The 72,089-nt window shown below is 34.2% G+C and overlaps 1 non-coding gene and 1 pseudogene across 1 annotated transcript; both read right to left on the bottom strand.

Moving 5' to 3' along the window:
* Positions 1-26,484: 26,484 nt before the first annotated feature.
* Positions 26,485-36,921, bottom strand: LOC144284144 (uncharacterized; annotated as a pseudogene).
* An 11,449-nt stretch (positions 36,922-48,370) lies between these two features.
* LOC144285181 (small nucleolar RNA SNORD22) lies at positions 48,371-48,494 on the bottom strand. Its single transcript, XR_013353564.1, has one exon. It is a non-coding gene; the product is annotated as a small nucleolar RNA SNORD22 (small nucleolar RNA).
* Between the last annotated feature and the right edge of the window lie 23,595 nt (positions 48,495-72,089).

Here is a 72,089-nt window from a genome sequence, read left to right as displayed (position 1 = left end):
GTGAATGTAACTTGTTTCACTTTGGGGGAGAGGGATTTAGTGTTTAATATTAGGATAAGGTAAATCTAGGCATTCAATCTTGACTGGTTTGCTCATCTATAAATTTAATAATAGTATCAACCTCATATTTTGTGAGTGCATGAGAATTAGAAAATGTATGTAATGTTTTTAGTCTGTTTATTTTCTTTTCTATATATTCTGTCCTCTTTGAGTGGATATTACTCAGTTTGGAGGCAGCAGGAGCTCAGGAGAACAATGAATTTAGCAAGCTTCTAGCAATCCAAGTCAAATAACATAAATCTCTATACCAATTTAACGATGGATACTAATTCTGCAGTATCAGAGAATTTCCCAAGTCCTTTTTTCTCATTTACATCGCCAGGCTTCTACTTATTTATATTGTGCTCACTACACAAACCCCTCTTTAATTTTGCCAGAGGGTTTAGCCATTCCTCTGGAATGCACATATTGCATGCAAAATCTGCATCGAAAATCCCATTACTGGGCAAACTCTCAATTTTTTTTTTATCTATTACTACTTGACAGCAATAAAAATATCAGGCCACTTTTTAATACAATAAATAGTGTCTAACATACAAGGCACATAGTAGTATACATTCCTAAAACATTTAAGCAATATGAAGTTTGATTTCATAGACTAGAGGGATATTGGTCAGTGGAATTTGCTCAACCATTAAGAATCTCAGATTTGTTAAAACTATTCTTCTCAAGAAACAGCGTTATAAAGTAATAATTTATAGGAGGGAGATTAGACACATAAACAGCATAAACAAGATGTTAGCATGTTGTTCTCAAATTTTCTAAATTTAACGAATGCTTCTTCGCATGAATTCATTATAAATCTATTCTTGTAAGTTTATAAAGAGAATTTTTAATAAGGAAGAAATACCTTTAAGCTGCTTAAGTTGTCTATATTAATTAAGAAAATTGGCTGCAGAGCCATACATAAAACCTATTCCTCATGTGATGCACAAAACAATTTTACCTAAGTAGTTTATCTTTGGAAGATGACTAGAAATTTTCACTTTAACCCTGCAATTGGCATATTTGAAAATATTCAGAAAATATATCCCAGTTTGACCAGTGCATTTCACAATGTAACTATGCTGGTGCTTTGGATTTTGATTTAATGAATTAAGGAAACTGTATTCCCTAAGTATTTTTCAGTCATTAATTTGATATAACTGAGAGTGGGTCATTCGGTAGTCCTCCATAGTGGTTGCACTTTTAAGTCAATGTAGAACTGGTCTAAGAGGAAAACTAATGGATGATATAACATTTTAATTCAAAAGAATCCCTGACATTATGACATATTGATTTTTTGCTCTCAAATGTTTTTAAAGGATACCAGAATTTGAATTATGTTCACTTTAAAACATGTATCTGATAAGCTTTGACAGCATTATATCAGTTCACACCACTATTTTCTACATGAAAAAAAAAGAAGAAAATAAATATACTCTAAGATCATGATTCTCTTTGTCCTGTAACTTCATGTTATGAATGACTTCACTCCAGTGTTATTCGGCTTCCCTGTATTTGCTCACTAGCAGTTAGGGATTCTTTGATCTTCAAGGCTGCTATTGTATAATTGATCAAAGGTTTTGAACCTGAAGGTAGAGCATAAGAGATTGGATTCTGAAATGTCAGTTCACCCACTAACTTTGACCAAATATATTTCTGGACAGATTATTAAATTCATAAAAAAAGAAAAAGGAAAAAAAATCCTCAATTAAATATTTTTTGAACACAAAAAGCATTTAAATTGCCAATTACAAATGACAGGTATAATGCGTGGATTTCTTAAAATACATTATTTAATCGACTTTTTTGGGCAATATTCATATAATTAATTGTTTCTTTTGTTATTAAAATTAGTAACAATGCCAAAAATGTCATACTCATTCTAATCTACTGGTCTGAAATTAAATCATGCTTGTTGAATTTTGAAGAGTTTGGGCATTATGAATTATGCATAATATTTCATGCCAGAAGAGTTCTGACACAGGTCATTCTAAAACTTTGGAAATTCAATGTTAGCCTTCACTCTGTACAAACTGATAGTGTAGCTATTCAAAAAAAAAAAAAAAGTGAACTTGCAAAGCAAATGTCATTGTAACCTCAAACTACTCTTAGTGTGTTTGAATATCCAGCAGTGAAACTGACCAAAGATTGAAATGATATATTGCTCATGCCACTACCAAGGGAATATTTATTTCATCGCATCAACCAAGCTTAATTAAGTTGCAGTGGGAGATGTTACTGAAGCCATCATACAGAAGGCTTGGAATTCTTTTGTCTTGGAGTTAGGTCTAATGTCAAGGCTTGGGAGACACAGAAACAGTATTTCCTTGTATTTCCCCCACTTCCCTCTGTTTCTCTTCCATTTCCTTACATATCATCCATTCAACTGCTCTTACTTTTTTGGCACAATTCTGAAGATTAAGTCAATGTTGAGGTGTGAAAATCTATCACCAAGCTCCAACAGCATTTAATGGTGGACGACTGATTTTTCTACTTGTAGAGACATCAAAATAACACAAAGTCAATGCTACCATGTTATGAGAAATAGAGACACCACAAAAATTCTGTTCTAAAATGAAATTTAATGTTCCCATTTTCTTATTTTATTTCCAGTTAAGCTTCTCAAGATATTCTTTCCATACATGTTCTAATAAACAACTTTATTTTTAGAGTCAAAACCATCAAAAGGAGAATAAACACAAAGCAGGTTATCTTTAGAACACAAAATGGTAAAACTTAGCCCCGATCTATCAAGGCTTTTAAAGTATAAATAAGTAATAGAATATAAGGTGGAGAGATCTTTGGTTCCATTTACTAGAAAAAAAATTTAAATACATTATTGAGCTGCTGTTTTATCTGGGCTCTCTCTCTCTTTTAAGTAGTTCATTCCATTATTTTTACTTTTCTATAATTTGTTTCTTTTTCCATGACAATAGATTTCAGCAATTTTATGTAGCATATTTTGTACCTTAAAGAATGTATTTCTGAAAGGTTGAAAGTATCATCACAGTTCTAATAAAAATTGAGTTATTATTTTGAGCCATTTGATCCATTTGCAGGCATTCAGAACAATTTAGACTTCATCATTCCGTCTTCTCATGCAGGGCTGACACCATGTTATTATCCAACATAGAGATCTTTTACAAATCCAAAAATAAGTCCTGAATTGGTGAATAACTGACTCCCACCACGTATTTTCAAAAACTATACAGTAATTACACTCACATGGTTGATGCATGCTGCATACTAGCTCTCTGAAAAATGAATACTAGTTTAATGGACATCTTATTTTTATGTTTTCAATTGCATTCTACTTCTTGCTATTAGCTCAGCATACCCCAACGCACAGGAAATAAAATGTCTCTGTTTCTATCTCTCTTTCTCTTCCTTAAAGTTGGTAGGAAAATTAGTAGTATATTTCCAGTAGTATATTTATAACTTTCTATAACTTCCTAACTTTAAAAACATTTATCTAAAAACATATCTTGATGAATATTTATGGGATGATGGTAGCATTTTTATCTTCATTTTGTTGTAATATGCCTTTAGGTAAAATGTGAACAAAACATCAAAGCCACAATATACCGCTATACTAATAATACGCAAAAGTACACCCTCCTGCCCCCACATACATTGGCATAATGCTAAAGGCCATAAAATAAGAAAAATAGTATCTGAAAATGTTAAATATATGGCTTAGTTTTATTTTGCAGATAGCACTCTTGATTTTTTTCAAATGAAATTTAAAAGCCATTCTTTGAGGACAAATAAATCTTAATCATAAATTATAATATGTTCATCATAACCATGTGAAAGTGCATTTATATAAGGCTTTTAATTCTTACAACATCTGTACATCATCTAGAAACTCGCTGATTTAAAAAATAAGCATACTTTAACTTTTTAAATGGAAAAATTTCACGATTGATTTTTTAAATAGGACAATAAATGCATGAATTCATTTTTTCATAGGTTGTATATATCAACTGACAAAATTCCTAGAGTGCTATTATTCTTGATATGTGGGCTTGTCACAGATTTGAGGCAAAATGCCACTCCCTCATTCTCTCTATTCACTGCTTCTTTCCTTGATATTTTGGGAAAAGAAATGGTTTATTCCAGTTTGTTGCTTTCCTTTTTACACTCTTAGTTAAGAGAATGATATTTGTAAACCTAATTTGCCTGGAGAGCACATTCTTATGCTAAGTGCCTTGGATCTCTGTTCCCACAATGTCAGAAGTGTACTTTTTGTTTGATTGTTTGTCTGTTTGTTTCATATTTATGATGCTCAGGCCAATCTCACTTTAGATGGCTGTACACTGAAAGACCACACATTGTTCAGCTCAGGTCCTATTCTTCAAGTATATACTTTCATCCTGTTGGCAAATACTAACTGAGCATCACTTACCACTCATTCACTCATACGATAAACATTCTTAGCTTAGTATGTGCCAGGTGCTTTTCTGCGCACAAAGGATAAAGTCAAATGGAACATCATACATACTCTGGGAACTCTCAGCCTAGTGTGAAATAAAGAACATAAATCAACAGTCCCATTTCCATGTAATAGGTGTTGGGTGATTACTGTGGTAATTGAGACAAGAGGCATCTGGTTTCTTTTCCTTTTTGATACAGTAATTAAAGCTCCCTTGTAAAAAATATCAAAGAGCCCCTAATAAGAGTAACACATTAAACTATTGCCAACTCATAAAAATTTTTCTCAAAGTCGTTTAACCATTCATCTGTGGGCACCTTATAGAGGGGCACTAGGAAAGAGGAATGTAGACTATATCACAGGCCCCAAGTATGGAGGCCAGGGGACATATGTCCAGATAAAAGATACATCAAGGATATACTGAGTAACATAGGACTATATGTTGAAAATATGAGAAAAATCACAGTAGTTATTTTCGCTCAGGTCTCATGTTCTCATGTCAAATTTGATTGGGAGCATTTACTCTTAAAAGAGGAAGGAGTATAAAATCTCGCCTGCACCTAGAGCAGAAGAGCTGTTTGCACAGTGCAATCAGATTTCCTGCCAGTGACTTTTCCTAGAAGTTATTTTAGGGACTTTGTTAGATCTGTGTGAAGCTAATGGTTCAACAGTCTGGGGATGTGCTAAGGTGATATTAAAGCAGGTCGGCCACAGGACATGTTCTATCAAAAGAAAGGAGGCCATTGCATCATCAGTGTTTCTTATGCTATAAAGCAACTCTTGTGGCTGGTACCAGTAGAGAGCACAAAGCATCTAAAAAGCCTAGATGCAGAAATCATAAGAAGACTCTAAATATCTAGCCCTGAAGATACCGATAAACAAAAGTAAAGACGCAAGCCCTGAACTGAGAATTCTCATCAGTTCATAGGTGAAAGCATATAAATTACATGGCTATCTATTGTGTTAATGGTAAATTCAGAGTGAACATGTTTCCTGCTGTGCAATAACTATAACTTTCAAGGCCGTAAATGGACCCTTGTGAAGAGAATCTTGACAATTTTCTAGAAGAGAAAGGGCACAAATAGGTACCAATAAAAGAAAACTGGAACGCGTAATTTAATAAGTAAATAAAAAAACAGCCCTCTGGTTATCACCTTTTAAAAATAGACTTAGTTTATCAGGCCAAATATATTTTCTGAATGCAGCTAAAATGAGCTTTGGCAAAGCTCCAAAAGGAGTTTATTTTCTGCGGAAGTGGTGCTGAATAAAGAAAGCTCTAGAAACTAATTAAAAAGCCAAAAGGGGGAATCCATCACATCTTCCATCCTGCAGACTTTCAGGAGTTCTGATCCTTCAAACAACCAAGTCTCGGGCCATGTGCCATTTTTGTCACAAAATATCAACACAGCTGCAGAGTAGAGTGGAAGCTTATACCGAGGAGGAGCTAGTGAGCTGTGTTTTTGGCAAAGAAAACTCACCTATTAACATGCCATCCTTTCCTTGAGACCTGAGTTTATTTAAGAGTTTTTAAATGTAAAAAACTCTTTTGAATGGTGTAGTAAACAAGCATGTAGGGGATCCCTGGGTGGCGCAGCGGTTTGGCGCCTGCCTTTGGCCCAGGGCGCGATCCTGGAGACCCGGGATCGAATCCCACGTCGAGCTCCCGGTGCATGGAGCCTGCTTCTCCCTCTGCCTGTGTCTCTGCCTCATTCTCTCTCTCTCTCTCTCTGTGACTATCACAAATAAATAAAAATTAAAAAAAAAAAAGAAAACAAACATGTAGAAAAAATTGTTTATAGTCATTGCCATTTTTTGTTTAACCTTGATCTATTTTATATTTGCTTTTCCTCCAAAATTAATTTGCATATGAATTTTGAATGAGAGCCCTAATAATATACAAGTCCACTACCTACTGCTTCTTAACTATGCACACAACACTGATCAAGTTGTCTTCAGTACTTTATGAACTCTGTGGAGTAGATACTAATATGTCTAGTTCAGATGATGAAACTGAACTTAGGAGGAGTATTGCAAAATGCCAAAGTACACTCAGGAGTAAACATGGTAAATTGCATTGGGACAACTCAAGTTGGTGTTACTCCAAAGTCCACACTCAATTTGGTACCTAGGTAGCCACTCAAAAATAAATATTAAACTAACTGAGATAAGTCATTGCACTCTAGTTTCCCAGATGTAACAAATAAAAGGAATGTGACAAATAAAAGAAATGTACCATAGAACAATGTCTAGTTAGGAGCTCCTTTTCCCTTTTATTTTTCAGGAAGCTCTACTTGTGTATCTTACTGAAAAGAAAGCACATGTGTTTTATGCTACCTATATTTACTCATCACTGGTTTACTTGTACCTTGTATCTGGAAGTCTCTCTGGGTAACAGCCACATGATGGTCATAATTGTGTTTGTCCAAATAGGAAAGCACAGTGACTGACAGCTCTTTCTCTAGCACTCATTTCCAGAGAAACCCAGAGATAAAGAGAATTTCAGCACCTATGGTCATGATGATTCTAAAGTAAAAAGGACAAAAAGAAGCACTGATTCTCTATTTCTAAAATATTAGTAGGAAGGCCCTGAGCAGAGTTTGGCATCACTGGGTGGCGACTTCCTGCACCAGAAGTACAAGCTGTGGGCATGGATGGGCTTCCAGGCCATCATGAGCCACCAGTGCTGTGAGTGGCTTGTCTTCCAGGGGTTGAAGACCCCTAGGGTGGGAGTTCCTCATTGTCCTACCCACCCTGCCACCAGCAGCGACTAGAGCCAAGCTCTTGTACCTTCTACATCCCCCTAAACTCTACACCATGCTCTAGGCACTGAAAGTTTCAGGCAAAAAGCAGCCCATCTGCTTGCCGACTGACCCAAGGGTCTACTGGTTGTGGCCTTTGTGGTCTCCTGTCTTATTGGCCTCAGGCTGGCAGTGTTGGGTCATGTTCCCCTCTCCCAACTTGCAACTTGTACCCACTCTGACTCTGGCCCCCTGTAATAAACTTGTGTCCATAAGACACTAACTGTTCTTAAAAAAAAAAAAAAGTGATTATGGTTACAAATCATCACGGAAATCATACAAAGGAGGGTCAAAATCCTGAAACAGGAAAAACCTAAATGTGTGCTTTTATGTAGACACATTTCTTCCCTTGCAAGAAAAGGAGATAGAGCCAAAAACCCAGTTTGGTTTCACCGCTGAAAAATGCACAAAATAAGAGAAAGATCAGTTGAGGTCAAATGTGGTGAACCTACTATTTTCTTTTACCTGCCTACTTTTGATCTGAGGAAAGTTGACGACCACAGTGTGAAACAGCTGATGGTCAAACAGCCACGAGTACTCCATCAAGGAGTTCATCGTCCTACATTAACCTGCGACTAAAAACTGAAATGAAACAGGCCCTTAGAGAAGTCTGAGCTTGCAGCTGGCTGGCACGATTTCCTCTGTTGTAGTGCTCGAAATTGTCTACATCTGGGCCAGCAAAAGCACATCACAACAGGCAGACAGGCCTTTGCTTTGGAGGAAGAGTTACTAGACAGCTAGACATTGGTAGCATGCTTTTTTTATTTTATTTTATTATTATTATTTTTTTATCTCTTTCTTCCATCGTGGAGGACCGAGGATAGAGAGGACGGTCAGGGAATTCATAGTGTGAATATGCCCATCACGGCCAATTTCAGGCAGCTAAGGTGACTTCACGGAACGTGGAATTGGAAAGAGATGTGCATAGTTGGCTCTCGAGGTCCAAAAGGGACCTGCGGGAGCCAGCGCTTGCCTGCGATGCATGTTTCCAGGTATGATCTGACACTTCAGCTGCTTTCCTTCGAGTGTCATCTGATTCCCTGACTTTGAAGTTCACTCTTGAAACCACTCTGGTCTTCCTTTCGTCTCCAGAGCCTATCCTCTTGTGTTCTCTCCCAGATTGCTCATCCTCAGACACAGGCATTTCCTTTCATCCTTCAGAGAACATTTCAAGTGTCATTTCCTAAGTTTTTTTTCTCCCCTTAAATACCCTGTGTTATGTAACACTGAACCTTTCTCCGCCCACCCAGGTTAACTATCCATTGGCTCATTTTTGCGTGTATGTGTTCTCATTTAATTTTGTTAAATTCATGATTCTTGCTGCATTTCTCTGACATAAGCTTCAGAAGGTCAGGAGGGCTCCGTTTCACTTACTTCAGTGTTTTTGGTGTGTAATAGAGTTTTCAGCACATATTAGGTACTCAGTGAATACTTGTTCGGTGAATAGGTAAAGGAAGAGGTTGTTTACAAATACTTCAGTGAATGCACTAAACATGATTTTAAAAAAATGTTGGGAAGGATCTTAATGTTTTTAAAGAGTAGCAGTCTACAATTTTAGCCTGCTTACCTGTGATAGGGCAGTTTAAAGCCAAAAGGAATGTCTATGAGAAATAGTTACTGAGCCTAAATTCAGGCCAACTTTTATGGAGAATCTACTATCTATCTGTTGGACTGGGTTATACTAAAAATTATTTTTAAAAACTGTGTATGGATTTTTTCACGTTAAAGCTTTTCATTTAAACAGTTAACAAGGGACGCCTGGGTGGCTCAGTGGTTGAGCATCTGCCTTTGCCTCAGGTTGTGATCCCAGGGTCCTGGGATTGAGTCCCGCATTGGGCTCCCTGCAGGGAGCCTGCTTTTCCCTCTGCCTTTGTCTCTGCCTCTCTCTCTGTGTCTCTCATGAATAAATAAATAAAATCTTTAAAAAAATAAAAAATAAATTTATTAAAAAAATAAATAGTTAACAAATACACAACATCTTCTTTCACCTAAAAAATATTAGAAGTAGAGATGTATTATTTCTGGGTAAAATATCATTGTAAGTTTTATTTCCAAATCTGAGATTTTCCCCCCATCCTAAATGTGGTGCAGGGAGAGGTGATCCTTTAAACTCTTGCTGAGAGCAAACATGTGACTGTATAATCTCTGTGTCTTTCTCTGAAGCTTAGTAGGGTACTGCCTCCTATGTGTTAGCCCCACCCCTGTTTTATTTTATTTTCCTGTGTTCCATGCCCTGAGATGGCCCTCCCTCCAAATGCATTAGTGCTTAAAATTTGCCCAAAGCCTTGTTGGTGCAGCTCATTGTATTTGAGAAATTAACATATCACTAAATATACTTGCAGGACCATTAGGCCCAATATAATGTTTAGTGATGATCCAGGGCAAAATGGTTAGTTTTTAAATTTAGCTTTGGGTGTCCTAATCTCCAGCTGTCATGGATTTCTGTTCTCTGGATCTTTTTTTTTTTTTTTTTTTAAGATTTTATTTGTTCATAAGAGACAAAGACAGAGAGGCAGAGACATAGGCAGAGGGAGAACCAGGATCCCCACGGGTGGCCTGATGTGGGATTCGATCCCAGGACCTTGGGATCACACCCTGAGCTGAAGGCAGACATTCAAACACTGAGCCACCCAGGTGTCCCTGTTCTCTGGATCTTTTTGCTTACTTCATTGACCATATCGATCTCCTATTTCTCATTTTATATTCTCAATGACCTATCCCTCCCCCTATTGCCTTCTTTAACATGAATCTCAAAAAAGTAAAAGGTATTAACTACATATATCTTTGAATGCATAATTCTTTAATTAATCAATTATCACCATTAGTCATCACAAAGTTTAGTGCCAAGCATGGAGGAGGGCAAGTAAGAGGACTGAAACACACATAGGATATGATTTCTACCGTTAAGATGCTTACTCTATAACAGGGAGTATAGAGTACTCTGTAGAGTAGAAAGATGAATAAATACACATTTGCAACTGAGAGAGATAATCTTATGGAACTCAGAAAGGTACACAAGAAGATCCTGAGATCAATCATATTGTCCTTACTAACAGATGGGGAATGGAGTCTTGGGAAACTGAATTTACTCAGGGTTTATAATCCAAAATTTGAACCTGAAGCTATTAATCACCAAGACTCCTGGGTTAACTGTTCCAAAGAGTGCATGACTTGAGTTGCTCAGACTTTCAGGAGTTTGAATGGATTAATGTGGCAGCTATTTGACTAACTTTAAATAATTATGTTCTAGCAAAGAAATGAGGAAATGAGTAGGTGTGCATTAAGACGTACTGTCATCAGTAATAGTAATAGCAGCATGAGTAAGATGAAGAGTGGTATTAGCTGTAATGGTATTAGTACGAGCAGCAGCACACAGCAATAACAGAAAGACTGCTATGTGGCAGGCACTGGGCTATGTCTACCTATGCCTTTGTTATCTAATTTGAGCCTAATAATCATCTTTTATTGTTTGACAAGTTGTGAAGGCTAATTTTTGTGTCGCGTCGCTTGGCTATGGTACTGAGTTGTTTGATCAAACATCAGTTAATATTTTGTATGAAGGTATTTCTCAGATGTGATTAACATATATCTGTGGAATCTGAGTAAAGCAGATTGCCCTCCATAATGCGGATGGGCCTCGTACAATCAGTTGAACATCTTAAGACCCAAGATCGATGTTTACAAAGAGGACAAAATTCTGCCTGCAGACGGCCTTCAGATTCAACTACGTCAACTCTTGCCAGAACTTCCAGCCTGCCAATCTTCCCTGCAGATTTCACCTGCTTTCACCTGACAATCATGAAAGCTACTTCCTTAAAATGAATCCTTAAAATGGATTCCTTAAAATGAATATAGATATATATACATATATATCTATATTCATATATATATTATGTTTTTTTTTTGGACACCCCTAATGCAGTTTCATTACCTATTGTTGAAGATTCAAAGCAAATAAAGTACATCGGGTAGTATATTGGTCTTCAGTTCTTTAGTTTTTCTATGAAGAGAGTTCTTGTGTTTCAAGGCTCAACAAATTAAACTATGCAATATGTGGTGCCTCCCAAAGGTGGGCTGCTGCAGCACGACACTAAATTTATGGGCACTTCTGAGAGATGGTGAAGAGAAATCCTCCCAGTGGCAGAATTTCAAGCAGCACACCTGGTTGTACATTTACTTAGAAAAATAAATGGCCAGATGTGTGGTCGGTTATATACTGATCCACAGGCTTGTGGCTAATGGTTTGGCTGAAGAGTCAAGAACTTTAAAGAAATATGATTGAGGGACGCCTGGGTGGCTCAGCTGTTGGGCGCCTGCCTTTGGTTCAGGTCTGATCCCAGGATGCAGGATCGAGTCCCACATCAGACTCCCTGCGAAGAGCTTGCTTCTCCCTCTGCCTATGTCTCTGCCTCTCTCTCTCAGTCTATGCCTATCATGAATAAATAAATAAATCTTAAAAAAAAGAAATATGATTGAAGAATTGGTGGTGAAGAGGCCTGAGGAAGAGGTATATTGACAGACATCCCTTAATGGATGACAAATATGAGGATATTTGTGGTCCATGTGAATCCTTACCAAACAATAACCTCAGTAGAGGTGGATTCTAATAATAAGGTCAATAAGATGACCTGTTCTATACATACTAGTCAGCCTCCTTCTCCAGCCACTTCTGTTTCTAGCTAATGGCCTCATGAACAAACGGCTACGAGGACAGCAATGGAGTTCATATATGGGCTTGGCAACGCAGACTTTCACTTATCAAACATGACCTCACTTTGTCCACTGCTGCCGAGTGCTAATCCACTAGCAGTAGAGATCCACAGTGAGTCCCTGCAATGGTACCGCTCCTGGGGTGAGCTATCACTCTCTGGTGGCAGGTTGATGACACTGGACCGTTTCCATTACAAAAGGGACAGTGCTTTGTTCTTCCTGTAATAAGCACTTACTGCAGATATGGATTTGACTTCTTAAATAGAGTTTGTGCCAAAACTACCATCCATGGACTTACAAAATACCTTAGCCAGCAACCATCGTGCCATTCCACACAGCACTATTTCTGGTCAAGAAACTCATTTCACTGCAAAAGAAGTGCAGCAATGGGGCCACCCTTGTGGAATTTACTGCTCTTACGATATTCCCCACTATCTTCAAACACCTCATTTGGCAGAACAGTTTTGAAAACTCAGTAAAATTGCCATTGTGTAGGGCTGGGCAAGGTTTTCCAGGAGGCTGTGTATGTTTTAAATTACTGTCCAAAATATCATGCTACTTTTTACATAGCCAGGATTCATGAGTCTGAGAATCAAAGGGTAGAAATGTGAGTGGCACCACTAACAATTATCCCTATTGTCTCAGAAGCAAAATTTTTTCATCCTGTTGTATGATGATGTGCTTTGCTGGCATAGAGATCTTAGTTCCTAAGAGATGAACAGGCTTATGGGGAAAATGGCAGACAAACTCGGGTGGATGGGGGCAACTATGCTTGCTGGTGAAGGCAGGGGGAGGAAGGGAGATATGTTGAAATACAAACTCTGGATAGACAAATTAACAAACGAAAGGCCAATACATCACCTGATGCACATTGTTTGCTTTGAATTTTTGACCATAGACAATGATGTTGTATTAGATTCTCCAGAAAAACAGAATCAAAAAGATCTATACTTGTGTATATATACATATATATCTGTATACACACACATGTCTAATGCATCTATATTATCAATTTAATATATATATAACATATTATCTATATTATAGAGTATATAACATCTATATAATATACATACAATATATAGCATAACATCTATAAAGCATCTGTAATATGACATTTATATAATAGAACACTAAAATATAACTATATGTGTATAGACATATTTATATCTACATCATACCTATATATATACATATATAGGATACAAAATTTTTTTTCAAGGCAGTCTATTTCTGGGTATATATCCAAAAGACAAACTGAAACTAGGATCTCAAAGAGATGTCTATACTCCCATGTGTATTGTTTATTCATAATAGTCATGATGTGGAAACAACTTAAGTCTCTATTAATAAATGAATAAAGAAACTGTGATATATATATAATTAATATTATAACAATCCTCTGCCTTGAAAAAAAAGGAAGAAAATCCTCCCATTTGTGACAACATGGGTGAACTTGGAGGGCATTATGCAAAGTGAAATAAGCTGGACACAGAAGAACAAATACTGCATGATACCACTTTTATGAGGAATCTAAAAACATCAACCTCAGGGAAGCTGAGAGTAAAATAGCGGCTGTCAGAGACTGGTAGGCAGTAGAAATGGGAGTATTTGTCAAATGGTACCAAGTTTTAGTTACACAAGTTAAATAAATCCTAGAAACCTTGCCTATAGAATAGTTCCTGTTGTTTTTATTACTGTATTATATAATTAAAAATTTACTAAGAAGGACAGTCTTAAGTTTTTTATACCAAAAAATAATAATTAATAAAGAGAACAAGAAACTTTTGGAAGAGATGGATGTCTTCAAGACAAAGATTGTGTTTATGGTTTCATGGGTTCCAAACTTACAAGTTGAATACATTAAATACACACAACTAGTTGTATATCAATCATACCTCAGTAAAGTGGTTTATAAAACAAACAAAAATAACTATGGGTTAAGGATAGTTTAAGAAGGATCAAAAAATTGGAAAATAAAAAATGGTTTAATATTTTGAAAAGAAAAATATTTATTGTTTTTCTATTTGAACAGCACAAGATATTATAAATGAAAACATTAAGACTTAGATGCTCAAAGACATGTTTAGTTTATATGGATATATCTTTCAAAGTTTTAAACTAGCTTATGGTTCTTCACAGCATACTTTTGGTATATTTATGACTAGCTATTTTTTTAAAAGTAGTTTTTATTTTTCATGTAAATGTAAACTTTGAGGTTTTTGTTTTTCTTCATACTTTGATATGTTGTCTGAATTCTATGTACTCTAAGACCATATATATTGGATTGCACCCTTGGCTTTACCTTTGACTTATAAATTATTCACCAAAATTTCTTTTCCAAGTTGGTCTTTGAAGATGGTATACTGTGAATAACTAAGTTGAAATTTTATGGTAGAAGGGATGATTTTCTTTCTCATGAATTTGATATAGAAAACTTTAAAGGTGTGGTTTTATCCTTTCAGTATGTGCTTTGACCCCATGATATGTGGCACAGAATTATGAAGGCACAAATGTTATGCTGACATCTTTCTTTGGAATTTGCTATACTTTGTTTTACTTTTTCACATTTTATAGAAAAAGTCAGTAATTTTTCAAATAAAATTATAGTTTTGTAATCAAAAGAACAGATATCAATTTTCAAATTTCCTGTATATATATTAATATAATAAATAAAAATCAATTGGTGTTGTGTGTGATATAGAATAACTATAAATAATTAGAAATATCACTATCAAGATCGATTTCCAAATTGAATCTTTCAATTTTATGAATTTCTTAGGCATATTTATGGACTGCCCATGGTAGCTTCTGGGCCCTTCTGGTAGATTTCATTTTTTTTTTTTTAAAGGTTTTATTTATTTATTCATGAGAGACAGAGAAAGAGGCAGAGACACAGGCAAAAGGAGAAGCAGGCTCCATGCAGGGAGCCCGATGGAGGACTTGATCCTGGGTCTCCAGGATCACGCCCTGGGCCAAAGGCAGGCACTAAACTGCTGAGCCACTAGGGATCCCCCCCTAGATTTCATTTTTAAACAAAATATGTTCTTCTTATCTGAGTACCAGCAAAAGTGTTTTGGATGTTCTTTACTGAAATATGTGATGTCTTAACAAAATACCTGTATATTAAACATAGACATCATTAAATTTGAGTCATTAATGGAAAAGACAACATAGTTCGTTCCATCTTACCTTTTTTCAAATAAATTGTGAGCTAGTTTAAATGTTTTATTTGGACAGGTATGTATGGTTCAGTGTGCTTAATTACATGGTAACAAAGCATTATATACACACATAAATCACTTCTAAGTTTGTGTATATAAAAGTTGCAAAATAGATGAGAGTTAGGTAATGGAATGGAATGTTTTGCAGCAATCTTTTCAAGGATATAAATTAAATAATATAGCTTTTGTTGAAGTCCCAAAGGCTAGATATCTACTAGACACAAATACTGGTAGCTAGCAAGAACGAACAAGTTATCAGATATTTACATCAGGAGGTTATAGTGGACAGCCAATCTAAAGTTAGTAGCACCCTTGAGATCATAAGCTCCAGCAAATAGGCATAACAGACTGTCAATGTGACTTGACAGAGCACAAAGAGAATCCAGAAAGAGTCACAAAGGACTTGGGTTTAACTTGAAGAAGTGTGGACACCAAGGGAAATATTTCAGGAACCTGCAGGGTGTATGCTAAGTTTGTCTTTTGCCTCAGGTGGTCACAAATTATGTATGCTATAAGTGTAAGCTAGTCTCTCTGCTAAAGGATAAGGTTAAAGGGCTCTAGGAACATCTCTCTGTGCATGGAGGTTTTTAAAAGGCTAAAAGGATAAATGCTATCGAGAAAGAATAAGAGAAATAACGCAAGAATAAAACCAGAAAGAAAAATTGCCAGAGAGAAAGAGACTAATGCTAATGAAAGCAGCATATAAAGGAAAGATAGATTTACAGAAAAAAAAAATAAAAAGAAGATATGCATCTGAATTTATGAGCTATTCCAAAATCTTACTAATAAAGAGGAAATTGAGAATATTAGAAATGGCAGCAGTCTCCTGGTTCATATACTAGTAAAAGCCTAATAAAGACAAACAAATGCATGGGATTGTTTTGCTAACTAATACTCAATTACTAAGATATTTTATTAGTTCCAGTATCATCAAGTTTCATAGTATGTGGTACCCTCTTCGTGAAGAACATGTGGAGTTTGATGTGTTGATATGATATGACAAATGGCATGCTTTTTTACTGGAGAATACATGAAACATGAGAGAGACAGCCAAGACAGACTGAACTGCTGGCTTCTAACATTTTCTGCTGTCCTAAACTGTTTCTTTAGTGATTTTTTTATGATCCCGTGCCACAAAATGTTTGAAATAGACATAAATACTTTACTCTTTTATTTTTTGTTTGGGGTAGAGATTTGGGAAGTTGAAATAGCCCAAAGAAATTGAAAATTAGTGGGGTTAAAGATATTGGGACAAAAAATTTTAATAGTAAAGAAGTTTATTCTTGATAAGAAGGTCAATGAGGCAGGTCAAAAAAAAATCAACTGAAAACTGAGCATCTTAAGATAAACTGGGAAGGAAAAAGAAATATGGGAAAATAAGTTTCCGAAATTAGATATTATAGAAGAAATCAGGTATATGAATGTGAATTGAAGTGGTTCCAGTTACACAATAAGTTTTAGTTGGAAATAATAGGAATAAGTGCTAAGAAATATTACTTGTGAATTCATATATGAATGGTTTGTACATATACATTTTATGTACATTTAAATAGGAAATGTAATGCATTCTAATATAACAAAGTGAAAATAATTCTGTACACATGGGTCTGAAGACCAGGGAAGAACAATGGTGGAAAATAACTGTTCAAAAGATGGTTTAGGGAAAATAAATCCAAGAGTAGAATTTTATATGCAGAGACTATTGAATGAACAAGGGATGAGGATCACGGAAGTATTAGTTGCTTTAGTTAAAATAAACAAGAAATAATTTTGTTAGGAAATGCAATCTTGGAGACCACTCACTTAAAAAGGAAAAAAAAATTTGTTTTCTTTCCTAACTTTGATTATAAAATGTGTGGATGGTATAATAAATTTGAAGCATTAGTCTCCAGGCATGTAAAAAAGTCTCATACTGATAAATGATAACATACGATAAATCATCTAATTATATTTTTATGTATATTGAGGAAACAAAGCATAGAATTTAATTTGAATCAACAAATAAAGTCAGTAATTTAGATATAATGAGTAATGAGTTTCTTGGAGATCTCGTTAATGTCAGCTTTATTCAAATCCCGACAAATACTGTAAATAACAATACAAGTCCCAAATATATGTCGTATTTGTAGAGGTATGATAGTAGAAAAAAATATGAGTAGACTTGGCATCAAAGAGTTGCAATCCAGGGAATAATTATGATGATCTCTCTAAAATGAAAAGTATGAACTACTATGTAAGCACATAGCAACTGCAACTATCTGGGCAAATGGGAGCCCTGGGAGGCAGAGGGATGAGCAGACTATTGTTCAGCCAAAGGATAGAGTTGGGACTGGCATTCGACGATCCTCTCTAATCAACCTACTCTCCCCAGGTAGGGAGAATTTCAGCTCAGGGGAAGGGTTAGCTTTGTCATTTTTTGGCCTAGAGGGTGTGCTTTTCCTTTTTTAAATCATATAGAAGCACTATAAATGCTAGATATGGCTTAAAACTTATTGCCTAAAAATAATAAAGTAATATAAAAAATATAAAATAATAAAATTCACTATATATATGAAACTAATTCATGAATTAGTTCACTACATGAATTAGTTTCATATATATATCGGATTGGTTAAAGAAAATTGTTAAAATGTTGCATGACTATATAAAATTATATAAAGAAGACTAAAGTTCCAAATGTGCTACACTTACTGAAAAACACTAAGGACAAAGAAAGTATATTTTCAAATATGCAATAAGACGAGAAAAGAAAAAACAAAAGAATTCTTGGTGCGGGGATAATATTTGTATGTTAACAGATGATAGAGGAAAAGCAGAACTTGGCAATATCTCAAGTTTCTCCTCTTATATAGTCATTTTCTTCACTAATAAATGTCCATGATTAATATTTATGATATGAAGGGATCACTGAAACTCTAGATAAGCCAAGATAGAGTAAAATTAACCTACCTGCTTTAACCATGTTAAATTGCTATGCCCTGGTGAATCACATCCCAGATTACAAAGGGGTTTCTACAGACAAGATCAAAATTCCATTATTAATAAATTTTATGAAATATAGATGCCATGATATTTTAAAGTGAACTTTAGAAACTACACACAAACAAATTTGATGCTGATTCCAAGGAAAACCATAGTAATATACACATAGCATAAAGGTAAAGAGTGGGGCTCTACAGTTAAACAGATGTGGGTTTGATCTCTCATTTCACTACATTAATAGTCATGTATCTTTTTGAAAATTATACTTTCTAAACTTTTACTTCATATGTAAAGCAGAAATAGTTTCTACGTAATGAGGTTGTTCAGAAGATAAAAAGAACTAATATTAGGATATAACTTACAATATAATTTGCACTGAAAATATGATTCTGTTAATAATAATATTAATATATAAAATGTATTTGGACATCCAGGAGAAAAAGTAAAGCAGAACTTCCTAACAGTTATTATGAGGTCACAAAGAATATGCCATTCTAAAATAAACTCATTTCTAGTTTTGATAGAACTGCTAAATAGGTAAATTAAAATAGAGCCATATGCATAATACATCTTGATTTCACAAAGACATTCTACAGGGCACTTAGAGAAGAGCGCTTTAGGGAAAACCAAAGTATCTTATATAGAAGTTAAGAGTAGTCACAGATCAAAATAAAATAAATAAAATATACTAACAGTGATTACCTAAGTTAGCACAAAGTGAATTTTTTCCATTAGTATGTTGAAAAGAAAAATGCTTTTATCATGTTCTAGGTAGTATTTTAATCAGCAGCATGAACTTAGAAAGAAATGCCAGGCTAATCAAAACATAAAATGATTAAAGGTTAGAAACCATGGCTGATGTGATAAGAAAGAATTGAAATTTTAATATATCTCAGATATAGAATGGAGCAAAACAAAATACAAATCATTATTGCTGCAAATAGGAGTTATTGTATTTAGATTTTTAAAAAGTGATTATAGCATAAAAAAGTGTCTTTAAGAAAAGCAATTTATGAGGGGGGAATTACGTTACCTGGAATTACACTACCTGGAAATTACGTTAACATTTGAAGTTAGAAATGAAAAGACACTGACTTCTGGTGATGTAATTTAAGCACTTGAATTTAGCCATATATATATCAATAAATTCTAATTTTTAAAACCAATTTGATTTACATTTCTTTCCCTGTCACCCAAACATCTTTGAGATTCTTGTTTCATTATGACATCAGCATGATTTAACAGAATAAAGTGACCCTAAAATAACTTCTACAATCAGAGATAACATGAATAAAATAACATTTTATAATATTTTATTACAAAGAACTCTATCCCAATAATGCCCTTTTATAATTGACAGAATGAGTAGAACAGTTAGCCTGGCATAAAGTAGGCACCTGATAAACATTAATTTCCTTTTATTTACCTGTGGAAAAGTAAAAAAATAAGATATATAGGTTTAGAGGAGTAATTTTTAACTAATGAAATAACATAATATCAAAGAGTAGAAGCAAAGTTTGATAAAATTATTTTTAACTATCATTATTTCTTTTAAATATTTTATTCACTTATTTCAGAGAAAGGAAACACATACATACAAGTGGAAGGAGGGACAGAGGGAAAGGAAAAGGGACAAGCAGACTCTCCACTGAGCCTAGAGCCTGATGCAAGGTTTGACCCAGGGCTCAACTAGGATGTCCATCCCTGAGACCCTGAGATCATGACCTGAGCCACTCAGGTACTTCCTTTAACTGTGATTCTTATGGGAAGATGATATGGTATTTTCCCAAGGCATTTCAGCATTTTGGGGGCTAGAAAATTGGAAAGATGAAATCTTCCAGGTTTGTAAAATTACCAGGAGAAGACATGGATTAAAATTGTTAAGAATGGTCTTTCTAAGGGGCAATACTGGGATAGTTTTGCTAGAATTTGGAGGGGAAGATATCTCAGTAATGCACATGCATTTTTAATATTCTTACTTAAAAAATATTTATTCATGACAAGCAAGACAGACAGAAAGAGAGGGAGGGATGCAGGCAGAGAAAGAAGCAGGCTCCATGCAGGGAGCCTGATGCAGGACTAGATTCCAGGACCCCAGGATCACACCTTGGGCAGAAGGCAGATGCTCAACCTGCTGAGCCACCCAGGTGTGCCAATTCCCACTATTAATATATAATGTGGTACCATGAATATAGGGAGTATCACATATTTCAACACTTGTAAAGTTACAAGCCTAGCTGGCCAGCAGCTGTTGGTCTTATGAAAGAAATGGTACAGTAAGTATGAAATTATAATACATGACATCTAATGTCCTTCTCATTTCAAACATCTTTGGGGGGAAAAAACACCAGTTAAAATAAATAGATGTTTGGAATTTTTCTGCATGACTTTTGTCATTATGATGGTAATTATACCTAACTCCATACCTTACAAAACCCAACAGGGCTAGGGAATAAGGATTATTGCATTCTATATAAAACAAGGAATCTAAAGTATAATGAGAATGCTACCCATTGTAGTTAACACATGTAAAGGAAGCTGTGATAACAGATTATTATGACTCAAAGCCTCTGATATTTCCAGTAACCAAATTTCTCCATCTATGTATCTATCATCTTCCATAGTAAACATGAACTTTTCATTACAGTATGGTGTTTATTACTGATGCACCAGCAGCCATGGACATAATTAAAACCAATTATCTTGTTTTCTTTTTAAAGATTTATTTATTTATATTTAATAAGGTAAGAGAGAGAGAGAGACAGCCAGTAGGAAGGGGCAGAGGGAGAGGGAGAGAGAGAATCTCCTACAAACTCCTCACTGAGCAAGTAGCCCAATCTGGGGCTTGATCTCAGGACCCTGAGATCATGACCTGAGCTAAAATCAAGAGTCAGACACTTAACTGACTAAACTATCCAGGTACTCGATTATTTTAGTTCTATCATCAGTGCCTCTTAGGGACCTGAGGGTCATAATGCAGTAACTTCCTGGAATTTGAGAAATGTATATATCATATGTTAACTAAATTGTAGAAGTCAATGTTTCTTTCATATTTAAATATTTTAAATTCTTTAAATTCTTCCCAAGGCAAAATAATTTCATGATGTAAAGCCATTTAAAAGCTTAATTATAAGAATAAAACATATGTAATATTTTCCACTTATAAATACCAGTTACAAATATTTAAATTGGTCACAACTGAATATTAAAATTAAAAAAATGCATAAGCAGAAAACAAGGTAGACTGTTGTAGATATATTAATTTAATATTTTCTTTATAGTACTAGAAACAAAACACCACTGAAAGAATTAGAAAATATATTAAGTGATATAAAGCCACAATGAATTCTGCTCCTGTCAAAACAAAAAGAAATATAAGATGAAACTTATGTAGTATATAATAAAGTGATATTGGACCTCCTCAATGACTGTTGACTTTTTTTTGTCTTTTATTTTTTTTATGATTTTTTTCTTTTTTGATCTAACTTCCAGGAGGTGTCCTCAACTTTATTTCCCAGCTCTTAAAAGTTAAATTGCATGATATGAATAATATTTAAGCATTAAATATAAATATAATCAATATGATATGTAGTGTAATATATAATATAATATAATGCAATAAAATGCAATAGCTAGGCTCAAAGGAAAGTAAGAAAATAGGTGATATGATAAATTGAGAATTCCATTTTTAATAATACCAGCTCCCTAAAAGAGCGTCTTCTTAGGAAAATAATTCCTAGCAATAAATTTATCCACTCACCTATGGAGATTATAAGGAAGCTCATCTTTCTATCTGGAGCTTTTAGTTGAGAAAATAAAATTTAATTTGTGAGAATGACACAGAATCCAATTTACACTATCCAAAAGAAGCATGAGTCTTCAAGCCCACATATTAATAATGTAAATTTTTTCCCAAAATAAAATTTTTAAAAAGCTATAGGAAAAGGGAAATACAAACCTGCTGTGCAGTAACATGTACAGTAACAACCCAGTAAGCAAAGATATCTTAAAAAGACTCACTGAGATATAAAACAATACATACACAAGTGATGAAGAAGTCAACATAAAAGACACAAAAAAATGGAATATGTTTCAAATATCAGAAGGTGAAAATAAAAAAAGAAAGTTGGGAGACAATATTCAAAATGATTGTATTGATAATTTTCCAGGATAGATAACATTTTGAACCCTCTAAATATATAACAGGCTGAAGATTGTGAAATTACATTTTCAAAATGCTGAGAAAAAAATATTAATTGTAATTCCAGAATTTTATACCCAGCTAAACATAATTCAGGAGGGAGAATGGAAAATAATATTATGTGTTTGGGAGTTGGTGAACAATGACTGAGAATGTACATTTCATTGAAGCCTATTTGAATGAAACAAATAATTTAACAAACACAATTATATACTCCCAATCTTTGCTTTTGTTTTTCCTATACTATATGTTCAGTATGAAAGAAAAAGAAAATCTGAATTCAAAGACAAGGTTAAGATTTAAACAGCAATTTTGAGCAAATGTCACTATACGTGTTGTTTAAGCTAAAGAACCACTAACTGAAAATTAATGTTTAAAATAGTATATAGTTTGGGGAAAAGGATAAAAATATAGTAAACTAAAACAGGATAATCAATTTGTGATAGTTTCTACAAAGATGTATAGATGTAACACCTAATTTTTTGTGCAGTTCTTGAGGAGAGTACATTTTTAAAAGTTTTTTTTTATCTTTATTTATTCATGAGAGACAGAGAGAGAGGCAGAGACACAGGCAGAGGGAGAAGCAAACTCCGTGCAGGGAACCTGACCTGGAACTCAATCCCGGGTCTCCAGGATCAGGCCCTGGGCTGAAGGCGGCGCTAAACCGCTGAGCCACCAGGGCTGCCTGAGGAGAGTACATCTTTTTTTTTTTTTTTTTTAAGTAAACTTGACATTTATTAACAAGTATATAATTTAAAATTTAAAATGACTACTACTAAAGTATCAGCAATATTTAAGGTAGCAAAAGAAGAAATATAATTTAATAAATCTGAAACTAGAGAACAATGGAAGATAAAAGGAAGCCAGTATGAAAATTAAGAAAACACAAAAATGCATCAGTAAGTGCAATAGATACAAATGGATTTAACTTAGTCTGAAAGACTGAGATTCTAGTAGGATAAAATTTAAAATAGAATCTAATTATATATTCTTTGTAAGAAATACACATATATCATGTTTAACCAGAAAAGCTAAAAAAAGATGGAAATATCAGACAAAAGAGGATTTAATGAAAAACATTGTTAGGGGAAGTCAATCACTATATAATAAAAGGAACAGTTTTTTGGAAAACATAAAAATCCTTAATTGACCCTGAAAAGTCATATACTCAAATTACAGAAAGCAAATATTGGCAGAATATTTTAAATGTACGAATTCTACAATGGGATATTTTAACACAAGTAAATAAAAATCCTTAGAATAGTTGAAAATAAAAAAAATAAAATTTGAAAACTACAATGAATAAGCTTTATTTGTCAGACATACACAGAATTCCATAGCTCAAAAGAGATAAGTATTTCTTCTAAGTATCCATGAGAAATGAAATTGAATTGGCGCTGTATATGTCACAAAGCCAAACATTAAAAAAAAAAAAAAAAAAACAGAAGAATCAATAACTTACTGACCACATATTTGGCCCAAATGTAGTATAATTAGAAATCAATAACAAAAAGAAGCCTCATTTAAAAATATCAACTCGAAATGTAAAAATGCAGTTGACCTTCATTATTCATGGATTCCATATTTGCAAATTAGCTTACTTGGTGAAATGTGTTTGCAACCCCAAAATCAATAATTGCAGTACGTTAGCACCTGACACACACATTCCGATTTGAGGTCAAAGTGACACTACCTTCTCGTTTTAGCTCTTATATTATAAACAAGTGTCCTTGCCATGGTTATTTAGAGCCACATTTTTTGCACTTTTTGTGTTTTTTGTTGATTGTCAAAATGTTTAAGATGACCCCCAAGTACATTTATAAAGTGCTAATGTTCCTAAACACAAGAAGCCTGTGATGTGTCTTTTGGAGAAAATGTATGTCAGATAAGCTTCATTCAAGTATGAATTCTAGTACTGTTGGCCATGAGTTCAACATTAATGAGTTAACATAAATATGCACCTATGTATGTATTATATGTATATATATGTAAATATATATACAAAATATTTATATGATGTATTTGATATGTTACACTGTATATTTTATATATATATATAATATTATATGTAAAATATAATGTCTTTAAGAGAAACACACAAAAGAGAGTTATATATTGATGATTGGGTCATGAAAATGTAAACAAAGGCTCACAGAAATCTGACTGTATTTTCCCTCAGGACAATAATTTAGTATTTGCTAATTCAGTCTTCACAACAATTTTATGAAATATAACTTCTGCAAATAAAGTCAACTCTACATTTCCAGTCAGTTATCAGCCCAAAGAAATAATTATATTTGTCATAACAGAATATTTGAGGCTATTTAGAAATGATGAAAACATAAATAGCCATGCTTTTATTTGTATGCACAGTACTACCCCCGTATTTTCCCTGGATTAATTGATATAGTCTAGTCTCTTAGTGGACTTAGTTGTTTTCCTAAGAGAAATATATATATATATATATATATATATATCCTTTATATGACACAGTTCATGAAATCAATTAATTTGGTTAATGTCTTCCCAAACATCAGAAATTTGGGTGCAAATTTATTTTTATATTAACTTTGTCAACATTCTTCTCGAATCTTCCTAGTAGTTACTTATCAAACAGTTTCAGTCAACGCACTATAATAGATTATATTAATAACTAAGGTGTAGTGATAACAGTGAAAAATGGAGTAACAGTCCAATTTCCCAGTGATTGTTGGGATCAATCACTCAGCCCATCACACTAACTCCCTTCCTTGCTTGTTGATTTAAAGGCATGAGTGCCTCCTGTGCAAGCTTTCTTCCCTCTGTAACTAAGACCCCTAGACCAGCAAAGCATAATGTCATGGAACAGGAGACAAGAATTTTGTTAGTAAGTCACTAGAGATAATAGTAACAGCACCATATCAAATCAGCATCCCAATCTGATTCAAAGCATAAACTTCTGGAAAACCTTACCACACCCTGCAACCTATTGCCACCCACCGGGTATTATACTTGAGTCTTCAAAGGCCTTTCCAAACTTTTATCAAGCTGGCTGCTTTGAGATGGTGGGGAACAAGGTAAAACCAGTTCATTAGCAATGGGCCCACTGTTGTACTTCTTGTGCTGTGAAGTGAGTTCCTTGAACAGAAGGAATGTTGTGTGAAATAAATAATTAAAAAGGCATTCTGCAAGTCCACACATGGTAGATTTGGCAGAAGCTTGGAGTGTAGGGAAGGCAAATATATATTCCAAATAAATGTCTATTCCAGGAAGAACAATATGCTGCTTCTTCCATGATGGCAGGGATCCAGTGTAGTCAACTTGCCACCATCAAGCTGGCTGATTACCTTGGGGAATGGTGGTAGATCAGGGACTCCCAGATCTGCCCACTTGAAAGATTACCCTTCATCACTGTCCTGCAGGGTTGGCGTAGAAAGGAGCTGTAGTACCACCACTCTTCACTTTTGGGTGGTACATGCATATTGCTTAGATACCTGTGTAAATCAGGCTCCAATCTCTTTCTCTGTCCACTGATGGTGAATGCCCCACAAGGCCATAGGTGGAGTCTAAAAGAGAGAGGGAATTGTAGCTGAAGTGAGCTCCATGGCATTTGGGCCACTTTGTCATGTACCTTACTTGTGCCTTAATTTAAGGATTCTAAAATTTCATGATAGAGTACTGCTGTGCATACCCAACTTTATAGCTCGGTGGATCACAGAGCACCTAATTCATGATGGCCATGCTAGGTCACATGCTAACCTAGTGGCCCATGGTCAGGCATTTAGTTTCTACCAAGGCTCAAGTAGCAGGACAAAAGCCACTTGTCAATAGGAGAGCAGCAGCCTGGAGAGGATAGCAGAGTTTTGCTTCAAAATCCTAAGGGTCAGAGCTGGATTCACATAGATCCCTGCCAAAAGTTCAAAAGAGAGATACTTCCCTATTTCTCAATGATATTTTTTTAAAGTTTATTTATTTATTCATGAGAGAGAGAGAGAGAAAGAGAGATTGGCAGAGACACAGGCAGAGAGAGAAGCAGGCTCCATGCAGGGATCCCGATGTGGGACTCGATCCTAGGACCCCAGAATCACACCCTGGGCCGAAGGCAGGTGTTTAACCACTGAGCCACCCAGGGATCCCTCTCAATGATATTTTGAGCAATATCAGATTGGCTAGACCACATGTCCCAAGTGGCAGGCTTGCATAACAGCCTGGACCTGGTGCAGAGCCTACTCTTGTTCTGGGCCCCCCTCAAAACTGACTGCTTTTTGGATCACTCAGTAAATGGGCTGGTCCAACACACCCAAATGAGCGTTATGTTGTCTCCAAAAGCCAAAAAGGCCAACTAGGAATTGTGTTTCCTTTTTTATTATAGGAAAGTCCAGATTCAAAAACTTATCCTTTATAATGGAACATGCTGTTTATCACTGGACTTCTAGAAACTTCATTATGGTAGAAGGAGTCTGAATTTCTGTCAGATTTATTTCTCACTGTCTGACAAGCAAATATCTTATCAGCAAGTCTAGAATAGTTGTTATTTCATGCTCAATAGGCCCAATCAACATAATGTCATCAATGTAATGGACCAGTATAATACTTTCCGGAAAGGACAGGCAATCAAGATCCTTACGAACTATATTATAACATTGGGATGGGCAGCTGCTATGTCCCTAAGGTAGGTCAGTGAAAGTATATGTTTGTCTTGCCTATTGAAAGCAAACTGCTTCTGGTAGTCTTTACTATAGGTTTTGAGGAAAAACAAAACAAAAGACATTTGCCAAATTAATAGCTTTATACCAGGTAGCAGAGGATGTTAATTTGCTCCAGCAATGAAACCACATTTGGTACAGCAGCTGAAATTAGAATTATCATCTAGTTCAGGTTATGATAATCCTCTTTCATTCTCCAAGATTGGTCTGTTTTCTGCCATAGTTCAAATAGGCAAGTCTAATAAGGGTGTAATAGAAATCACCAGCCCTGCATCCTTTGGGTCCTTGACATGGCACTGATCTCTGCAGTCCTTCCAGCAATGCAGTATTGCTTTTGGTTTACTATTTTCCTAGGTAGAGGCAGTTATAATAACTTTCTCCTAGATTTTCCCATAATAACCATCCTTACTCAGTAAGTCAGGGAACTGAAGTGGGATTCTGCAGCTTCTGAGTATATCTTTCTAATTATGCCTTGTAGAACAGGGACATTAACCACAGTATGGGTTCAGGGACCCCCTGGGCCCACTGTGTGATGGATCTCAGCCATAGCTCCATGATCCATGATCACCCAACCCTCATAAGCCCCTACTGTGACTGATAGATCACAGTTCAGTCTTTTGGAATTGGTAATTATTCAGAGTCAGTGTCCAGTAGTCCCCCAAAAGCCTGAATACTTCCTTTTCCCCAATGTAGTTACCCTAGAAAAAAAAAGACACACACAAAAAAAACTAGATCCCTTTGGGAAAGGCTGCGAGAAAGATGGATAGTATGAATTTTGGCAGTGTTCAGGAGTTCTTTCTTAAGTAGACTTCTTCATTCAAGAAGTCCGGGTGAAAAAAAAAAGAAGTCTGGGTGTGTAAACTGGCTCAATTCTGAAAATTGATTGAAGGGCTATAACTCAGTGTCTTTATGATTCAGATTACATTTATGTTCAGTTTATTTGGAAGTTTTTTTGCTAAATTCTTGTAAGAAAAGGCTTCCTATTTATTTCATGTCTGAAACACCATGATCAACCAAGCCAAGGCCATGGGTCTGCATGAGTCAGACTATTCTGAATGCTGCTTTGTTTTTTTTGTTGTTGTTGTTGTTTTTTTCTGAATGCTGCTTTGATTCTGACGTCCAGTATGGTAACCACATCTACCTTGCCTCTGACAGTTGTGTTCCACTACTTGACTCCTACTATTCTGGGATCCAATTGTTCCTATTGCATTTAGGTCTCCCAATTCAGTGATGACAGTTCCCACGCTAAGGTCTGGCCTACAGAAAGGAGTGATCACAGAGCTCTTCAGAGAGCCCAGCTGGGGTCCCTATCACAAATTCATTTCTCACAACATTGGTAAAAGTTATGTCTTCTTCACCTTTCTAGTATAGGTGAGTATATATTAAGCAACAAATACACTAACATTCCAATTGTCCAAAGCCTCTGAATCTTTTCCATCATATTAAACCAAAGTAGCTTCAGCATTTCCAACTCATTCCCTGTGGTCTGTGCTTCAGTCAACCAGTCATACATACTGTTAGAGGCCTTTCTAACTTCTCAAGCTGCAATATTAATGCTTAGTGAGACCATATCAACAAATTCAGCTTGATCCAACTTTATATTCCTTCAACCATTGCCCTATACCATTAGCATACATCTCCACATATATTCCCCAAATTTCTGTCTGTAAAAAGTCAAGTAGTTCTTTTGTATTGTAGTGTACTTCCTCATGGGTCACATATTGTACTTTATCATTAAGGGCTTGCTGGAATTTGAATCTAGTAATAGGTCTATGTGCAAAGAGAGGTAATAAGGATAGGTCCTGGGGAGAATCAGCATGATTCCCTCCCTCAGGGGAGGGCACTGTAATTTCCTCAGGCAATTCAGGGTTAATTGAATTAACCTGAGACAGGTGGAGGGGGAGACAGAGGTGGAGAGGCTTTTGCTATTGAGGTGTGAAGGTCACTTCTAGTAGAGATGGGGTGGCTGCTTCCATTGGCATACATAAACATCACAGTTTAGGGGCTCAATGTCCCCAGCTTCATCACTATCTTCACAGACATCAACATTCCAACTTAGAATATCCCATTCTTTCTCAGTCAATGCCTTCAGTCTAATGGTAATCACCCTGTGAGGCTGGGAGTACAACCGGCATTATAATTCAGCCAATAAAACAATGAAATTCTGAGTTTGTTTTTCAGCAGTCTCAGCACTGAGGCCACAGGACATAAAGGTCTCCTTCAGAACAAACAAACTTTCAGATTATGTACCTGGCACTTGAGTAGGAAATCCCAACCTCATCCTTTTATTTTACCACTTGGTCCAACAACATTAGTAACAACCAAACTCACTATATATTCAACACATTTCAAAAAATGTTCCAAAACATGATATACAGTCATGCAGCTCCTTGCTTCTTATAAATAGTTTCTTGAAAGTTTATTGAAAATATTGCATGGAAATGCAGTACATATCTCTAATGCCAGGTTGTGCCATGCACTATTGGTCCTGTCTCTCTACTAGTGGAAATTAACATCTTTAAATGTCATTATATTAGAGAGCCACTTCTAGAAAGCCCAGAGCCAATTCAGGAAATCATTCTCAAAATTAAAATTGTGTTTCTCCAACTTCTCTTGGTACCAAAATCTGTATTAGTGTTGGTTTTCCAGAAGACAGAACCAAAAGGAGATAGATATAGATAGATGATAGATAGATAGATAGATAGATAGATAGATAGATAGATAGATGATACATAGATAGATGATACATAGATAGATAGATGATAGATCTGTAAATAGATTTATTCAAAGAAATTGGCTCATGTTGTTATGGAAACTGAGAAGTCTAAGATTTGTAGTCAGCAAGCCGGAGTCCCAGGCAAAGCAATGGCATAGTTCCATTATGTGTCTGAAGGTCTGCAAACCATGTAAGTATGTGGTACAAGTTCCAATCAGAGTCTTAGTCTGAAGACACAAAAAGGCAAATGTCCCAATTGGAAGATACAGAGAGAAAGAATTCTTTCTTATTCATTTTTTAAAACTCTATTCAGGCCCAGGACAGAGTGGATTAGATGAGGCCCACATATGTTGGGGAGGCGAAAGTGCTTTGCTCAGTCTACTGATAAAATGATGATGTTATTCAGAGACTTCTCATAGCTACATCCAGAAATACTGTTTAACCAACATCTGGCACCCTGTATTCCAGTCATGCTGACAAAAGGTTTACCTTCACGATGCATTATTATGACAATGCCAAAAGCCAAAACCAAAGATAAACTTTCAAAAACAGCAAGAGGCCAATGATTTATAATTTATTTCTTTAGAACCCATGGAGGTTAGAGTAAGAGGTATGATATAATCAAAGTATGAAAGAAATACAGTCATCCAAAAATTCTATACCCAGCAAACTGTCCTTCATAAATGAAGGAAAACCAAGATATTTTTAGTTGAAGGTTAAAAAAAAATGACAGAATTGACTACTTGCAAATCTGTCCTACAAGAAATTCAAAAGGAAGTAAAACTAGGCTATTATGTAGAAACTCAAATCTACATGAGGATAAAAAAGCACCAATACAAATAACTAAATAAGTAAATATAAATAATTGCATTTTATAAATCTTTCTTAAACGCATATGATTAAGAAAACATATTTGTATAGTAACACAAATCTTAGCTAGTGGGTATATAATGTATAATTTTCATGGCAGAAAAAACAATATGGAGAAGGAATAGAATCAAAATACATAGAAGCAAATATTTTGTGTAATACTAAAATTAAGTTGGTTTTAATTGAAGTAGATTGCTATTGCTAGAAGTTGTTAATTTTGATCTCCAGGAGAACTAAAAATAATATTTATTTTCCTTCCTTCATATGAGTCACTCTCTTTAAATACCAAAATAAAAAACAAAAAGCTGGCATCTATCTACATCTATATCTAACCTATACCTATATCTATCTAGAGAGAATATAAAAATATACCAATTAAGCTTTTTATATATTTACTATTCTAATATATGTTAATTCTGGAATTAATGGTATAGTAATTGAAAATTTTGAAGAGTTCAGGATTGTATAAGCATTCAGGTACTACTGAAATATTTGGATTTTATGCAAATATGTCTGAATTATACTTTTATGTCAGAGTTCTAAAACCAATTTATCTCACTTTAAATACTGTTAAGCAATTTTTCTCAAGCCTGATTATTTTACTGACTTTAGTAAAAATCCATTATTGTTGAATATAAAAGGGTGACTATACATTTTAATAAAACAAATCTTTGGATGTCGTAGGGGTTTCTTGATGAGATATAGAGAAGATTGTGCTTTCCTCTGATTGTTTAGATTATTGCATGCATAACAGTGTCCTTTGAAATTTTATGTCTTGGGGAAAGTAATATACAAAATATACAAACAATTCTAATTCCAAACCCTACTATTGGACATGGTGGTACAAAACTAGTATATTTAGTAAGCCTATTTATGCATATAGGTTTAGCCATATAATTGTGAGCTCTTTGAAACACAGAATTATTCATATTCACTTACCTTTCTTTCTAAATAATTTATTTATTCATGAGAGACTCTGAGAGAGAGGCAAAGACACAGGCAGAGGGAGAAGCAGGCTTCCCACAAGGAGCCTGATATGGGACTTAATCCCAGGACCCCAGGGATCACAGCCTGTGCCAAAGGCAGATGCTCAACCGCTGATTCACCCAGGTGCTTCTTTATTCACTTATTTTCCTTGTTCTTCTTAGTATACAGCAGTATATAAAAGATAACAGAATAGGCTAGATATTTAATAATTGCACATGAAATTAAAGTGATCAAAATTGCACTTAAAGTTTCATAAATTTAATCAATTTTATTTTTAAACCAGGTATTTTCTTAAAATAGTACATTAACAGATTTTTGTTTTTTAAAATGTTCTTAAAGATTCATTTATTTTATTTAGAGTGAGTACATGTAGGTGGTGGGTACGTGGGAGATGGAAAGGAAGAAAAAATCTCCAGCAGACTCCCCACTAAGCACAGAGCCCAATGCATGGCTCAATCCCAGAAGCCTGAGATGACCTAAGTCTAAACTGAGGAGAGCCAGAAGCTTAAATGACTGAGCCACCAAGTACCTCTATAAACAGATTGTTAAATGAAAACACAGCCAAAAGCCATAAAGGCCAAATATGGTCATTTGTCTTATGTTTTTAAAGTTGATTTTGTTTCTTTGTTTGTATTTGTTTTCAGAGAATTGAGAATGGGAAGGAAAAGAATATATTCTTAAATCTCCTAGGATGTATTTTTTTTTTTTTTTGTATTTTGAATACACAGGAAATAATGTATTCTGGAAGAACAATTGTGTTTTTGTATTTAATGTCAAGTATTCCATCTTTAAATTTACTCAGCATGCTTTTAAAGAAAGAAAAATGGATAAATGACCCAAAATATAATTAAACATTAAAAATTGTTTGCTTTCCTCAGGCAAGGGAAATAAAAGCAAACGTAAACTATTGGGACTACACCAAAAACAAAAAAAAACAAAAAAACAAAAAACTTTTGCATAGCAAAAGAAATCATTAATAAAACAAAAAGGCAAAAAAAAAAACAAAAAACAAAAAAACAAAACAAAAAACAAAAAGGCCACCTACTGAATGGGATAAGGTATTTACAAGTGACATATCTGATAAGAGGTTAAGACCAAAATATTAAGAACTTATACATCTCAACACCAAAAAAAAAAAAAAGATCTGATTAAAAATGGGCAGAGGACTTGAATAGACATTTTCCAAAGAGACATAGAGGTGGCCAACAGACACATAGAAAGATGCTCAACATCACTCATCATTAAAGGAATATAAATCAAAACCACAATGAGATGTGGCTTTACATCAAGTAGGTTCTCTACATTTTTAAATAGAAAAGTTTGAGATCGGGCAGCCCGGGTGGCTCGGTGGTTTGGTGCCGCCTTCGGCCCAGGGCCTGATCCTGGAGACCTGGGATCGAGTCCCGCGTCAGGCTCCCTGCATGGAGCCTGCTTCTCTCCCTCTGCCTGTGCCTCTCTTTGTGTCTCTCATGAATAAATAAATAAAATCAAAAAAAAAAAAAAAGAAAAGTTTGAGATGATGACTGATGATATTATATAGAAGAGAATAAGAAACAGGGCTGATGCCAGACTTTCCTGTGGAACAAGGGAAGAGTTGCTAGGAAAATTATGCTTATGATATTTTATTAAGGTAAAGTTAAATGAACATTTCACAGAAAGAGTTTGAGGATATATGACTGTTTGCACACACTGACTCTGAGACTATGAAAGAACTAAAGGAAGGAGAAGAGGGCGCTGGAGATGTCCCAGTACAACAGGTCTGAACTACAAAACATTGATATCTGGGGGAAGTTCCACATCACAGTTAGCAAGTTAATAATGAGAATAAAGAAAATGGATATATTGAAAATAGAAGCCAATAATATGCATCAGAGCGCCCTATATGCCTGTGGCACCACCTGTGTGTTATAGTGGTTTGGTTTCTTTGCCAGGGGTGCTCACACTGGTCATACAAGTTTGGTTTTATCAACTAGACCAAGAACCAAAACCGAAGCTCACAAACCTTAAACTATTTTCCCGAAGTCACACACATAGTGAGTGGAAGCCCAGAGATTCATCCCAGATGACTCTGGCTCCAGCAATGAACTCCTATCTTTGGTTACAGAGGAAAGGAATTTTTGGGTTACTGGCCAGAGTGACTTCTGAGTGTGGAAGTGATATATTCTATGTTGAACCAATAAATCAAATTTTATAACACACGTTTAATTTTTATCCAATCATTTGGAGTAAATCAACCTAGTTCATGTAGTTACAGGGCAAATAGATATGTAATAATAGATATTTTTGTTTCTTGTGAAGGGAGGGAAACAAAATATTTGTGGAAATGATAGTTATCCCCATTTTTTTCTTTGTTGTTATAACAGTATTACAGTCATCTCTTTACTTCATCTATTCTTTGTTTCCATAACGATATGAGTGACCTTAACAGACAATATTAATATTATGTTAGGCTCATTAGTATTCAGCTTTGCATTTCAATCATTATACAAAAAAGTACTTTCCATAAAATTGCCAACTACTCAATAACTGTAATTAATCCAATTTTCAAAATTTGTTTTCACTATTAAAACGTAGATGGCATTCCGAATGCTTCATCAAAAACACTGACTCCCAGCAAAGTAGTTTTCACGCTTTAGTTTGAATCAGTATCACCTGGAAAGTATGTTGAAAAGCATATTCCTGGGCATGTCTTCCAGAGTTACTGATTCAGTAGGACCTGGGTAAGAATTTGCATTTCTAAGTTTTCAAGGTGATGTTAATGCTGCTGATCCAAGAACTCCATACTGAAGAGCTCTTTCTGAGAGGACCAGTATTCCTATATTTGGAGTCAGTACAATCAAAAACCAATTTAAGAACTTATCCTTTTTAACCTGAGGTCCATTTCCAGCTTCTCAGCTGGGACTCAGGCTTTAGTCTCAATAAACATAGTTGGTGCTTACACAAGGTCTTTCAGCTGTTAACAGGACCACTCTAATGTATTTGGATGGCATTTTGACAGCTAACAATTTGATTGAACTGTTTGAATAGACCTTTGGGTTAAGTGGACAGCCTGCTTAACACATCAAGGGCACAACCTTGTCTGGGGAGAGCCTCCTATCCAACAAGATTCAAATACAACCAGCAGCCAAATTTCTCATTTCTGTGTAAAACTTCACTAGCCAGTCTTTATTGCAGGGATAAGCTTTTAGTTCCAAATTGCAATTTTCAAGCTGTCAAAGCAGAAGTAAACTTTACTGGCATTCGGGGATTGTAGTAAAATAGATTGTGCTGCTTGTTCGCTGTATTAGCATCATCCTGGCTTTTGTGTTTGTAAAACGGTGGTATAAATAACTTGTTCAAGAAAAAAAAAAAAGGCAAAACACGTTTAATATCTACTAAGGATCAGGATATATGAAAACCAATGGGATACATGATATGATTGGGATCTTCTCAGAGTTTATCATTTATGCCAAGAGTATAACTTCCATAATTTATATTCACAGATTCACATCTGTGTTGATAGCACAGCTTGGACATGATAGTTTCCATTCTATTGGAAATACATATCAAAATTCTAGTAACCTTAAGATCTGATCAATTTAAACCCTCGAAACCTTAAATGTTTAATCCTACAAGACTTTGTCATCCTTTCCTTTCATGGGTATCATATTAGAAGATGAGCAGAAAGCAAAAAATCATTTTTAGTTCTATAACCATTTAATTTTTGAATAGTCTCTCTAGGGTTTTATTTGGCTTAAAGAGTGGAATAGTTTTACTCAAGGTGAGTTTAAAGAAGATATTTAGCTTAACTACGTAAGTTTGGGATTTAGAGCAATAGGTTTAGTGAGAGGTTTCCAGCTCCCTGATTAGTTTTTAGTCTTGTAGTTCAGTTGACACTAAGTTCAACTAGGTAGAGAGTAAAGCTGTCCTGCTCATGGCCACGTTTCATGGCCATATTGGTTTCCCATAGCTAAGCATCTCCATTCAAAAGGCTTCCTCAAGTTTTCTGGATGCTTTTCAAGGACAAAAGGGATACTATATTCCTTGATCTGGGTATCATGAAGAATAAGCACCTGAAAATGTCCTGTACTGTGTTGGCATAAGCCTAGAACTGGAGGTGGAGGAGGCATAAGAGGGAGCATGGCTAGTCATGGCACCCTGTCAGGCCTTCTGCTACATAATCAGGAGTGAAAAGGAAGTCACAGAACCGTCCCACCCCTGTAGTCCCAACACTCATGCCTGACTAGTATCCTTCTTGAATCCTCTAGGTATAATTCTCTCTTGTTTATCTCAAGCACAATGAGCACCCCAGAATCTCAGGTCACCCATCATGGCCTGGCAACTGGAGAGAGACAATTGTGATCAACTTAAAACAGAAAAGGCAATACAACAAATAGTTTTTTTTAGTGAAAGATGGGAACTATAATAACAAGTTCAAGTCACTTTTGGACTTGTTATTATAAAGGATCTGAGTGGAGATTTCCAGGAAGCAGTTGTGTATATGTGACTATGGTGTCAGAGAGAGGTCCTAAATGGAACATTAATTTGGAAATTGATAAGATACAGATGGCAATATGGGATAGAATGAAGTAACCAGGAGGATGAGTGTAGAAGGACAAAGAAAGAGCAAAGTTGGAATCCTGAGCCCCTTAATATTAAGAAATTAGGGAGAAGAGAAGGGACCAGAGTGAGAATCTGAGATGGAGGCTGCATACAGGTTTCTCTGTGTCTGCATTTGCCTCTTTTTTTTTTTTTAGATTATTTATTTATTTATTAGCAACACACATAGAGAGACAGAGAGGCAGAGATGCAGGCAGAGGGAGAAGCAGAAGCAGGCTCCATTTAGGGAGACCCGGACACAAACCGGGTCTCCAGGATCAGGCCCTGGGCTGAAGGCAGCGCTAAACCGCTGAGCCACCTGGGCTGCCCTGCATTTGCCTCTGTTGCAAGTCTACTCTCAATAAAGTCATAGGGCTCCATGGAAAGGTAGACCAGATCCCAGTACTTCTGCGTTCCCACTCTATAGGGTTTGTTCTCCACTCAGAGTGAAAGTCAAAAAGACAATGAGGTCTGCAGGGCCATCAGTACATTTGAACCCCATTAACTCTCTGGCCTGCTCTCACCTTCACATATTTGGTGCTAGTGCCTTACTTCTAGCTTTGTCCTCTTCTTCTGGAGAAGTTCTCCTCGGTGTACACTTGGCCATTTCCGTCTGTGTTTGAGTCTCAGTTTCTCAAAAAACTCTGTTCTGACTTCCCTCTTGAATGCTGCAAGCTGCCCCACCCCCATATCCCTTCACTCCAATGTCCCATTATCTTCTGCTACATTTTATTTGCATCCACTATATTTATCACTGATTAACATCCTATTTGCTTTATCTATTTGTTATGTTTATTATTTATTATCAGTCTCCCCTCATAAAAACCTAAGCACCTTGAGACAAAGCGAAGGAACTTCTTTTCTGTATATTGATATGTCTACCTTAGATGCTCTGAAAAATTTCTGTCACTAAGTAGTCACTGAATTAAAGGGCTTTAAAATTCATTTTAAATAACTTTTTTTTCAGTTTGGTTCTAGCAGGAGTGGCAATGTAGAGTAGTAATCTGTACTAAGATAATAGAAGGCAAGTAGATAAAAGACTGCTTTATCCAGAGTTGGCATTCGGTACACATAAATTTTCTTTCATCTCCGTATTGCTTGGCAAAGAGAAAATGCCTATAAGCCTAATGTTCTGTAACAGACCATAATATTTTTATAAATATAACCATTTGGTCACTTTTATTCCTTAGGTCACTGTTAAAATTCATTGTCATGTCTTCAGGAAAGTTTTTTTTGTAGTTTAACTAGGATAATTCATGCATTCACAGACACACACACACACACACACACACACACACCCTACGATGGTATCATGCTACCTCTTTGTAGAAAGGTAATACACACATTTTTACTCATCATTCTACATAGCACTATACTTTCCACGAAATAGACTATGACTAAGTTAGCACTGAAATTTAGCTATAAATTATGTACCTACAAAGAAAATTCTTTCTTGATATCCTCCTATAATTCAGTAAATTCAGATTATCTGAATGTTTAACTGCTTAGAGCAGATGTATAGACTTAAAACACATCATGTGTTGGAAGAATTAATGCTCGCCTTCAAAACTTAAAATAGTGTTTACCTAGCCTGTGTTTTTATATATGTTTAGGATAACTCTGAGCAACAATGCAATAAAAGCTTTCGGCTAAATCACTAGTACTGTGGGATATATCTATAAGCAACGTCATAAATGGAAGTGCCTGTATTTTTGAGTCATTGCTACTAGTTGGTCCTAACTGAATGACTTTCAAAGGAGTCATCTAGGAGTATATGTTATAATTTTAGAAACCCAGGTCTCTCCCAGATTTGTCAAATCAAGGTCTCTGAATATAGGGCCCAAGGAAACTTTGTAGTAAATAAGTTTATACCATAATTCCTTAGCCACTGTATTATGAGACAATAAGATAAGTATAATCTGAGAGAATTCATTTTAAGAGAAAGAAAAATATTTCAAAATTCTTGGCTTGAGAGCATGACTGCTTGAAGTGTCAGAATTCAGTTATGGGCTGAGAATTGAATTTAATTTGAATTTAAGCTTGTATCCATTCATCTCTTTTAGAAGAAAACAACAGAAACACACAGTATTTTTATGTTCTTTTTTTTTTTTGGCTGCTTTTCAAATTTACTTGATCTTAATTATGTGAAACTGCTTTAATTTTTTTTAAGTATTAATGTGATTCACAGGTTTTCTCCCAATTTCTAAATGTAAGCTGTATTTTTCCTTGATGTTTAATTTTCAGGTACTCCACAAAGAACAAAAAGAATTCTAAAAATACTAGAACTCTGTTTTCTAAACATTATCAGGCATGAAAGAACAAGTCAACCTTAAAATCCTATCTCTAGCACAAATAATTCTAGCCACATGGAACTGTTTCTTGAATTCTCTTTCCTTGACTAATTTTGTAAAAATATCACATTTTGTAGACACATGTTGACTCCTTCAAATTCAATATGGTAGATCCAATGATAGTTCACTAGGTTTTCCCTCAACAATTCTCTGATGTCCAGTCTAACAACTGTCATAAAGTAATAAGATTTGTGGGTCAGACTGTGCTCAGTGGAGACTTATAATGGTTTCTCTGGCTCTCTGCTGTATTTTTATTGTATTCAAAAGAAATATTTTTTTCTAATTTATATGAGGCAGCAATGGCATTTTATTTAACGTTTTGCAGGGTTTTTTTCCCTTTTAGGAAATCAAAACCCTTAAACAAACCAACGAATAAAACCCTTCTATTGATGTCCTAAAAGCACAATATAAAACATTGCCTTGCCCTTTATGCCTATGCCGTGTCACACGGGTGCATGAACTGAAAACACATCAAGCTATATATGCTTGTAATTAGCGTGCTCTTAGGCTTAAATGGTATACTTCAACAATAACTACTTATTGTTAATGTTAATCAAAATATTCCATTAATAACGAATATTTCAAATGAATAATTGCTTATCATTTACTTAAAAGATGCTCATTTGAGGATAATGATGCAAATCCGAAATAGTTTGTCAACTTTAAATCATAGTTGAAAACCTCTGTTCTGCTATTTAAAAATGGGGTTAGCTATTAATGCTACTCTCAAAGAAGTTTAACTTTAAATTATAGCATATATTAGTACCACTCTCCATTTACTATTTAACATCAAATTTAGAATTGCAGGCAGCCCGGGTGGCTCAGTGGTTTAGCACCTGCCTTTGGCCCAGGGTATGATCCTGGAGTCCTGGGATCGAGTCCCGCGTCGGGCTCCCTGCATGGAGCCTGCTTCTCCCTCTGCCTCTCTCACTCTGTGTCTCTCATGAATAAGTAAGTAAAATCTTAAAAAAAATTATAATTGCATTAATAACAGTTTTGATAGAACATTAAAATTTATATAGACATGTATGTATATGTGTGTATGTAAGCATGTATGTTTTATATGTATGTGCATATTCTAAGAACAGCAAGTTATGCCACTTTGACATTAAGATATTGAATATCAGTTAAAATAAGAGAACATCACTTAAAAATGATACAAAATTTTTAAAAATAATAAATACATGAAACAAAATAAATTGTTTGATAGTTGCCTTTAAATGGATAGCAACATGCTGAAAATCCACCGACTTTGTTCTTTATACATTGTCTATGCTTTTTTATTTCTAATATTTTTACTCCTCTTGACCTAGTTGACAAATGCCTTCTCACTTCAGAATAAGCTATTAGCTGATAAAAAATAAAGTGTCTGTATTACAGGATTAGGCAAAATTTTATGCAAGATTAATTGTAGTTACTGTCATCAAATATCGTATCTGACAAGTCCCAGTGCTGGCTCTCAGAATTTAATGAGAATAGTGTTCCAGTCTTTTATTGTGATTCATCACATATTCCATTTCTTTTAAAAAATATGATACTGTACTTATTGTTTTCCTGTTTCTGGGTTTGGTAGGATGGATAATTTACTTCTGAAGTTAAACAAAAGTTACAGCGATAGAAATCAAGAATATTTTCTATATAAAAACAAATATGTCTACAGGTAAATAAGATATAACCGTGTATGTGCAATGAAATGTCTTGTCCAAAACAGGAGCGACCTAAAGGCACTACGGGAGGCATTTTCCCAGGAAGAGCACGGCATGTCCTTGCAAATCGGGTCAGTTCCTAGCGCAGCAGGAATTAACCTGCAGGAAGCTCACAGGCACCAGAATATTTCAGACCAGTTCAGCATGTGTTATATGGATTCTGTAGTTCTGGATATTACCCCAAGTGGGAAGAAAAATATTTCCTCTTCCACACTTCTATAGTTTCATGAATCACCTGAGTTCTGGAGGCAGTCACAATTTTTTTTTTCTTCAGAATAAATGTCTTTTTTTTTTTTTAAATATCTTCTTGAGGTAATTATATAAGTAATATCCAGGAAGATTCATTATAGCAGTCTACGTTCCATACCTATTGTTCTGTGTCATTTTTTTTTCTTTAGATCTTTTTCCTAGACAACACTGTAATTATATATTATAAATACACGGCAGTATAGTACAAAGATAGTAGTTGCAGGATGTTTTATTTTGTGGAAGGAGAGGTTGTTATTAGAGGATGGGTCATGAGAAAAATGAGGATAAAACAAACAAACAAAAAAAGTGAGGGAGGTGGCCAGGGAACAGAGTCTCCTGCTGAATGTTTGTTGGGTCATTCATAGCCTTAGCACAAGGACACAGCATGTGCTTAGTGTATCTGGATGAGTCAAACATGTTTATTAATTGTCTTTTGCTGCTATAACATATTACCACAAACTCAGTGGCTTAGTATAACACAACTTTACTCTCTTGCATTTGAGGAGATCAGCAATGCAAAATGGGTACCATTGAGCTAATGTCAAGGTGCTGGCAGGGTTGCATTGGGGGCTTCTAGACAACAATCTATTTCCTTGACTTTTCTAGATTCGAGACCTCCCTCATTCCTTGGCTTGTGGCTTCTTTTCATCCTTAAAGGAAGCAAGGCCTTGTGACTAAAGTACTCTGAATCCAACCCTTCCTCCATCATCTTTCACATTTAAAGGAATCTGGTGGTTACAATGGGTCCACTCAGATAATTCAGAATAATTTCCATCTCCTAAAGTTAGGCGATTAGCAGACTTAATGAGCAAGCTAAATCGTTTCTTGCCGTGTAAAAGAACATACTCACAAGTTGCTGGAATTAGGATAGTGCTATCTTTGGGGAGCTAGTATTTTAGCTACCCTATCATATCAGTAAAACTAGTGCTCTCTAAATGTAGTCTTATCTACACATTAATTTATATAGTACCCATATTAAATTTTTTTTGCTGTGAATAAAGAGCTTTATTTATTCCCTATATTTTTATACCTCATGTGTCATAAAAATGTGAATTATATGATTTGTTTTATTATAATTAGAGAATATAGTTCAATTTCGGTATTTTGGCATTTATGAGCATTGTTATCTTGCCATCCATTGTAGAATAAGATTTTATACACTGACTTGTGCCAAGCAGGTTAAGTGAATATCCCATATTAAATTTAATATTGTTGGGGCCATGGCTTAAACTTGGCCAGGCTGGTATGTGAATATATTTTTCATTTTCTCATTCTTCAACATGAACAATTCTCTTTGTGCTTTTGGAAAGAAAAAATAGCTATAAATAAATACCAGAAACTCGTTAACAGACAACAAATGCTTGGGAGACTCCCAGACAAATGCTGTGGTTGTATTTCCTGAGAACTATCAGAAGTCTCACATCAAAGATCCTGGACCTAAATCTCTTTCTCCAACTCATGCATTCATCACACATTCTCATTGAAATTGCCAGTAGTATAAGAGAGTTAGATCATATTATAGCTCATCTTAGTACATATTCTAGGATTTGCATGGATAATGCAACTCCCCAGCTTTCTGCCACACCCCCATGTTCCTGTCTACTATGCTAATTGTGTCCTTGTACATGCCATGCTTTTCCAACTTTTTTTTTTTTTTAATTTATCTACCCTCTTTCTTTCAGGCTTATTGTTTTCCTCTTAAGCACATAGGCAGTGCCTAATAAAAGAATATACTTTTGAAGACCCTCTTTACTCATTTATTTTTGTAAAGGGGAAGTCAACTCTATAATGTTTACAAGTATATTTAAACCCATTTCAATAATCAGTGAAGGAATCAGAGTGGGAGCATCTTGGGTTATAATAATCATTAATATAGAGGGCAAATATGTGGGAAAAAATGTACCTAAAAAATGCCTATTCTGGCTTGGACACCCATTTTCACTAGATTTTTTTTTTTTTTTATATGTACAGGTGACAGGTGCCAATAGTCTATACATAGAATGTTACTGGATCTCACACTAAAAATTCTCACTTAAATCCCTAGAAAAAGATTTCAAATAAAAATTCTTTGGGTTGTGTTTTCCCTTTCTTATCCCACAAAGGCTATGTTCAGTCACCATTCTGAGACAGCATAGCTCAGATTGCTACCTAAGAATGGAGCTGAAATACATAATTGTAGAAATCATTCATGACATAATTTCACTTAAATCTGTTTCTGAATAAAAGTTTTTGATTTAGAACTTTTACTTTGTTTTGAGTCTATGTATTTACTTCAAATTATATTTTAAAAATTAGGCACATCAGACCATTTGGAAGGATTAAATTTTAGTATTTATAGTATTTATATATATTTACCATATATATAGTAAATTTCAACTAATCCTCTATATAATAGTATTTTTATTTGATAGCTTAATTCTCCTTGTTTAATAACAAGTATAATTTTGGGATGCCTGGGTGGTTAAGTGGTTGAGCGTTTGCCTTTGACTCAGGGTGTGATCCTGGGGTTCCAGGATTGAGTCACACATCCAGCAACCTGTAGTGAGCCTGCTTCTCCCTCTGCCTGTATCTCTGCTGCCCCCGCCCCATGGCTCTCATGAATAAATAAATTAAAATCTTTTTAAAAATAGCAAGTATAATTTTAATTGTACCAAGTTTATTTTTTTTTACTTAAAAATATTTATTTATGAATCACTTCTTTAAAAGAGATCTCACAGAAGTCCACAAAATAATGGAAAATTCTTACCCTCCCACATCACACAGAAATTCAGAAAAACATCTAGTTTTAAGAGCCCAATGTATTTTCATACTTTCAGGTTATAATGACCGAAAATCCTTCCCTTCATGGGACATATTTTCTCAGATGTTGAGAGCCTTGGAATTATTTGAAAAATCATGACCTGTACCTTTGGCAATTATTGCTAAGCCTAAGACACTTTCTTTGTACAGAAAAATAGCCTCTCTTAGTCAGATTTCACATCATCTGGTAAGAATTAGGCCAAATTATATGAAAGGACAGGCATATTTTTATAAGGAGAAAAAGGATTGCTTTCATGAATCCACATTCATGACTTGAAGTATTCAGCATTTGATTGAATAAAGACAAATTTTCCATTGTATTTCTTTTGGGTAAATTATATTTCAGAAATACAATTTTTGTATATTTATTTAAAAACTCCTTCCTATAATTATTTCTATGTATAAATATATAATCCAACATAAAGTGAATATATTACAATATCTCATTCAGATCACCAAAAGAAGCCTGAACGCTCTGTGTAGTGTTCTGGAATCTAGGCCAGTGCTTCTCAATGTGTTCCTCAGACTGGTGAACTTTATTTCTTTTTTTAAATATTTTATTTATTTATTCATGAGAGAGAGAGAGAGAGAGAGAGAGGCAGAGACACAGGCAGAGGGAGAAGCAGGCTCTATGCAAGAAGTCCAATGTAGGACTCGATCCTGGGTCTCCAGGATCACGCCCTGAGCAAAAGCCAGAGGCTCAACTGCTCAGCCACCCATGCATCCCACTGGTGAACTTTCTATAAACTTTTAGTTACCACGATGTGAGAGGATGATGAACTATGCAGAATGTAAGCTGATTATGTCACTAAGTACACTTCTGGTAAGACTGTGATTCTAAAGGTTCTTACAATAATATTTCTCATCAAAAATGTTATTTCTCAGTATGATCTTGCCACTTCCCCTTGAAGAATTCAAGTCTTTTTCTTCTCCCCTTAGATCTGGCCAGGACCTGGGATTTATTCTAAGCAACAAAAAGTGGCAGAAGTCATTCTGTATGACAACCTAGTCCAGGACTTAAAAATCTGAAGCTTCTGACTTTGACTCATCATGAAAGAGCTCTTCCCTATAACAACTGGCATATAAGAAGTGTGAATACCCTAAGACTACCATCTGTTTGTGTATGTGTGTGTGACAGGGGAGAGCGGGGAATAAATGGTCAATATAATCATAGTGGAGGCACACAGGAGGAGATGAGAAAAGAGGGGAGGAATGAAGAGGAGACAGATGAGAAAAGGTAAGAGAAGAGAACAAAGGAAAGTGTGGTGAGGAGAAGGAAAATAAGGACAGTGGGAAGTGAGAAGGGATAAGAGGGTGAGGGAGGGGGGAGAAGGGATTAGGGAAAGGGAGAAGAGAGAAGAAGGAAGAAGTAGAAAGAAAGGGAAGGAAAAGGAGAGATGTTATGGAAAAACACTGAGGCAGCAAACAACAAAGAATAAATGAGCAGAGTTTTCTGGGATCTTCCAAATACACCCAAATATCAGTGAATATATCTGTGTGCATAATCTAAGCCCATGCCATGTGGAAAAGAAGAAACAAACAAACAATGTTTGCCTTAATTCCTGAACCACAGTCCATGAGCAGATAAGCAGGTATTGTTTTTAGTGCACACTTCTTATGTCACTCCAGAAAGCATTGGTTCTAGATTAGGGGTTTGCAAGGTTTTTCTGTGGAGTCATATAGTAAATATTTTAGGTATTGTGAATCATGTGGTCTCTACCACTGCAAAAGCAGTCATTCACAATACATAAACAGATTTCTGCCTTTTTAAGGGCCAAACTTGATTTTATTTAGGGTTATATACCTCTTAATCCCTCTATTTAGACAAATATTCACCTACTGCTTGCATGACCTGCTCCTTCTGAACATTCAGTTCAACTTAAATGTCATCTTTTCCAGCTAACATACTATCCCATTCCAATATTACATTATATTATTTTATTTTCTTCAAAAAACTTAAAATTACTTGACATTATCTTGTTTATGAATATATTCACAAACTTAGTTTCTTTTTCTCCTACTAGGATTATAAAATAAATGGATCAATGCACATAGATCAATGCTAGCACAGAGTAGGTGCTCAAAACTATCTTGTAAATGAATGAATGAATGAATGAATGAATGAATGAATCACTGAAGCTGATGTTGAACTTAAGAATTACTGCTTTGAATTTAGTTGACTATATTTACCATATAGTTCATTTACCATAATAATAATGGTAAAAATAAATATATCTAGTAATATAGCTTTTAAAGTTAAAATCTCATTTACATTAAGATTTTTAGGTCAGATGATGATTTTTAACCAGATGATGTGATTATTATTTTACAAAAGAGGAAAACAAAAATCAGGTTTTATCACATGTACAATTTCATTCATCTTGAAAAAATAAGGACCTTACAGTTTTTTCTAGCAATAACAGATTAAAACCAACCACAATCACAAAAGAACCTCCTCATTTCTGAAAGGCACACTCTACATTAGGTACTTAATTTTTACATTCTCAGTTATTTCTCACAATTCAATAAAGCAGGCATTTATTGGCCTCATTATTTTCTCTAATTTAGAGTGTGTCAGATTGAAGTTCAGGTATTTTAAGTAACACTCAAATTAAACAATAAGAAGAAGGCAAGACTTAACCTCACACTGTCTGATTCATAACTAGTTAGTCCCCTTTTTCCCACCATCTTTTTTTAAAGATTTTATTTATTCATGAGAGACAGAGGCAGAGACACAGGCAAAGGGAGAAGCAGGCTCCATGCAGGGAGCCCAACATGAGACTAGATTCAAGGTCCCCAGAATCACGCCCTGGGCTGAAGGTGGTGCTAAACTGCTGAGCCACCTGGACTGCCCTTTTTCCCATCATCTTATTCCTAAACCCTCTGTCATTTTCACTACAATGACACACCTCTGCTCATCATCTTCTTCAAACTCAACCTGAGAATAAATAAGTATAGTTGTAGCTATATTTGAGTCTAATCTCATAGCTTTCCCATCAAGTGAAAGACAATATGGCAGGGATGGAATATTTATGGATCCTTTCCTCTTATTTACTCACTAATTGTGTGTCAGGGTCAGATGAGGATTGTGTGTCTTCACTAGCCTTTGCTTTAAGTTTAAATTTTATGAACAATAAAGAAACCTAACAATTTATTTTTCCCATAACAGTAATATAAACTAAAGTAAAAAAAAGACAATGAAAATTAGCCAAATATTGATTGAAATGATTTTCTCTTCTTAGTCAACATTAGCCACCATTGAAATGGTGAATCATGATTTGTTGATTTGGTTAAATTTTTGGTTTCATTTAATATGTCAAATATGCACACTAATGATATTAGTGTCAACTTGGGTACTATATAAATTAATTTTTGAATTTCTTGTTAAGGAATCTCCTAGAAATTGGATATCCCTGACGAAATCATTTTACTGACAGAAGAATGACAAGGCATGGTTAATGATAACATACATTATCTAGAGATTTCTTTTTGGATCACAACTTCTTTGGCCATTTGTATTTGACATTATGCCCAACAGCTGAGTTGTAGAATTAGCATTTGAAAACATGTGTCTTTCTTAGGTATCACATTGACAATATTGCTGGATGCGAGGTAGCCTCATTGATCTCTGTCCATACCAAGTGCTATATTGGGTTCATTATTTCCTTCCTTCTGTTATAAGTAAGAGCTGAGGTTACAGAAAAAGTGCACACTCATGATCACCATGTAAAAAGAGATTTTCCCCCTATAAGCTATTAAGAATATTTTTTTCGTTTATATTTGTCATCATGGCAATTATAATGTAAACTGTTTCCCTCCCTCACTGCAGGACTCAAGGGATAGATATGCTAGAAATCAATATGCTATAACAAAGAATTATTGTCATTAATAATCCCCATGGAGAAACATCTTTATGAGCCACACCACCCTGGATGCCTCACTGATCAGAGTCCCCTGTCTGCCTGTGCTTTTTCCTTCTAAGATTTTATTACTGCTTTTGTCTTTCTCATAAGTCATGAGAAATCATTATTTTTCTAACCTGAAGCTATTCTCCTCCACACAATTTACATCACTAGAGTGATTTTTCATAGTCATATTTAAAGCAATTTGTGTCATTAAGTTCATTACGAGATACAAAAAGATAGCTAAATTAGTAACCAACTCCTTGATTTTAGTATCTTTTTCAGCAAAAGTGAAAAATTACTGGAAAATTCACAGTTATTGTGTGTGACTTGAAGAAAATGAGTGTTTGGCATTAATTTTCATGAGATATGGATAGGTTCAAACATTCAACAAACTTATTTTATGAAAAGGCATTCAAACCTGGAATAGTATCAGAGGTAATCTGAAATCATAAAAGTATGAGACAAACTGGAAAAATAGACTGTGTATAGGGAGTTGAGTTGGAGAGATGGAATAATATTTACATTATATGTTCAAGGTGTACTTAATACAAAACTCTTATTACAATGTCCATCTTACTTAAGGTATCTTTTATTTCAAATAAAAGCATTGTGGAGCACCTCAATGGCTCAGTTAAAAAAGCATTACATCATATGCCTTCAATATGTTCTTTTTTTATTTGAAAGTTAAAATAAAACTTGGGGGAGACACCTGGGTGGCTCAGTCAGTTAGGCATCTGACTGTCGATTTTGGCTCAGGTCATGATTCTCAGGGTCTTGGAATTGAGCCCACATCAGGCTCCAGGCTCAGTGAGAAGTCTGCTGGAGATCCTCTTACCATCTCATCTCCTTCTGCCCCTCTGTTCACTAGCATGCTCTTTCTTAATTAATTAATTAATTTTTTAAAAAACTTAAAAAATAAAATAAAACTTGATTTGGAAAGGCTGAAATGACTATAAGCTAATTTGAATAGCTGGGTTGTATAAGAAATGCCTTTAAAATTTCCTTTTTGATGTCTTCTGAGAATTGGATTCCATTATATTTGTCTTGTTCGTTCTTCAGATGAAAAAAAATTTTAACTGATTTTCAACCAATGATTATTTCTCTCTTTTCCATGTCTAGAAATTCTATGCTCTCTCAGACAGTTCCTTTTTCGATAAACTTTCCTCTTCTCCCCAGTCAGCCCCACTGGGTTCACCTTTACAGGATCTGGAACTAGGACAGGAGTTATGTCCCTTAAGGTTTCTTCACTGGGACCTCTTAATATTTAGACAAAAGCTAGTATATATTACTATACACATGCATTTTTATGTATACATACATATATACATTAGTCATTTTAATAAAGAATAATTTTCAGAAAATTAAAATTAATTATTGCCATATTTCATATTTATCACTCATTGCGATGGTTCAACACACATGGCTTCTTCATCAACAGTCTAAAAGCTCAGTATATATCTGGTAATGGCTACTGGGATCTCAACCATAAAGTTTGAAAGAAACTAATTCTATTATAATCTGTACATATCAACTCTGGCAAATATACCAATAAGCTAAAATAATCACAACTGATTGACCCAATTACAAAAATAAGACCTCTACAAATCTAAAGTGTAAAAAACATAATTTCACATGTTTTTTCACATTACATGCATCCACAAAGCCTTGAAGCATATTGAGTTATATTTAAGTTAAAGCATTAACTGTTGCTTTTCTCCTGACAAACAATATATATTTTAATTAATTTCTCTCAGTATTCTTAATTTTCAAAAACCTAAACTTTTTTACAACTCTTTTCCCAGTTTCCCCCCACTATACACATTGAATGTTTTCCATACACATATTAAATATATTTATATATATAAATATATATGGTGGTATGTGTATAAATACACACACACACGCACACACACCTACATTCACACACATTAACTACACATATATACACTCACAATTCAAAATATTGGAGATGCAATATGATATGTGTCCATGTATTTTGGATCTTCTACATCTATTTCCTCCTGTTAATTCATTATTATAAATTTAAACATAATTCCAATAAATACCTATTCATGAAAGTTAAGTTTATAGAAGAGTGTTAAAAATGTATCACATTTATTCATTCACTAAGGAAAGTCAACTCATATACTTGACTGAATTTATCTGATCATTTATAAAATCGTTTCATTTGACTATAATACAGGATTATGACACTGAAATAAATTAAAGTATGCCATTATACATGACTCCTAGATCCTTTCTTAAAATGGTGATCCACTAGACATATGTATAAAGTTTTCTTCAATTGTTTTATTAAAATATACTTTGATGCACAACATTACATAACCAGTGCTAGCTAATAGCTAGGATTGAGTGATAATACTCTGCTAAGTACTTACATGATCTTATAGCATAAAAATACACACTTCTATGAGAAAGAAAAATAATACATTGAAAATCATTAAAGTTAGATAGGTATCAATCCAAAGTCATATAGCAAATATACTCAAAGCCAATTCTAGAACCCAAGTCTCTTTGGTTCAAATTTTGCACTCTTTACACATACCACAGTGTCTTGCTGAAGAGGCTAGCAAAGATTCTAGATTATATCTTTTTTTAATTGATGGGGAGGGAGTGACAAGCACATTCTTGAATTAAGTAAGCACTCATGTTCTTAACCTTTCTGCTTTATTAGTTCCAGTATTCTAAACCTATTTTTAAGTAAAATTCAGTTTATTGACAAGAAAATCAGTAGCTATTATCCAAATACAATGCTGTGTGAATGAAATCTTGATTTTAAATTTAAAAAAATACAGGGAAATATTTCTATTTTATTCTCAACCCTGAATCTGCAAGCAGGAAAATACCAAACAGGAAACACACTCGGGAAATTTGGGATGTGTGTGTGGTTTTTAACACTAGTGTGTAACCAGAGAAACACTCCAACTCTAGTTAAGTCAGTTAATCTGACAGAGAAGGAAAATACCAAAATTTTCTCAGGACACCTGTATTACATAGAAATCTGTTAAGTGTCACATTTAAAGTGATGTGTGGTCACATCTAAATGACCTGGAGTTTTGTTCTATAGAGGGGGAAGCAGATACCATCCTTGCAGGCAGAAAGGAATATTGAGGGCTTTGGGCCACCTGATATATGCACCAATTGCTAGAGTTGAATAGAGACAGCAGAGCACAACATTTACAATGATCTCCTAATAGAATCAGAAAAATATATGCTATAATCTTCCTGATTTCGCAAGAAAAAGATGCATATAGAGTGATTTCTATGTAATAATTGCAGAGAGGCAAAACAAAAGGATGCCTTTTTTAGAGGCAAACGTTAACATGAGGTAATAGAAATAAGAAAGAAACTGAAGCAGGAAAACAAGTAACATTCATTTGCAGGTTGTACAGAACTATTATTGGCTGGATAAAAAAGAATTTTTTTCTTTGGTTTCTTACAAAGAACAAAGTCAGAAACTCAGAATATGAAGGAAATACATAGATAAATCAGAGAGAGGAATGATGATGCGCAGGGGAGGAAAGAGAGAGAAGTGAGGGAGAAGAAGGAGGGAGGAAGGAACATAGAGAGCAAATATGCAACCAATCAAAATGGTTCACCAAATTTTAGACAGAATCAATGAAAGACAACATCATTAGATATAGTAGGGTGTTTATAATTCCAAGGCCCCAAAAAATAACTTATAGATGTTTGGCATTACTAAAATAATTTGTTTTCCCATTATGCTTTCTGAAGTGGAAAAGAGTTGAAGGTACAGTTAGGCCTTTGGGAATTGCCATTATCTGCTGGTGATCTTGTCAATGGTTTGTCAATAGCTTTTACCAATGGGACAGACATTAGTCTTTAAGAAACCAATCAAAACCCAGGACTCAAGAAGGAAATTGCATAGGAGTAAAGGAGTAAAGTATAATGTCTACAATGATTATGACTTAAAAATAAGGCCTCAAGACAAATAATAATTTCTGAAAAATAAATAATGTTAGATTTTTTTAAATATTAAACCACATAAAATTGTATCACATTTATAAAAATATGATTGGGAAGGGTGAAGATTATTGGTGGGTTAAGGTTGGACATTTTTCTTGCTTCAAATAAGAATAAAGAATAAAAATAATCAGAACTTGCTTATTCCTTGACACTGACAATTTTTACTTACGTATGAATTTTGTGAAACTAAAGCAAACAAGAAGAAAGAATAGTATACAAGAACAACAAATAACTACAATATAGAAAAAGAAATAAATACAGATAACTTTAAGACACTAATAGAATATAACAGTAATGAAATTTGAAAAATATATCAATTATAAAAGTGAATTTAAATGGACTAAATACAATTAGAAGACACAAATTCTAAAACTAGGTTAAAAAAGCTAGTTGTCAGTGACAACTAGAATGAAAAACAGCAGTAAATAAAATTAGAGCTCAAGTGGTGTGGTGCCTGTGTGGCTCAGTGGGTTAAGCAACTGCCTTTAGCTCAGGTCATGCGTCCTGGGATCAAGCCCTGCATCAGGCTCCCTGCTCAGTGGGGAATCTGCTTCTCCCTCAGCCTCTGCCCCTCCCGTTGTTTGTGCCTCTCACTCACTCACTCTCTCTCAAATAAATAAATAGAATTCAAGTGGTAGTCAGCGAATAAGATAATAAAGAAAACAGATATAGATATATATTTTACAATAAAGAGAACTCAATTTAAAAGCCTTTAATGAGAAAAAGGATTACTTTTTATGAGTATAAAGCAAGCATATTTGGAAAAATAAATATATCTTTATATAAACTCACCTGCATATAGGTTTTACAATAACTGTATAAATTTTCAAAGGAGGTTTTAAGAAACTAACCCCACTAGATTTTTCTTATGTGATGCTATGATTTTTATAGATGTATTTATTATTTTAGATATAGTAAAGTTTAAGGTGAATACATAGATGAATCAATATGGATGAATCAAATCAAGTGGTCCTAAAAATATGTAGACATTAAAACCATTATTCATCTTCAAAAGAACCAAAAGATAGGGGCACATGCATGGCACAGCTGGTTAAAGCATCTGACTCTTGGTTTCAGCTCAGGTCATGATCTCAGGGTCAAGATCTCAGGGTGCTGAGATTGAGCCCTGCTTCAGGCTCCACATTTACAGAGAGTTTGCTTCTTTTCTCCCAACTTGCCCACTGATAAATAAATTAATATTTTTTAAAAATCCAAAGAATAGCAAAGAGTAAATTATAAAGTGAAAGCTTTATTTCTTCTACGTACCATCCCTAAAATCAAATGCAACCACCATATGTATGTTTGAGCTGGCTAAATTAAGATATTAAAAATTTAACATTTATTTATGTATGCATGGATTTATTTATTTACTTTGACTTTTTAAAAAATGAGATCTGACAGTAAGTTTTTATCTTAATATTTTCTTTTTTCTGATTTCTGGTAATTTTTTTCTAACTGTTTTTTTTTAAGTTACTGTATTTGATTTTAAAATTAGGTTAATGCTCAGAAATTCTCCATCCTTCCTAAAACATTTACTTTTCAGTTCTCTCTCTCTTAAGTGGTTTATATTCTCACCAAACAGCAGCACTTTCTTCCACAATTTCAAAATAGGACTTTTAAATCTCTTTTTGAAAATACCGTACATACTCTGCAGTAATAGCCCTGTGTATCCTTGATTGCAGAGAAGATCTGGCTGTTTTGTATTCGTTTTACACTAAGTGTTTTTTTTTTTTTTTTCTTCTCCCAATCTCATCATTTCCAGAGGGAAGCAAAAATTTCAATTCAGAAATCTTATGGCATGTGTCATTATGTCAGTCTAAAGATTATTCTGCAAACAAGCAAACTAACAAAAAGACTCAGTACTCAGTAGGGCATTGAAATTCTCCTTCACAGCACAGCAGCCAGAGATACAAATTGAGTTTCACCCCATGGAACTGAAAAGTAGCTACTCTCAAAAAGCTGGATTTCAGCATTAAAAGATGGTGGTTGTCATGGTAGGTACCATATGGGACCCTCTTAGCACTTTGCTCTTGTATCATTATGCTTTCAGAGACTTAATTCATCTGGATTCTGTTTAGAACATTTTTAGAAGTCACATAATTATATGCAGCTAAAGATACATCTGAGATTTATTGAAAATACAAGAGGAGATGATAGTTCTTTAAGAAACATTAGGTTCTCAGAAGAAATCTTTGTAATTAGAGATGGGTCTGATAATATGATGATTTTTTAATTTCATTGACAGGGTATATTACTCTAGCTCGTATGTTTTGTCACAGAGTTGGTTAGTTTATTTCTCTTGTGCTGAATATGAGAATATAGTCTGTAAGAAATATTTTCTCTTTGAAAGAACAGCTATTAATGCAAACCAAAACATCTGGATAAATGCATGGTAGAAACATATAGGAAAAACAAACAAACAAACAAACAAAAATGTGAAAAGAGAAGATTAGCCTAGGAAGATACTGGAAGCTATTGTGAGAGAATTTTTAATAAATACCAAGCACAAGCAAAATGCTAAATAGTGATTTCTGATCTCTTACCCTTTATTGAGAGAAAATAAACAGACTGTAGAAAGAGCCAATTAATTTCTTTTTTTTTTCTTTTTCTCTAATGATACAGACCTGCTTGGGAAATAGAGCATGGTGATTGGGACAGTATATTAAAATTCGTTTTACCCTTAGATGAATTCTCACTACACACAGGCCAGATTCTGGTTTAGCAATCTCAAAGCAAATTAGCCCTATAATTTCCATTATAGCTAAAATTTCAATATAACAAAATACAGGAAGTTTCTAAAACAAAGGTCCCTCCTTGGTCCACAGAACTCATAGTATTTTGGTGATCTTTCAAAGCATCCATACCCCCAAATAAATACTTAATGATTCTATTAAGTAAGTAGTTAAGTACACAGTTGTAACAGTAGTCTTTGTGTCCAAAAGTGCTGTTGTGTTCCTCAAAAGTCAAAAATATTGGGGACCTTGGATGGCTCAGTGGTTTGGGATCAGCCTTCGGCCCAGGGCGTAATCCTGGAGTCCTGGGATCGAGTCCCACATTGGGCTCCCCTCAGGGAGCCTGCTTCTCCCTCTGCCTATGCCTCTCTCTCTCTCTCTTTCTCTCTCTGTGTCTCTCATGAATAAATAAAATCTTTATAAAAATATATATATACACATATATCCCCACAGTATCCCTTCAATTCAGTGCAGTACACCAAGGTACCAGTTTGGGAATCACTAAAGCAATTTTGCCTATAAATCTTTAAAGTTTGTTTCAAAAATAGGTTTTAAAATTTGTTATATCAACTCTTATTATATTTGTAGAGTAGTTCTTAAAAGTCTTTATTTTTTCCTCATCAGAAGCAGAGCTAAAAGTTGGAGATAATAATTTTCACTTCCCTTCACTTTTTTTCAGGTTTTTCCATCTATTCAAATGTATACTATCAAATAATTCACACATACTTCATACAATAATATTCCTATCTCAGATGGTTTGTATCCCGATAAACATCTTTCCTGAACATGTACAGCTCAAATGGACTTTCCTCAACTTGAACTTTATCAAAGAAAGGTATCATTTAAGAAACCCATAGAATTAAACAAAAATGGTATTTTTGCCAAAGAGGAATACTTAAATGTTGATGACATAGGTAGTGGGAAATAAGCTGTGCAAAAGGCAATTGGAATTGCTAAGAATTAAAAAAAAATATTTTATTTATTCATTCATGAGAGACACACACACAGAGGCAGAGACACAGGCAGAGGGAGAAGCAGGCTCCCTGAGGGGAGCACAATGTGGGATTCGATCCCAGGACCCTGAGATCACAACCTCAGCCAAAGGCAAATGCTGAACCACTGAGCCACCCAGGTGTCCCTAAGCATTTTGTTCTAAGAACAATTACTTTACCTTCAAACTAGGGACCACCTCAATGCCAACATTTTATTCATTTAAAATTTAACCACCTGAGATCTATGTCAGTGTCAACATCATAAAATGCAAAATAAGGAGACAAGTTGCACCATGTCTAAGTCTTTTCATTGCCGAAGTCATGCTAATGCTTGTGTCTTTACACACTGCACATATTTTTCACTATATTCAAATGTGAAAATGCTAGAAAGGGTCATGGATAAACACAGATATGTTCATATACTGTCAAGAATATTGTTGACACTATGCATTTGTTGAAAAAAAAGAATATTGTTAACAGTTAATGAATTTAATGGTTTGAAATAATAAATGAGTGAAATGTTGTTGAGATATTGAAACAAAATGTGGCCAGACAAGTACATGTATAGATGGACTGTGGCAGAGCGTAGGATACTTTTTGTGGCAAGGTGTGTGAATAAAGTCAGGACGTAATGATGCATGGGGAGGATTTGTCAAGTCCTAAGCCTGTTTAACTGTGTGATCTCAGATGTCTTATTCAACCTACTTGCCTCTCAATATCCTCTTGTCTAAAGTGGGGATAATAACATATGTGACTCTTCAGGATTCTTATAAAGCTTAAATTAGTAAATATATGTAAAGAATGTAAATTAGTGCCTGCAATTAGTGAGTGCTATTGAAGCATGAATGATTGTCAACATTGTTTTCATTTTTTAAAAATTATTATAAAATAAAAAAGTTACATACAAAATGACAAAGATATAGAAGTGAAAAAATATACTTAATTGAATTTTAGAAAATACATCAAACAATAGTCCTACTTATATTTATTTTAGATAAGATTTTAAAGATCTTTCATATTTTATTTTGTGTCTTGACACAGAATGATATTTGGCCATATGTGATGGTTCTGCCCTAATTAGAAAAATGTTTAATGAATATCTAAGGCATTTAATTCACTAAAAATCTATTGTGGATTAGTTTCTAACATTTGAAATTGTATTTCCCAAAATTCATACCTGCTTTTTAAGATAATAAATGCAAGTGATTACAGAAGATCACTAGAATATGAATAATTATTTTAATTACTTATACGAGCAATGAAATTTGAATAAACAGAATGAGTAGTAAATAAAATTCTCTAATGGTAGTAACACTGACTTACTTTTTAGCCATCTACAAAGTTCCAGAAACTCATTTAAGTTACATGCATCAACTCAATCTTCAGAAAAAGCCTGTAAGTATTAATATTGCTCAATTTACTTGTGAGGGAAACAGATATTTAGGTTTACTGGTAGGTTTAGGATTTGTATTCAGACTGTCTAGATTTTTTTTTGAGCCACAATAGGAAGATAAAATAAAATAGGCACTGTATGTTACAAATCAAAGTAAAAATCTGAAATATAAAGTCTTTCCTTTCCTTAGAATTTATATAATATATTGAATCTGACTTTGTCTTAGTAATGGCTAAGATTTTGCCCTGAAAAGAATTTGCTTTCTTTGTTTTTAAAAATGAATGTAGAAAAAGCTTGGTTATATTTTTCTGAGTTCTAACAAACTGAATAACTTAGTGTGTGGTTTATAAAATATTCCTAACTTTGTTTTGCTTTTGATAAATTTTACAATAATTTTGGAAGAATATAGAAAGCTTTTTAAAAGGTTTATTGAGAGATCATTGGCTCATAATAAATCACACATATTTAAAGTGGCAAATTTGAAATGTTTTGACAAATATATATACCCATGGAACCATCACACCCATCAAGCCAATGAACATATTCGTCACTTCCTCCCCAACTCTCCTGATCTCATACAAAATTTAATAGAAAACTGGCCCCTTCAGCATTATGGAATTTCCTTCTTTATTCTTGGTAACTTTCCTTGCTTTGAAACAGGCTCTGCCTTAAATTAATATAACTATTCTTGCCTTCTTTTGACTTGTACCCAGATGGTCTGTTTTTCTCCTTCCATTTAATCTATACATGTCTCTATATTTAAAGTGGGTTTCTTGTGGAAGACATACAGTACAGTTGGGTTAGGTTTTCTGATCCATCCTGACAATCTGTTTTTTAATTGGAGCATTTAGATCATTGATGTTTAAACTGGATTAACATCTATCATATATGTTTCTGTTGTCTATCGGTTGCTCTTATTTTTGTTCTACTGTTTGTCTTCTCTTTTCTTGCCTTTTGCAGTTTCAATTGGGCATCTTATGTGATTCTATTTTCTCTCCTTAGCATATTGGTTATACATCTTTTAAAAAAAAAAAAAACTTATTTTAGTGCTTGCCCTAGAGTTTACAATATACTTTGGCAACTAATTCAAGTCCACTTTCAAATAATACTTTACCACTTTATACGTTTATCTCATAATAGTAATATAATCCCAATACTTCCCTCTCAATAAATGTATCATTGCTGTCACTCATGTCACTTATATATGACTATATGTGAGCATATATGAATATGCATAAGATATATACATAAATATACATAATCAAATACATCAGTATTGTGTTTGAACAAACTGCAATCTGTTTAGTCAATTAAGAATAAGAAAAATAAATGTTCTTATTGTATTTTCACATTTTCCTTCTTTGATGATCTTCCTTTATGATTTTTCGACATTCTGACTTACATTATTTTCCTTCTCTTTAAAGAACTTCTTTTAACACTATTTTTGGGATGCCTGGGTAGCTCAGTGTCTGTGTCCAATCATTGGGAGCATCAGTTTGCCCCTTATCCTCCTCTCTCTCTGTCATCCAGGAAAAGCTGATAATTTGTCAATCTTTTCAGCTTTTTACTTGTTGGTACAACAAAAGGATGACTTCTAAGCTCCGTACATGTAGAATCATATCAAAAGTCACACTTTCTGAACTTTTTTTTTTTTTTATCAATGGGATCATGCAGTATGTGCTTTCTGGTTAGATTCTTTCAACTTAACATAGTTATTTTGATATTCACTCATGTTGTCGGTATATCAATAATTCATTCATTTTATTTCTGAATAGTATCCCATTGTATAGAGTATACTGTTTTGTTTACATACAGAATCGTCTAGAAATGCACTCTTATATATTTTTTATTTGTTCATTTATTTTCCTTCCTAAATTCCACATGAGTGAAATCATATGGTATTTGTCTTTCTCTGACTTATCTCACTTAGCACTCTACTTCCCAGCTCCATCTGTAATTGCAAATGGCAAAACTTCATTCTTTTTTGCGGCTGAATAATGGGGTAGAATTCACCGATGAAGCCATCTACCACTGGGGTTTTCTTTGTTAAAAGGTTTTTAACTACAAATTCAGTACCTTTAATAGATTTAGGCCTATCCAGGTTATCTAGTTGTTTTTGAGTGGAATTTGGTGTATTTGTCTTTTCAGTAAATCTTTGTGTTTCATCTAAGTTGCAAAATTTATATGAATAAAATTGAATGTGTATTTTTATTTTATCATCCTTTTAATATCTGTTGTATCTATAGTAATGCTTCCTCTCTCATTTCTGATATTGGTGATTTCTGTGTATTCTAATTTTTTTCGTATCAAGGTAGGTAGAATAGATAAGATTTTATTGATTCTCTTTTAAAATGTTTAAGCTGAGGTGATAGATTTTGCACCTTTCTAGAATAGGTAGGGATAGATGATAGATAGATATATAGATAGATAGATAGATAGATAGATAGATAGATAGATGATAGATAGATACATAGATACATAGATACATGGATATGTAGATATACTGCTTTAGCTGCATCCCACGGAACCCAGTATGGTGCATTTCATTTTCATTAAACCCAAAACACTTTCTAATTTCCCTTTTCACTTCTTTTTTATTTATATCTACATGGTTTCCATGCATTTGGGAGTTTTCCAGATATCTCTCTGTTATTGATTTTCAATTTAATTCCAGGTTGTCGAAGAACATACTGTGCATGATAGGAATCAATATAAATTTATGGAGACTTACTTTGTTGCCTACAGTATGTTTTGTCTTGGTAATAGCTCTGTGTTTACTTTAAAAGAACCTGTAATCCACTGTTGTTAGTAAGAGTGATCTATAAATGTTAAATATGTCAAATTAAGTAGTGCTGTTCTATTCTAATCATGAAAATCTGCTACTTTGTTTCATCAATTTTATATAAAGCTGTATCAAAATCTCCAGCTACAACTGTGGGTTTATCTTTTCACAGTTCTAGCAGATTTTGCTTCCTGTATTTTGAAGCTCTGTTATTAGGTGCATAAATGTTTAGCAGTTATGTCCTCTTGGTGAATTGGCCAGTTTATCCTTATAAAATGAGATTCTATATCCTTGTTAATATTCATTCTCCTGAAATGTATATGTAGTTTTAATAAATCAGTATTATTGCAATGAGGAGACACAGCAGAATTTTCTTCTGCTTCTATGGCAACCGCATTTCTTTTTTCCTCACAAATTTCGGAGGTATTGTGATGTTGGAAAACAAAGATTTTGCACCCATCACAGACAGAATAAGAAACTGTATAAGACTTTTTGCCATAGATGGGGCTGATACATAGCATTAGAACTTGTTATATCTGGAGAGCCAAAAGTTGCTGCAATAATGGAATTAGTTATAATACAAAAATGTAGATGCAGTATTGAATGGGAACAAAATATTTCTTTCCTTCTTTCATGTTTTGTTAATTTAAAAAGGAATTAAATGCTACTTGCTTCTCACATACTCCATACTTTGGATGCAGATACGTGTTTATTTAAAAACTAAATCTCATGTTTTCCAAAGATTTTTTTTTCCAAAGATTCTTTTCAAAAAAGAATAATGATATGATAAATTGCACGATAAATTCAATGCAAGTAAGGACATCTATTTTTTTCTTATTTCCTTGAAATCTAAAAAACTATTTGATTCTGTATTTGATGGCAGTACCTTCTTGAAGTTTTCTATAATGTGAAGTAGAACATTGGTATAGGGATCGAATACTTTCACTGTAATTTTGGTTTGGCTATCAACTAGACTACTAGTGTGTAATGTGAACAGTCATTCAGCTTCTTCAGGTATGGTTTTTCTAAAGGGTAAAATTAAAATAAATAAATGAATAAGGTAATACTAGATATTGGGCTAGATGAGTTTTAGGGTTTCTTCTCACTTAAGATTTTTATATACTTACCTGGTAGTTTGACACAAAGCATTCCTTTTCACTTATGAATGTGTCTATAAAAATTTGGGAACATACTAAATATAAGGTAGAATTCAAATTTGTTATTTATTTGTGATGTTATAAGGGAAAAAAAAACTACTTTGTAAAAGATGTTCTCTTCATATAAAAAGCTAAATTAAGAAGTGCCTGTTTTGCTCAGTTGGTTAAGCATCTGCTTTAGGTCATTATCTCCTTAGGTCACTATCTCCTATCTCTCCTATCCTCTGGTCATTATCTCAAGGTCCTACGATTGAGCCCAATCTGGGCTCCCTGCTCAGTGGGGAGCCTGCTTCTCCCTCCCCTTCTCCCTCTGCTTGCCTCTCCCACTGCTTGTGCTCTCTCTCTCTCTCTGTCAAATAAATAAAATCTTTAAAAATAAACAAATACATAAAATAAAAAGCTAAGTTTAATCAATGCTTGGTGATGTACTTTAGTGTCTCTAACTGAATCTTCAGCTGAATGTAATTCTTCCCTATTCAATCTATACTCCAGGAGAATGGACAGTAAATGGAGGTATAATATTGATGGGTATTATAAAAATTTTTATCTGAAAAATTTTCCTCAGATGTCTCACTGTATCAATATGTGAAGCTAGAAAAACTGGAATACTTAATCATGAAAAGCTCACTTGTAAAGCTCTAAGTCACTAGTACACAAAAATATAAATGTATGCATCCTGTTTACACTTTTAAACGTGTTCTGAGAAACAACAAATTTGTATGTTATCATATAAACTTGGGACATAATGATTTTTCTGATACTCTTAAGGTAAAAATGTAACATGAAGGGTTTGATTTTCCTGAGGATAGTTTTTTGTGTGATTAAATAAAATCAAAATAGAATTAAATGTACCATCTTAACCATTTTTAAGTGCACACATCAGTGTTGTTAAGTAAATTCACATTGTTGTGCAACAGTCAGATCCCTTGAACTTCAACATGATTCTTTTGACAAATATAAAACCAATTGTAATTTTAAATTATTTATTTATTTTTTTAAAGGTTTTATTTATTAATTTATTTGAGAGAGAGAGAGAGAGAGCGAGCATGAGCTGGGGGAGGGAGAGGTGGGGAGATGTAGCGGGAGAAGGATAAGCAGACTCTCCCCCTGAGTAGGGAGCCCAGATGCAGGACTCCATCCCAAGACCTCAAGATCGTGACCTGCATTCCATGACCCGCATTCCATGACCCGCATTCCATGACCTGCATTCGTGCACACAATTTGCATGTTTTGCTATATTAGGACACATAAATAAGTTTCAGAATTGCGTTTGAGAGTTTAGTCATGTCTCTGTGTAATTTTTTCTTTGGGCAGGTATGTAGTTTTATTCTATCTGCTTCAAGCAGATTGAGAAAAATGTTATCAGGGCAGATTTTGAAGCTGGGTGTGCTCATGTTGGTGGAAGTCACTGTCAAGGATGTAAAGGAGCAGGTCTGCTTCAGAAACATAGTAGGTAGAAAGAGTTGGCCAAGAATGCTTTAGAATAATAGTGAATAAAGGTAGAAGCATAGAAGCACAGTATATAAAATATATATATATTTTTCTTTCTTTGTGTTACATGAAAGATTTTATCTCTGGTAGTTAACTGTATCATTCTTAACTACAAATGAAACATTCTGATCTTAAGAGGCTTCATCTATTTGCTAGTCAGTGCTTTAAAAGTAGAAAGTGATTTAGAGCCAGTAAATTGTTAGTGAATAATAACTTTATCATTATGTCTGTGATCCTCAATAATTTACTTAAGCATAATTTGCTTCAGTTTCTCCAATGAAAAAACATTAAAAATTCCCTTTAAGAGATTTGTAGTTATATGAAGTACATTGAAGAATAAGTGAAATATATTAATCTACACCTTGTTTCCTCTTGCTCTCTGCCTTCTGACCCATACCGGAGCATTCAATATCTGTCTGTGATCTATAATTTTAGATTCGATTGAGGACCTTGCTAGGAATATGTGCTCACTTTGAATAAAGTGGAATGAAGTCAGAAGGAAGAAGAAAAACCCAAAGCTCATGGGAGATGACCTATCTCTCCTTAGTGTTAATGTCATCTTCTGTGACAGAGTCTGTCTTTGTGTTGGGATAAAAATTCACAATACTGAGATACTGACATTTTTATATTATTTAAAATGCCTAGAGACATTCAGAAAGTTTCAATTCTGAAAATTTATTCCGATATAGGTCCTTCCCTAAAAACACTAAATCTTTTGCCAAGTTCATGACATTTTAACCAAGAAAAAATTCCCTGCATAAAGCTCTTTTCTTTTGAGATTAATTTTGAAATTCGTAACAAGTGAAGATTCATAGTTCATATTTGAAATAATATTTTATAGTTACAAATGGCACAACTCTTTTCCCTTAGGATTTTGAAAACTTATTTTTTTAAAAAATAGCCCATGAGTCTTTGGAAAATTTTTGTCTGATAAGAAGCAAGCAAATATTATTACCTTCATTTTCTCCCTGCATATTGTCTGAGGACATTTCATAGATAGAAATTGCAAATAAAATTCATGACTTCTGATGAACTGTTCTAAGTATTAGACTGTGTCACCTTTTCAAGTGACCCACAAGCCTCATATTATTAAAACATATTTCAGGACTATGAAATTCTATATTCATTGTCTTATTGATTGTCCTTTACAAAAATGTCCCTGCTATTTATAAAGCTTTTAGGAATATATTTTTATAAACATTTCAGAGATACAAAAAAACATTATATATTATTTCAGAGTATTCTTGAATGGAGTAATGAATCTTCACTGAGGACACAAAACTTAATTTCTTAATGTTAGCTTAATGATTTTCTATTTTTGTTGCAGTTGTCAGCTTTGCTTTTTTTTACACTTACTTCAAGTAGATAAAAAAGGTTAAGTATATTTTTTATCTCTCAGCAACAAAATGTAATCATGTTTATAATGTGCTAAATTTAAAAAATGCATATTGAGCATTTTCTCACCAACATACAGAATACTAATTACAGAGTAAACTTCATTATTTATTACTACTTTATTTTGAATTAACCTTTTAAAACTGATTATGTCTTATTTTGGATACTTTTGAAGAAATGATTAGACACATAGAGATGATTTTTAATATTAATTTCCAGTTACATATGTACAATATACTTGTGTTTCTTTCATTGCCGAATATCTTATAGTCCCTTTCAAATAACTTAAGTTGTTTGAACTTCATTCAACAAACAGTTCATAATGAAGTAATTTTAATAGAATATCATGGTAAACAACGAAGTAAGTAATATATCTCAATGACCACTTAAAATGTGTTTTAAATGCTAAAACTATTATATATCATGTAGTCATTTTCATTTTTAAGTACATCTCATGTCTATTATTCATTTCTGTGTTACTTCTGTGTACCAATTAGGAAGATACTATAGATCTTCTCATTTCAAAGTTCAAAGGGCATCAAAATGCAGTCAGTTGCAGCTTTGAATTAATTATTGCTATTTTTATAATGCATAAGGAACCTGTGTCAAATTCTGTAACCTTGATCTTATAATCAGTGCCATATCATCTTGTATTAAAGTACCAGATGTTGTCAATTTGCAGTTTACACATTTAAATAATATACTAATCTAAAATATGGCTTTATTAGAATTATAAAGAAAATGTTCTTCCTTTGCTTATCAGTATTGTATGATGAAAAGGAACTGATGAGTTATTATAAAAATTATGATAGCATTTTCTATTTAAATTGGTTATTAACGTATTACTAGATTTTGTGGCTAAAATATTTGAGGACTAACATTCACAATATCATTAATTTTCCTATAAAGTAGCTCCCTAACTGTGGAGATGACCCAAATGAAGCAAGTTGTAAGAGAAATAAAATATGTTCCCAGTTGAAAAACCAAAAGCAAAGTGACAAAATTCTTGTATACTTGGTAACATCATATCATCATTTTGATACCTGCTCTATTGCTGTCCTTTTATGAAGGACATCTCTGTGTTCATTAAAACCATAACATAGAACAAATTAGTAAGCAAGCTACATTTGCAATCAAGAAGTAAAAGCAGGGGTGCCTGGGTGGTGCAATTGGTTGAGCAACCGACTCTTGGTTTCCGCTCAGGTCATGATCTCAGGGTTGTGAGATTGAGCCCCATGTGGACTCTGCGCTCAGCACGGAATCTCCATGAGTTTCTCTCTCCCTTTCCCTCTACCCCTTACCCTCACTTTTTGTCTCTGTCTCTGTCTCTCTCTCCTCTCTCTCTCTCTCTGTCTCTGTCTTTAGGAAAAAAAAAGAAGTAAAAAAAGTAAAAGTAAGGAACCTTGGGAAAAGAATTGGGTTTATTCACCTAAATGATGCTATTCTGAGCCAGGATGTGTCAGTTTCTAATTTTGTCATGGATTTTCTTTTTTAGCATAGGTAATCTTTATTGTCATGTTAATTTTAGACTGAGTCACTTTTGAAAATAAAATATGTGAAGTCTACCAATGCTTCCAAGTTCTTCTTTCCCAAATATGCACAAGGAACTACAGGCCTTCTCTACTCCAACACATGACGCACACCCACATAAACAGTCATGTATTTATATACATACATGTACCTATACCTACATCTATACTATGTCCGCATCTATATCATTTATATAATTACTGTATCTACCTACAAGTAAAACCATATGTGTATGTGTATTTCCATGCCAATATACAGAGTATTTGTTTGGTTACTCAAATTTCAAAAGGAATGGAGCTTGTTTGACACATTTTGCTAATCTGCTTTCCTTTTTTGCACGTCAAAGCAACTGAAGGCTCAATGGTGTGAAGCCAAGTGGTTTACAGAAGAAATTCAGCACTCCTTAGATCCCAGGAGTTACATTGCACAAATTCCTGCTTTTGGGTTGGTTTTCTGAAGAGGTCCAGGGCCCTGTGATTGTCATCAACTTCTTAGGCTATGACATTTGACCAGAGGAGATCTCCTTTGATAACAACCCCTTAGTAGGCTGCACTGTACAACTGTGTCAACACGCCAACCATTCTCCCGCAGATTGAGCACTTTAAACTAACCTGAAAGGTATTTATTGTCCATCCTTTGAAAGCACAGTTAGCAAGAAATCTGGAGTAGCTGCATGTCATTGCTACAAAGAGTAAACTTTTCAATGATAGCAGAATGATTTTCAGTGACCTTCTTAACACTGTTTTCTATTTTGCTGTCAAGACACTGTGCACCATAAAGTACTCTTAGGATGGGACAATTTGACAATGTTCTATTTCCCCAAGAATTTAGGACCATAAAATTTAAGTGAGTGACAGACCTACTCAGTTTTAGTAAACAGTAATCTCACAAAAAGTACCTCCTGCCTTTCTTATTGAGAGATCCAAGATCTGGGCCTTTTTTTTTTTTTTTTTTTTTTTTTTAAGCCATTCCAAAATGATGCTGGGTGTGAGATTCTAAAACGCCATCTTTTTTTTTTAGATGCTGGATTTACTAATTTGTTGAGGGAAGAAACTAATGGGCCACTGAGTTGTTTGCAGAGTTTCGTCCTAAATATTTGGAGCTCTAAATAATTATACTGGGGAGATTTAGACATGCCAGTGCCATTACCATCTAGAAAAGAAAAAAAGAACATGCTGACTTGCTATGATACTGAAAAGCTGGATTGCTGACAAAAATAGAGTTGAAGGCAGATCACTCTGCCTGTAGCCACCAGGAAAAAAATAATTCATCCATCTGAGAAAAATAGTTGTACATTTTATGAAATAAAGATATATGCTTTCAAATTTTATTATGAAATTCTGAATTCAGATTAAGAATTATTTTCATTCCAGCATAATTTTAGTCCTTTTCCTCAGTGGCTTTCTGAAAATATTTTGGCTCTACTGTTATTTTTCTAATTTTGCTTATATCCTTATATAAAACTACTTTGCTAGTTTATAAAAATAATTGATTATTTCAAGTTAAATGGGAATATGTTCATAAAAGAGGAAGAATAATATGTACACAGCTGTTGAGAAATAAGTTTAAAAGTATTACTGTACAATAAAGAGCCCTTTTTCCCCTAAAGTAAGAAAAATGGTGCTAAAGAATAAATCCAAAGAGAAAAAATATTAAGATATGCTGAGTATTTTCTTTGACTATGATCTTAAAAGGATATTCTTAAAATAAGCACAGAAAAGCACACACAAACTATATCTGTGATAAATCTCAAACTAAGCTTACTAATTAAAGTAGATCCGGTCTCATAAAAATATTTTTTTAAGTGCTTGGTTCAAAAATAGAGAAAATAGGAAGGATAAAGTAATAATGCAAAATTCCAGAGCTGGCCAAAATGAGAGGTTGAAATTTGCAGTGATTTTCCTTGTTTATTTGGTAATTACTGTTTTATATCTATTTATTTTTCTTCCCTCTTCTGCATTTTTAGGATGGAGATTCATTTCTACTGAATCTACATATATGCCAGATTCAAATCCAACTGTTAAGGCTCGGTATTTCTGAGACTTAATTTTTATTGATACTTAATTAGTTCACATTTATAAGCACCAACATGGTTTTGCAATGTAGTTGTTTTATCGCTTGCTTGAATGACAGAGAAAGGAGAGGGGTGGTTCAGAACATATAGGCCTTGACATCCTTCCACTTTACACTACTGGTAAAATATTTTGAAATCCTGTTGTCCCAATGTTTAAAAATCTATTCTTTTCTTTTAATTAACCATTGTTTACTAAGTGCATACAACATGTGACTACCTTTCTATGGCACAGATTAGTGCATTTTGCAGGAAACAAACTCCTTTTCCTATTAGAAGAGGAGGAGTTGACAGGGCCATTCTTGATAGAATGGCAGAAAAAGGATGCTCTGAGGAGCTAAGTCTTATTTGTCATATATTAATGCTGGCATCATGGATGACTGACACATACCATGGTTTTGTATAATCATTTAATAATAAAAAGTGATAAGTAGTAATGGTCAGATTTTAGATGGCTTTTTCCACTCAAAGAACACTACATACCTGAGACTTAAATAACATTTCCTCATGCACCAAAACACACAGACAGATACACCTCACACACACACAAAAATGGCGACTAATGTTTATCTTTGCCTTGAACGCATCAATAATTCATAGGATTTACAGGCTTCATTAATCTTTTTTAGCATGTTAGGAAAATACATGTACTCTTTTGGATGGTGATAAAAGAAATTTGCATAACTGTAGCTGAAACAAACAAACAAGAAAGAGAGAGAGAGAGAGAGAGAGAGAGAGAGAGAGACTGAAGTGCTATTACAACCCAAGTACAATCCCATCCTTTTCTCTGCTTTATTTCCCTTCAATCATTCTATGATCAGCTGACACACTATACAGTTTGTTCATTTATTTATTCTGTTTATTGTCTCTCTTTTCAAAGTACAACGTGAGTCCTAAAAAGGGCAGAGGATTCATTCTATTTTGTTCACTGCTGTTATCTCCAGTACCTTTAACAATTCCTGGCACACAATGGAATCTTAAAACAAATTTATTGGATGTATGAATAAACATATACTTCTATCCAGTTTTTCCTTCTACTGAGATACTTGGAAGTGCCATAAGTACTCTCAATTAGTGATATATGATAATTAGCTCCATCAGGATTTAATTGTGTAAAACGTTCAGCTGTGGTTTGTGATATAAAGATATATAAACAGATGTCCCTTTCACGAGGAACTATAGCCTAGCTTATCAAGATACTACAAAATTACATGACAGGAAATGACACTGGTAAAATGTGCATTTTATAGAATGGCAAAAAAATGGAATTTATACAAGACAGGCAGACTTGTAAGTTTGAGAATACCAATTCTAATTCCTACTAACATTTTTTTTTTTGGTTGAGATTTATTTTACTCTTCAAATGGATATTGGTTCTTTGTTTCTAGGACTTCACATTACCCATGAGAGAGTACTCAACACAGAAACAAATCCCAAATGTTTCTTCTACTGATTCTTTCTTGCAAGAAATGATGCTCTGAGAACATCATTTCTAGCTCACTCAACCGTCTCTTGCTTTCCCTCCTGCTTTGTGAACCATAGACAGTTTCTTGACCCAATCCCCTCCTACTTTCTCACCAAAGCAAGAGTGGGTTTGCATATAATTCCTATATTGTTCTATGGAAGCAGTCTACATGTATAAATTGCTAGAAACCTTCCATTTCTTTTTGGGGGAAATTGCTTCTAAGTTAGAATCCTTTCATTTTATTTAGCTGTTGGTGAATGAATTAGTGAAATAAAGTAGGGATCATAGTATTATCAACATGTAATTAAAAACACAACACATGTGAACTCAGTTGTGGGGTCTGCCCTGAGTCACTAAAGTGTATGTTGGGAACACTAAAAATGGGATAATATAACAGAACTGATGTTACAATGGCAGCAGGTCCCAATGAGCTGATTGATATTCAATTCCATCTTATCAACATTGTTCTCTTTCATTTCCATTCCTAATGCCTTACAAGGTTCATGTGTACCTGAGTGATATGATGCATTTTCTTTGTTCTTAAAAACATATTTAAATGTATATTATGTTGAAAAGTGCTGAACTTCAAGGTTTAGTTTATATACTTCCCATCTGTTTGTTTCCTCTTTACTAACTAAATTAATTCATTCACACAATTTTCTGAGCAACTATAGCAGGACAAGCAGAAATAGGTACTGAATTCTATCTATATGGCCGCAGAAAGAGAAAATAAAACTAGTTATATGTTATCATATAAAAATTGCAGAGAGTTTAAATAAAAGTTAAAAAAAAAAAAAAAGGGATCCCTGGGTGGCACAGTGGTTTAGCGCCTGCCTTTGGCCCAGGGCACGATCCTGGAGACCCAGGATCGAATCCCACGTCAGGCTCCTGGTGCATGGAGCCTGCTTCTCCCTCTGCCTATGTCTCTGTCTCTCTCTCTCTCTCTTTCTCTCTCTCTCTGTGACTATCATAAATAAATAAAAATTTTAAAAAAAGAAAGGAAAAAGAAAATTGCAGAGAGTAATGTGAGCAGAAATTACTGAGGTACTATTCCAGGTTTGAGGGTCAAGTTGGATAAAGCCCTTCTTGCTGTTGGAGGGGGGCATGTATGGCAACACCTGAATGACAAGGATAAACCAGACTTCTGATGTTTGGAGGTACTTTCTAGGCAGAGAGTTCTGAGGCAAGAATGAGCTAATGTCCATTGAAAAATAGAGGGGTACTAGATGTGGCTATAGTGTGGTAAACGAGGTAGTCAGAAGTGACAGTGACAGGAGATTGGATAGAGAGTCAAGGTCCAGATCATGTAGAGCATTATGGTGTAATATTTTTTCTAATATTAATCATAGAAAATAATTTTTTGTTCTTGATATAAGTCTATGATGGTGTGGTATTATTAGGATTTATCTAATCTCAGTGTCCTCTTTATTTTAGTTTAGGAGATTAATAATTTTTCTTGATAGCAAGATCCATAGAGACCCCAAGTGGAAGGGGGAACTTTAAATTTTTGATATATCAGTGTCCATGAGATCACAGAATCAAACACACACATACATACACACACACACACACACACACACACAACACATGCATCCATCTACACACACAGCCCTCCTCATAGTGAATTAAATCAAATATCACAGGTAGGCTCTACTGGTCTTCTCGGGCAATATTCCAAAACACATTGCAATGAAGAGAAAAGTTTAGGAGATAGATAACTAGATCCATAGATGGATAGATACATGATCTGATACATTCACTAAGTTCATTGAGCTGGAAATTTAGACATAAGACATATACAAGATTGCTCTCTCTCTTGACCATGTTTCTTTGGACACTCTGGGCAAGCCAAAATAGCAGCAGGCTAGGAGAGTCATATACCCTATAGGACAACTTATCTGATCTTTAAAACTATGAATGAGATAGATAATGTCATTCTCATTCATTGCCTAGTTGAATTAAAAGAAGCAGCAAAGACTTTTATATAAAAGAATGCAACAATTTCCCTGTAACTGAGAGGTTTCAGAATCTGAATGTGACTTAGTTTCTATATCATTTTAATTATTTCTTAAAATGTTTATTTCTCATGTTTTACATGGTTCCACTAAGTTTTTTCACTGTGAACTCCTAACATGTTCTGAAAAACTTTTCCTAATATTCTCAATGTCCTGGTAGTAATCTAGATACAGTCTACCATTATAAAAATAAAAATGTTAAAGGACATAAATCTGAAGTTTCAAAAAAACATCAGGTCAGCAAGATAAAAGAACAGTAGGAGTAGATGAAAAAGGATGGACCGAATTTCAGTAACCAGATGGACTGAGTGATAAATGAAGGATGCCATATTGGTCTAGATAGCTTGCTTTGGACTCAGAGAACACCAAATTTTAAACTGGAATAAAGTGAAATTGTGCCAGTGAAAAATATTAGCATGGCCACTATCATATAGTAAGATATCAAAAACTGATATTTATTAGGTTTTCAGCATCCACACTTTTATCATGCCTTGAGTGTAATGTGTAGGCACATTGTAATGCAAACTTTAATCAACAAATTATGTAAAAAATGATTACATAGTATTTATCTTTAGCCATTTCCCCATTGTTCATTGTTATCTATAACACAACGTTATAAGAATCTAAAGTCCTATTTCAAGTATTTTGTTTTTATTTGAGGTATGAATATCATTCTGTATAAACTTACGTTTGAAGTTCATATTAAACATTTCCGGTTTTTGTTTATAAATGTATGTTACTTTAGGTGTAAATTTACATATAAATTGAAACAAAAATAAAACTTCTCTGAAAGAGAAATCTCCGGCCATAATTTAATGTGTATCTTCCTGTATTGAATTTAAGCCTCGACAAATTGAAACGAATATTTCTTTCTTAATAGTACATTAGAAAACCTCTTAAAAGGATTCATGACAAGAGCTTAGTTAATCTAAATTCATTTGTATTTGGCCAAATGAAACACCCAGAATGTATACCTGCTCTGTTCTTTTTAAAATATACGATTCAACCTTGTAGTACAACATGTGTGTTTTCATATAAAAAATGTATTTTGTGATCTTCATGAGTTTTCATATTTTTATGGATAAAGATTTTTGTTGTTGTTTCTGTTATATCTTAATTGAATTGGATGATTCTTAATTTTTTCATGTCTCAGTAAAGGAAATAATCATTAAAATTAGTCTATTTTTATTCTAGAAAAATATATGAAATGGAAGAAAACGTATACATATTGCTATTTGGGGGTTTATACAATCAATCAATGTGTGTATTTCTGGACATCAGTACAATGATAACAAAATACACTCATTTATTTAACTCTCCTCATCTGTCTCTCATTGTGTTAAATGTAGGTGAGGAAAAAAAAGTGCTAATTAATTAATAAAGACCCCATGAATGCTTCTTTTCATTAATGTGACTTCTCATAATGAAAATTTTAAAATATTTACCTCACACTTATTCATATTTATGTAGAATGTTATACAACATACTCACACTTAATATTTGGAAAATAAGTAATGTAAATTTGCTTTATCCAATTTATATTAATTATGACATGTTCTTAATGAATTACACTTGAGGAAACTAACTTTGGCCAATTGGGCTAAAGCATAAAGTATACATTTAATCCCAGAAGACTAAAATATGAGAGAGAAGATGCATTTTTTATTATAGGCCTATAATACCAGGATACCATAGTCAGACTACACTGTGTGTGCAGTGAAGAGCTACCAAAATACATGGGTAAAAATAGAAATAACATTTGTGTTATAAGAATATTAGTCTCGACTTTCCCTCAAATGAAGACTAGCAAATGGTAA

Source organism: Canis aureus, chromosome 15 (genome assembly GCF_053574225.1).
Source record: "Canis aureus isolate CA01 chromosome 15, VMU_Caureus_v.1.0, whole genome shotgun sequence".
Lineage (NCBI taxonomy): Eukaryota > Metazoa > Chordata > Mammalia > Carnivora > Canidae > Canis > Canis aureus.
Note: the sequence above shows the minus strand (reverse complement) of the source record. Positions and strands in the feature narration are given on the sequence as shown.